At 51.7% G+C, this 70590-nt stretch overlaps 1 protein-coding gene and 3 non-coding genes across 5 annotated transcripts; 3 read left to right on the top strand and 1 right to left on the bottom strand.

Moving 5' to 3' along the window:
• The first annotated feature begins 9358 nt into the window (after positions 1-9358).
• TRNAG-UCC (transfer RNA glycine (anticodon UCC)) lies at positions 9359-9430 on the top strand. Its single transcript has one exon. It is a non-coding gene; the product is annotated as a tRNA-Gly (tRNA).
• Positions 9431-20116: 10686 nt separating this feature from the next.
• LOC141978895 (uncharacterized) lies at positions 20117-46067 on the bottom strand. 2 transcript variants are annotated; one of them, XM_074941241.1, is made up of 12 exons: positions 45989-46067; positions 44851-44937; positions 44118-44339; positions 43567-43589; positions 42155-42267; positions 41822-41854; positions 40000-40088; positions 38270-38396; positions 23999-24112; positions 23041-23628; positions 21322-21435; positions 20117-20950 (listed from the first exon to the last, which is right to left on the bottom strand). In XM_074941241.1, exons 1-12 carry the CDS (start codon positions 46010-46012, stop codon positions 20370-20372), a joined length of 2115 nt encoding a protein of 704 aa, XP_074797342.1. In that variant the 5' UTR covers positions 46013-46067; the 3' UTR covers positions 20117-20369. The 2 variants fall into 2 exon arrangements, with proteins under 2 accessions (XP_074797342.1, XP_074797344.1); XM_074941243.1 differs by lacking the exon at positions 44118-44339 and having other exon boundaries at positions 20118-20950.
• A 4840-nt stretch (positions 46068-50907) lies between these two features.
• Positions 50908-50979, top strand: TRNAC-GCA (transfer RNA cysteine (anticodon GCA)). Its single transcript has one exon. It is a non-coding gene; the product is annotated as a tRNA-Cys (tRNA).
• A 2420-nt stretch (positions 50980-53399) lies between these two features.
• Positions 53400-53471, top strand: TRNAG-UCC (transfer RNA glycine (anticodon UCC)). The gene has a single exon. It is a non-coding gene; the product is annotated as a tRNA-Gly (tRNA).
• The last annotated feature ends 17119 nt before the right edge of the window (positions 53472-70590 follow it).

The raw sequence follows: 70590 nt of genomic DNA, 5'->3' as shown, positions 1-70590 counted from the left end.
GGCCTTCCCCAGGCTCAGTCCCAACTCACTCCCAGCAGCCAGCCAGGAGCCTCTCACTCCCCTGGTCTGTGACCCTAAAATTTAGATGCTAATTAAACTAGCCTACAATAGTTCTTCATTGCTCCCCCGCTCCCTGATAGCGAACTGTTTTTGGCTTAGTTCTAGCAGCCAGCCAGGAACACCTCTCGCTCCCAAGGTCCCCGCAAGCAGACTTACCTGTCTGTCGTCCTGCTGCTCTTCCACCCAGGCATGCAATCCTTTCTTCTCCAGCTCCAAGCAGCAACTAACTGCTGCACTATTCTGCAGCTCCTTTTATATGGCCTTCCTGGCCCCTGATTGGCCGTTCCAGCAGCCCCTCTGGGCTTCCTCGCAACCACTCTAGGCCACTTGGAGGACCTCTCCACTGCTCCTTTCCTGGGATGGGTGTGGCAGAACCGCTGGGCCTAGTCCACCCATTACAACCTCGCATCAGTTCTCTGTTGAACCAGAATGTGCATGCCGGATTTAGGATATTCTGGTACCCCTTGCCAGGTGGCATTGAGGGTCTCTTTGGTCACAATCACACACTTCCCTTATACGTGTAAGCTGAGGGGTCTGGTCTCTAATGTGATGAAGAAAACACAAATTACAGTGTATTAAAGTGTGAAGGTACAGGGCTAGACAGCTGAGACAAAGAGAAATTGAGTAAGGGCACTTTACCTTTAGGTCACCAGCTTGTAGGCTTGGCAGAATTCAAATTTTATTTTATGCTTTCAATGTATTTTTTAGATCCCTCCCCCCCATTTTTATTGATTTAAATGTTCAGAATTGTGGGAAATTACAGGTTTTAAGCATGTTTTCAATTTTCAGCCATTTAAATTTTCAATTGCAGGAAATGCTGGTGGGGGAGGGGGGTGTCAGGCAATAATTATTTAATGGCTGTAGTTGTTGAGACTCGAAAAGTTAAAACTTTATAACTGTTAAAACAAACCATTAACATCACATGTCAAAATATACAAAGTAAGTACTCTTAAAGCAAACTCTACGTTCTCAAGCAGCCTTTTTCGTAGTTTGCCTGTCTGAAATTCTGATTATTGATGGAAATATTTTTGTTGGTTTCTGTGTTTACGGTGAAATTGATATTTACCGATAAAAATCTCATCCTCCCAAGCCTACCAATCTGAATCCACCAAAGTATGTGTTTAATTTAGGGCTGTCACGTGATTAAAAAATTTAACCACAATTAATTGTGGGATTAAAAAAATTAATCATGATTAATCGTGTGATTAATCACACTGTTAAACAATAGTAGAATACCATTTATTTAAATATTTTGGGTGTTTTCTATATTTTCCAATACATTTATTTCAATGACAACACAGAATACAAAGTGTACAGTGCTCGCTTTTTATTTATTTTTGATTACAAGTATTTGCACTGTAAGAAAACAAAAGAAACAGTATTTTTCAGTTCACCTCATATAAGCACTGTAGTGCAATCTCTGTGTCATGGAAGTTGAACTTACGAAGGTAGAATTATGTACCAAAAAACTGCATTCAAAAATAAAACAATGTAAAATTTTAGAGCCTGCAAGTCCACTCAGTCCTACGTCAGCCAATCGCTCAGACAAACAAGTCTGGTTACGTTTGCAGGCGATAATGCTGCCCGCTTCTTGTTTACAGTGTCACCTGAAAGTGAGAACAGGCGTTCGCATGGCACTGTCGTAGCCAGCGTCACACGATATTTATGTGCCAGATGCGCTGAAGATTCATATGTTCCCTTCATGCTTCAACCACCGTTCCAGAGGACACGTGTACACTTTGTATTCTGTATTGTAAGTGAAATCAATGTATTTGAAAATGTAGAAAAGCATCCAAAAATATTCAATACATTTCAATTGATATTCTATTGTTTAAGAGTGCGATTAATCACAATTAATTTTTCTAATCGCGATTAGGTTTTTTGAGTTAATCGCGTGAGTGAACGGCGATTAATGGACAGCCCTAGTTTAATTTAAAGCATGTGAGTAGTGTCATTGAAGCCCTCGGGTTTAGGGATTCCCAGGACATGAGGAGCTTCTGCCATTACCTCTTCCACTGCAGCCAATGTCCAACGTGGGTTGATCTCCCCTTTTCCACGCCTGTTTCTGCCAACAGGTGCTGGGACGGTGAGTGAGAATGAGGAGCAGAAACCTCAGCAGGAAGGTGCTGAGCAAGTGGAATCGCATGGGGGATTATTGAAAATCTTTCCAGAGGATGTTTCCAGGAGTCATGAGCGGGGAAAAAGTTGTGAGAGTCAGCACAGGCCGGAGAGGAGGCGGAGAAACAAACCAAGTGAGAAAATGAATAAACCCATTAATAGTTGTGGGCCGCACAAATACCTCAGAGAAACTGCAGCCCAGCAGGAAATGCAGGCAGGAGAGAGAAACAAGACATGCGCTGAGTGCGGGAAAGGCTTCACTCGGAGATCAGCCTTTATTAGGCATCAGAGAATCCACACGGGAGAGAGGCCCTATGAATGCGGTGAGTGCAAGAAGAACTTTACCAACAGCCCAGACCTTATAAAGCATCAGAGAATCCACACAGGGGAGAGACCCTATGGATGGCCTGACTGTGGGAAAAACTTCACTTACAGCTCAGCGCTTAGGAAACATCAGCAAATCCACACGGGCGAAAGACCCCATGAATGCAGTGAGTGCGGGAAAAGCTTCACTCAGAGCTCATCCCTTATTTCACATCAGCGAATCCACACAGGAGAAAGACCCTACGCGTGCTCCGAGTGTGGGAAAAAATTCACTGACAGCTCGTCACTTCGGAGCCATCAGAGAACCCACACGGGAGCCAGACCTTATGAGTGCAGAGAGTGTGGGAAAACCTTTACTTGGAGCTCAAACCTTATTACACACCAGAGGCTCCATAGCTCATAGAGACGCTCCAGATACTCTAAATGTGGGGAAAGCTTGTATCAGAACTCAGCCCTAACGTATCATCAGAGGCTTTGCAAGGGAAAGAAACACCGTAAAAACCTTCCCTAGGGCTGACCATTCTTTATTTATTTTTGGCTAGTTCCCTCTTAAAAGCTCGTTGAACTATGTGTCCCCCATGGTCTCTCTCAGGTGGGCTGCCCGCTCACCATTCTTGAGGTGTAGGGTGACCAGATGTTCTGATTTTATAGGGACAGCCCCGATTTTGGGGTCTTTTTCTTATATAGGCTCCTATTACCCCCCACCCCCCGTCCCGATTTTTACACTTGCTGTCTGGTCACCCTACTCCCTCCTACCAGGAATGTCCATGAGGTTCAAGTGCGGGGGGACAGGAGTGACCCCAACCAGCTCCATCAAAGTAAAATTCGTTGGGCCTCATCCCCACGAGGATTTTCTGTCGTTGGCTAGCTTGATGTAAAACCACAAGTATCCTTGCAGTGAAGACACGGCTTATGTAGAGCAGTTGGAGTTGTCTAGCATGTTTATTCATAACTTCACCTGTGCTCCATCAGTTTTCCTTGTCTAAACAGTCCTGGAGCATCCTGGGGTCCTGAGGTCCCTTCCAACCCTGATATTCTATGATTCTATGATCTCATTTCTACCGTTCTCCCATAGCAAAGTGATTGTTAGAGTCACCAACTTCCCCTTTGGGAAAACAGAAGGTTTATTAGACGACAGGAACATGGTCTAAAACAGAGCTTGTAGGTGCAGAGAACAGGACCCCTCGCTCAGGTGCATCTTGGGGGGTAGGGAGCCCAGACCCCTGTTCTGGGCCTCCCTCCGTTTCCCCAGCCAGCTGTAAACTGAAACTCTCCAGCCCCTCCTCTGGCCTTTGTCTCTTTCCCGGGCCAGGAGGCCACCTGATCCCTTTGTTCTCCAACACCTTCAGTTGGCACCTTGCAGGGGGGAAGGGCCCAGGCCATAAATCGCCAGGAGACAGGGTGTCGGCCATTCTCTGCGCAGACATCTTCACACTGGCCCTCTAGGGCTCTGCAACAGTCACACCCCCTGATCCCACCACCTAGATACTTAAGAAATGCCTAGGGGAAACTGAGGCACCCACAGTGTTCAGAGAAAACACTAAGAACATTCCCACTTCGTCACACCCATCATCCCAACTGTGTTAGCTTCTGTCTAAGCTGTGTAGAGTTTATCTTCTTCACATCCTATACCTTCGCCACCCATAGTTCCCCGTAACCCAGTGTTCTGAGTTCTCAGTGCTTGGGAATCATGGTTTGATTTCTTTGATCCTAAATCCAGAATCGTTACGTCCGGATGTGAAGGAGTCACAGAACTGGAAGGAGGATTTTTAATGGATCTAAAACCGTGTGTGTGACATTATTGACATAAACTGTGACCGTATAGATTATTGTTGCAACCACTGTTATATATTTGCAGCAAATATTGTACAAAGGTTGTTGTGTGCAGTGTCCCTGAAGAGGTTATGATTTGCAGGTTATAATTATGCTAGCTGTGTGTATCATTTGTGTATTTGAAGTTATGAATACGGGCTCTGTACTTGTATCTCAAATGTATTTGATTCCAAGTAGCCGCAGTGAAGCATTTGGCCAGCTGCTTGAGAAGGGACTATTCTCAGTAAGTGCCCAATCAAGAAACACTTAACTGACAGTGAACTTTGGGAGACGCCAATCCACATCCGAGCTTTCCTGGGAACGTTCAAACTAACATGTAAACAATGGTGTCGGCCGGCAAACTGAGTCATGCATGGACCTGTGACTTGCCCATGTGACTCCAGACTCCATCTTGCTGCTGTGATTTTCCACAGTAAGAACAAAGAGGGGGTCCTTCCACAGGCAGAGAATATAAAAGGCCCTGGAAACCCCTTCCTCTTTTCTTCAATCCTGCTTCTGACCTCTGGAGGGACTTTGCTACAAACTGAAGCTCTGAACAAAGGACTGAAAGACCCATCCCAGCTGGGGATGTTCTCCAGAGACTTGATTTGAACTTGCAGTTTATTCCATCCCTGCTACAAGCCTGAACCGAGAACTTGGCCATTACTGTCTGTCATTGAGTCCATGTAACCAATTCTGGCTCTCATCTCTATCTTTTTCCTTTTATGAATGAACCTTTAGATTTTAGATTCTAAAGGATTGGCAACAGCGTGATTGGTGGGTAAGATCTGATTTGTGTATTGACCTGGGTCTGGGGCTTGGTCCTTTGGGATCGAGGGAACCTTTTTTCTTTTACTGGGGTATTGGTTTTCGTAACCCATCATCCCCATGACGAGTGGCACTTTTGGGAATACTGGGAAACTGGAGTGTCTAAGGGAATTGCTTGTGTGACTTGTGGTTAGCCAGTGGGGTAAAACCAAAGTCTTCTCTGTTTGGCTGGTTTGGTTTGTCTTGGTGTGGTTTAAGACACATGTCGGAGACGGATGTGCCTTTACGGTATTTTTATGATCTAATATTAATCTTCTGGTTAATTTTGTGCAATATTACCACTTGGTACCTCTTTTCCCATAATCTTAGGGCATTGAGTTATTTCTCTGTCACTGATTTAAGTCGTTATTTCTTGTCTCCAAGGCCTAAAATAGCTAAGCTAAAGTCACCTACATTTCAGCTTGTCTTACTCATGTCTGCTGAAGATTTCTTCAATCAGACCTGAAAGCTGGTCGAGTAATAGAGAGATGCATGTTGATGGGACGTTGCGCCTCGTTGTGAGGGTTGTAAAAAACATGGGCGTGGGGTGACCGTAGAGTTTTAAATTCTGTCCTCGGTGGTCAAATCACCCATAAAAAGAGACCCTGTTGAGTAGACCTGACTTACACCGGTACCGGTCTTTGTTTTGTGGCTGGGTTCTTGCCTGTGAACAGCATTTAGGAGGCAACATACAGACGGTGCTTTTGTTGACAACAACGGGTGGGTTGTTTTTTTAAACGGGGGGCCCAGTGTACCCCAAGACTTTTTTCATCCTGTTGCAGGATGAGCATTACTGTGGGGTTCTGGATGTGAAAAAGTTGTTCGGTGCGAAAAATTATGGGGAGTTTTGCCACGGGGCGTACAGTCGCGGGCACTCTGGCCGGTCCCGTTGCCGCCTCGGCGTGGGCGTAACACGCTCAGACAGCGTGGGCGTAACACGCTCAGACAGCGTGGGCGTGCAGCTGAGGTGTCCTCGCTGTAGACTGTACTGTCGCTCCAAAGGGTGTTTAGACAGACACGTGGACGGCGCATCGAAAAAACAAGTCGAATGCCCGTCTAAAACTTTGTGTGGCAAGTGTCAGCCCTACATGGACAAGGGGCACCGGTGTAAAGGGAGGCGTTGTAAGCAGTGTCAGGGTTTGATCACCGGTGATGTCGACAGCCGCCTGTGTTTTATGGACAGCCTTAGAAAGCCGGAATCGCCAGAAAAGTATATTTTTTACGATTTTGAATGCACGCAGGAGACGGGGTTGCATGTGCCCAATTACGTTTTTGCTATGTCCCTAAAGCCGGGAAACTCCTGGGACTTTAAGGGCGGCGAGTGTCTTTCTTCCCTTTGTTAAGACCTTTATTGGCAAAAAGTTCTCGGACTACACATTCCTAGCACACAATTCCAAAGGTTACGATGCGTCCTTTGTCGTTAGACAGTTATGGAAGGAAAAAATGTGCGTACAACCGATCGCTCAGGGTAGTAAACTAATGTGTGTGGAAGTTAAGGCCCTGGGCGTTTGTTTTATAGACCCTTTAAACATCTTGCCCATGGGAGCTCAGCAAGCTCCCCTAGTTCATGACAAATTTGGACCTCCTCGCAAACTATTTTGGAATTGTGAAAGTTAAAGCGTACCCCCCGCGCGGCCCCTTTTCCCTGTTGTTACCTGTCAGAGGGGGCGGCAAACTTCTGTTCCCGCTATGCTGAACCTGTGAGGAAACCGAGCAGCGGGCGACCTGCACCCGTACGGAGGAGGAGAGGGCCATCCGGGGGACTTGAACGCATGGCGGAATTGAACGCGGCCATAGCGAAGGGATAGTTTTTTCAGTTCCAGCCGTGGTAGGGTTTCTCAACCAGACCTGGACGGTGCTACCAGGACTCAACTGGTCAACCAAGGAGGCAGCTCCTCCAGATAACGTCCTGTTGGTCACGCTGTAGGCGTGTTGGGCCCTCCCTCGCTGTCCATCTCCGAGGAAGGCCACGACTCTTCCAGCTTTCACGCCCCTGGAATAACCCGTCTAAGACAAAGGAGGAAGTTAGCCGTCTCAGGGCTCCATCCCTCCAGCGGGGTCCAAGGCCCCAAACCCTCAGGCAGAGTGGGGCACACCAAGCAGGCTAAAGCCCAACCCTCTGGCAGGGCAGAGCCAGGTAGAGTCTGGGAACCCAGGCCCTCAGACAGGGCAGGATACCAAGTAAAGTCTAGTGCTCCAACCCTCAGGCAAGGCAGAGCGGTGAATAATCCGGGGACCCCGGCCCTCAAGCAGGGTGGGGTGCCAGCAGTCCCTGGGCCACTTCCTATCCTCCCCTCGGGGTATACCTGGATCTCGGGGTTGTCCTACATCTCCCCTGGGTACACTGCAAGAGGTCATCCCAACCGCTCCTCCGTATCCGGCTTGTCTAGGAGCTGGGGCAGTTCGGACGAGTCCTCGGGACACCAGAAGTCCTCAGCTTAGCCCCAGAGCCATCCCCTTCCCTCCACGGGAGGGACTACCCCCAAGGAATGCCCCCTTCGCTTCTTCTCCCTCAGCCCCAATGATTCCCCCTTCCTCTCCCAGACATTCCCCATCCCCCCAGACGGGGAGGTTCCTCAGTGACGTACTCCTGGTTCCTTTCACACGGGGGGGCTCCCCTCCTCTGGCTCCAATGGTGACCCCTTCCCCACAACATAGGGGGGCTTCCCTGCCCATCCCCCTGGACTAGAGACCTTCCCACCCCTCCCCACACTTGGGTTCTCCCCAGAGACCTTAACGTCCCTCCTCCCAGCCCCATGGACGCCCAGAAATATCAGCCTGGAGCGAAGGGCTGGAGTGGGGCTTTCTCCTTTCACTCCCGCTGGGGTGTGCGGGGATCCCGGGCACGTTTCTAGAGGAGCATTTGGAACTGGATTGGGGCCACCAGCCTTTCATAAGAGAGGGCTCAGGTTTAGACCACAATCCTTCAATCCTAGGGTCACCATCGGTAAAATTGTGTCAGCCTTGTAGTTAGGGTGACCAGACAGCAAGTGTGAAAAATTGGGACAGGGTGTGTGTGTGTGTGGGGGGGGGGGGTGATAGGAGCCTATATAAGAAAAAGCCCCCCAAATCGGGACTGTCCCTATAAAATTGGGAGATTGGGTCACCCTACTTGTAATTCACCAAGGGGGAAACTAACCAGCTGTTCAAATCCTGGAGAGGGGCGATCAATCCCTTGTCAGAGTTAATGCACGAAGACAGGTTTCAGAGTAGCAGCCGTGTTAGTCTGTATTCGCAAAAAGAAAAGGAGGACTTGTGGCACCTTAGAGACTAACCAATTTATTTGGTTAGTCTCTAAGGTGCGACAAGTACTCCTTTTCTTAATGCACGAAGAGGAATCCTGTTGTTACATTCCTGGTGTCCTGACACCATCGTGTGGCCATTTCCTTTCCCTCCTTTTGGTGAAAAGTTTTGCACAGAAACTTGATTTCCTCAGGAGAGCCCCAGGACAGTGGGCTGCCTCCATGTACCACACACCCACTAGAAAGTAGGGTGACCGGATGGCCCGATTTTACAGGACAGTCCTGATTTCAGGATCTTTTTCTGATATGGGGGGAGGTATTTTTCCATGCTTTGTATGTATAAAAAGATCTTCTACACTTTCCACTTTATGCATCCGATGAAGTGAGCTGTAGCTCACGAAAGCTTATGCTCAAATAAACTGGTTAGTCTCTAAGGTGCCACAAGTCCTCCTTTTCTTTTTGCGAATACAGAGTAACACGGCTGTTACTCTGAAACCTTTCTTATATAGGCTCCTATTACCCCCCACCCCCTGTCCCAGGTTTTCACACTTGCTCTCTGGTCACCCCGCTAGCAAGTGATGGATGAACACGTGTCATGGAGATGAGGTGGCCGTCCCTGTTAGAAATCATCTCTCTTCTTCAGCTCAGTGACAGCCTGCATCGTCCCCGATCCCGGCAGAGCCCCAGGCCTGGAATCAGCAACACACCCCTCTGGAGGTAGCAGGAACGAACACAAACATTTGCTTTAAAAGGCGCTGGCTTCTTCCTTCTCAGGTAAGATTTGTCATGATGGGAATTTATCTCCATGCCCATGTCCCTTCTCCCAGACGAGGGATGGGCGTGGGGCCCCCGCCCCGTCTTTCAGTCACTGTGGGAACCTGTCTGCTCAGAACTGACAGGTGGCTGCCTGTCCATCCATCCTGCTCAGTAAATTTGCCGGCGTGAGTCATTTTGCTAGGACATGTGACACCTGGGAGAACCCTTTTTCACCAGAGGCATTGGTGGTATAGCGGTGAGCATAGCTGCCTTCCAAGCAGTTGACCCGGGTTCGATTCCCGGCCAATGCAGGGATGCGTTTTGTCCTTCTCTGGGACTGGCTGAATGTCAGTCACACTGGGCGCTAAAGCAGAGAATTTCTGGGCTCGTCTCCGCCGGCAACGCCAAAGTGGCTCCCGGCGCTGGTGCCCTGTCCACACTAGCTCTTTACAGCGGTGAAACTTGCGGCACTGGGGGGGTTCCCACACCCCCGAGCGAGACCCTGTAAATGGCCAGGGGAGACGAGCCCGAAGCCCCACATGCTAGCACGTCCTTACAGCCCCAGCGGGGGGATGCGAGGGGCAGGACTGGATAGAGAGGGGTAGGCGTCTTCCTTGTGTAGTATGAGAGAGTCAGAAACTGGGGGAACATGCATCTGCATCTCCTTCTCTTCGGTGTTTTAATTCCTGCTGGCGGAGGGGTTTGCATCCTGCTCGGGCAAGCGGAAATATAACGTTTTCTGTCCGCTTTTGCGGCTGCAGATTCTCACGGGTTACAAAAATAAGGAGGTGAACAAAAGGGAGAGGGGCATAAAGGGAAATATGAACCCAAAAGGGCCATGCAATTATGCAAGCAGAAGGTCGTGGGTAAGCCAAGCCCTTCAAAAGAATAACCATTAATCAGAAAAAGGGCGGAGAGAAGAGCTCAGGGCTGTTGAGATCCCACTGATGTTTGAACCCCGCTTGCTAGATTAGACCCTCATGCTGCAGACTATAGGGAATCGCTCGACGGCGGAGAGCCCCAGAGCAGACGTATGGCGGCTCTCACGCTCCAGTCCCTTGCTCTAGATTTGGAGGAATACGGGTGAAACTAGCTGATAACAATCCCAGGGCACAGGGCACACGCGGAGAGAGGCGGCTGGGCCCTGTTAACACGGGCAGGGGCTGACACAGCCCAGGGATTAATTTGTAATGAAAGAGGGGCCCGCTCCCTGAACGCCCCGTGGCACAGGAACGTGACCAAATCTCCCTCCAGGGAGGAGGGGGGGTTTTCCCAGCCCAGAGCTGGCTTCCCCGCGTGTCCCAAACACCCTGCGTGGGGCAGGGCAGGGCCAGGCCTGGCCCCGCTGCAGCGCGGAGCGGGCGGGGACACGCGTGGGGCAGACACGCGGGGAGGGGCCCGGACCCCGGCTCGGCTGCAGGGCTCGGAGCCCCGGCTGGGCCCGGGAGCAAGGGGATGGGGGCAGTTGCGGGGGGAGGTATCTCAGGGTCAGAGCCTGGCTGTGGGGTGGGGGGAAGGGCTGGTGCTGGGAGTCGTGGGGGTGCTGGGGGTTAGGGGCTGGTTAGAACTGGGAGTTTGGGGGTGTCAGTGGGGGGGCAGAGCTGGGGGTTTGGGGATGTCAGTGAGTGGTGTTAGAGCTGGGAGTTTTGGGGTGTCAGTGGGGGGGTAAAGCTGGGGGTTTGCGGGGTGTCTGCAGGAAGGGAAGAGCTAAAGATTTGAGGATGTCAGTGGTGGGAGCAGAGCTGGGAGTTTGGGGGTGTCAGTGGGGGGTAAAGCTGGGGGTTTGCGGGGTGTCTGCAGGGAGGGAAGAGCTGAAGATTTGGGGGTGTCAGTGGCGGGGGCAGAGCTGGGAGTTTGGGGGTGTCAGTGGGGGGCGAGCAAAGCTGGGAGTTTGGGGGTGCACAGGGAATATTGGGAGCTTGGGGGGTTGGGCTGCACCCCTGTCACCTCTCCCAGGGGCCCTGTGTTTTCTCTGGGAAACCTGCTCCCCATTTCACCAGCCCCTCAGAGCTTCCTGGCTGAGGCTGAACGAGGCCTGGGGGGGGGGAAAGCCCCAGTGTGTCCCAGGGACTCTCCTCGGGCGTCTGCAGGGCAGGACGGGCCCTGAAATCTGGCCGTTGTGAGGCCGTTTGCAGCGGTTTGTAACCCCCCCCCCGCTTCTTCCAGGAGCCCCCCCAAGAGCATCGGGCCCCTCTGGGGAAAGAGAGAGAAGCCGCCAAAGCTGAGGAGCAGCCTCAAAGCCAGGAGCTGCTGGTAGGTGCCCAGGGCCCAGGTTCGCCAGGGATCCCGGTGCCCCGAGTGACGGCGAATGCAGACTTCAGGAGACGGAGAATCCTCCACTTCCCTTGATAATCATCCCTTTTCCAGAGGAATTAGTCTGTTGCTTCTGAGTTATAATATCTAATTCGCTAAGCTCGTCCAAGGTACTTCAGGGACTAACTGAGGCAATCTCAGCCCCATTAGCAATTATCCTTGAGAACTTCTGGAGGACAGGTGAGATCCCAGAGAACTGGTGAAGGACAAATACCGAACCTGTCTTTAAAAAGGGGAGCAAAGAGGACCTGTGAAATTGTAGATCTGGCAGCCTTACTTTGAGAGTTGGAAAGATACGGGAACATATTCTTAAACACTCAGTTGGTCAGCACCTGGAGGATAAGAGCATTATGAGGAATAGTCAGCATGGATTTGTCAGGAACAAATCCTGCCAAACCAGCCTAATTTCCTTCTTTGGCAGGGTTACTGGCCTAGGGTATTACAGGGAAGCAGCAGATTTGCTGCATCATAATTTTAGTACGTCCTTTGGCACAGGCCCTCATGCCATTCTCATAGGGAAGCTAGGGAAATGGTGTCAAGAAGAAATTCATTATAAGGATGGGTACCAAAGACTGTACTGTATTTTAAAGTGCAGCAAGGGAGAGTTAAGTTCGATATTAGGGGGGAAATTGGGACTATCACAGTACTTACGCTCTGGAATAGGATTCCAAGGGAGGTTGTGGAATCCCCACCACGGGAAGTTTTTAAGAACAGTTTAGACAAATACCCCTCAGGGATGGTCTAGGTTTCCTTGTTCCTGCCTCAGTCCATGGGCTGGATTAAATGACCTCTTGGAATCCCTTCCAGCCCCACATTTCTGTGGTTTTATCATTCTATAACCTTCCCCATGCACTGGGGGATCTTTATGCTCTTTTCCATTACACCCGACTCTTTCTATTCCCTAACTTCTCAAAATGTGCTTTCCTGATCCCTAACACCCCTGACATACTGCACTCAGTGATAACCCCTCTTCTTCCTATTCCTTACTATACTGAGCCCAGCTCCCCAGCCTGAGTTCCCCCTATGACGGTCTCAATACATTTGGGGGTCTCTGTAGGTAAAAATCAGTTCCAAGGTGACTGTCCCTTGTCTTTTTGTGATACAGAGTTACTTTCTCTGGGTTTTAGGAGCCCCTTTGATGAGGAGTATCTGGCTGTGTGAGCACCAGCACAAAGATGGAGAATTAATCCCCTTATAAGCAGAGTGTCTGGCACCTTTGAGCACCTGGAGAGCTAGCTCCAGAATTTCAGTGCTTTAAAATGAGCAGGGATTAAAAAAAAGGTTGTGTTCTTTGTGAGAAATGTGCCATGAATTCACCTGATCTCACTTATTCTCTTTCATCTGAGCAGGGTTTCCAGTTCCCAGACCTGCTCTCATGTCCCAGCTGGAAGGAGGGGAAGAGCTGCGGGTCTCAGATCTCCAGTGCTCGAAGGAAAGACAGATCCTGAGAGGAACCTGCCCAGGGGAGGAATCATTGGACCAACTCAAATACTGTCTGTGCCTGAAGGACACAGCTGGGATTCCCTACCAAGACCTTGTGAGCTCTTTGTGTTCATGATTGGCCACCAGCAGGTGTTGCATCCTCAGGGCAGATACTGCTCATGGCTTCCTACCCATCCTGGCTGACCCCTGCCAATAGCTCACTTCCTAATCTCCCTTCATCCTGAGCACCGGGATGGGATGTGGAGATAGAGTTGATCCCCTCCTCATGGTTGTGCAGAGGGGTCAGAGTTCCAGCAGCTTGATGGAAATGGTCTGGAAATGGTTCCCAAAGAGCATTGTTTTTCATTTACATTATATAGGTAAAACTAGAGACTGCCTTCAAATTTACTAAACTTATCACATTATCCCACTCTCCTAAATAACAAAAATTTTAATCAATTACACACTGTCCTCCTTCCTTCCTGTAAATGGTGGATTCTCTATAACTTGAAGTCTTTAAATCAAGGCTTGAGGACTTCAGTAACTCAGCCGGAGGTTATGGGCCTATTTCAGGAGTGGATGGGTGAGGTTCGGTGGCCTGCGATGTGTAGGTCAGACTAGATAAACAGGATGGTATCTTCTGGCCTTAAAGCAAATGAGTCTATGAGTAGCTTGAAAGCTTGTGTCCTGTACCAACAGAAGTTAGTCCAATGAAACATATTACCTCACTTACCTTCTCTGTCTATTGGTTGAACACACAGTTATTAAATAAGGTCAGGGTAGTGAATCAATGAGTTAACAATGATATTGGATTGGAATCCAGTCAAATCATCATAGTCCTAAAACAGAAAATCCACCCTTATAAATCCTAAAAAATAAATTCTGAGAGGCAGCTGTTCATTTAATTATAAATCCCAATCAGAGAGATTCACCCGGGCAGTGCAAGCCAGGCTAAGGTAGTTGAATATTTCAGTACTGGAACCAAATTATTCACGTTTAAGCTACAACCTCAAACCCAATTAAATCTTCCTCCTTAGATTTCCTATGGGCTAAATCCTTCTCCTTCCTCCTCCGACACAGAACCAGACATTACTGGGGCTTTAATAAGCAGAAATTTAACAGCTTGTCACTGAATAGTTTACAGTTAACAGTTTAGTTTCTTCAGACTTCACAGAATGGGGAGGACACATTCAAGCATTTCAGAGGGCAGAGTTTGAGGGACATTTAGATTTGGAGAAGTATTCTATCTGGTGCGTTCCCTGTGTGCATTCCACAGGTGAACAACACTGGTGCGCACACACTGAGCCACAGTCACACCCTACTATGAAAGGAAAGCCAGGACATCTACCAGTCCATAAAAAGAAAGATAGAAAATGGGACAAGGAACGCTGAAATGACGAGGGGTTGGAAGTCTCCAGCTCTCGGCTTGTTCGTACTCACGTACAGTAGGGGCAGCAGCTGTAGTCAAGAAACCAAGTGATTGGGCAGCTGGGCCAGCACTCCCCACTGCTGGGTTTTCTCAAGTACAGGGAGATGGAAAAGGCTGCAAAGCCTGTCACTGATGACATGACTTCCTTCCCCAGAGAGGATCAATCTTTCTTAGAGAACTTGTTGACTGGAAAGGTGAAAGTTCAGCCTGTATCATGGTCTTTATGGTTGACCATTCCAGCTTACTCCACCTTATGGTGCGTCCCCTGAGATCTCTGGGCAAATCAGGGTGAAGTATGCCTGGGATACCAACAACATGAGCCAATGCAGTTGGAATGAGGCAAACTTTGGGCTAACATCATTTGGGAAAATTCTTCCCTAATCCAGCAGTTTTCAGTTATCTGTTCTTGAAATCCACATTCAGTGTGGATGTGTGAACCCAAAGATAAAAATGAAAGTAAAGCAGGCCAGCTTTGAGGACGTCTCCACAGCCTGGCCTAACGGTTCAATGGCTATGCTTTAATATCTGGCCTTCTCAAAAGGAAACAAGGTTGAGTACCGATAAAAATAACTGGTCACAGAAGCTTTTAACAAAAAGAACAAAACAAAGAAACTAGTAACGGCCTCATGCGTCCACCATCTTTCTTATAAATATATATGGACATCTCATCATAGAAGTCATGTCTTTCCTTTACTAACAAGAACTAGGGGAACTCGGTAACCCGTACACTCTACCTGGGTAAAAGGTTATACAACTCTCTCCTTGAGGAGTGGTCCTCTTAATAAAAATTGACTTTAAAGCTTGTCAGAATAAATTCCGTTTGAAATGGAAATAATTAAAGTCTATACTGATCTGTATTCTCATACACATTATTAATCTCAGATATTCCATCGCCTCAACCCTTGGAGTATGGTTTTATTTCAGAATTCCGTAGTCAGAAGAGGGTAAATACCTCAAATAAGCTTTTAAGGATTAGCTACTGTTTCCTACATTACTAATGAAAAGAGACACAAAATCAGAAATATACTGGAAAGAAGAAAGTTATCACATAATTAGTCTCTTGTTCATTAACAAATAATGAACTTCATGTTTAATTTCATTGTCACTGGTAATAATAACGTAGTCAAAGATGACAAAATCTTATATGTTACTTTCTTTTAATTCCAATTAACACCCATTTCCAACACGTGAACCCTTCTGTAAACTTGTGCTTTACACCCACATAGGTGTCTTCGATTTTTGGAAGTTAATTGATCTCTGGCTTTTCTGCCTTAAGCATGGGTGGAAGGGGTCTCACACTGTGTGGTAAGGCTTGCAACATGAGAAAAAACATCTCTATTCTATTTTCACACTTTTAATCGTTCTAAGTAGCCAGAGATGGAGAAGTGATGCAAAGGAATAAAACACAAGACCAAAACTAGGGCACTAAAGCATAGAATCAGGACTCTATGTTCACATATCCTGCAGTCTGAAAGTGGAGCTTGAAACAGTCATTCCCTAATGGGTGACCATCACTCTTTCTCTAATGGGTGACCATTACTTTCACAGAAGAAAAGTCCTTATTGTCCAACAGTGCAGCCAGACTGGGATCCAGGAGGAGGAAATGTCCTCAGAAAAAGGGTTGATGCTTCACTTTGCCTCTTGAAACTTTGGATTCAAACGGTAAAGGACAATTGCTCTCAATCTAACCATGGCATCTTTGGGACCCTAATCAATGCCACTGAACTAGGGAGTTGTGTTCTAAACACAGTTTAACTTGGACCATAGCTCACCAGAGCTTTCATCTCTGCAGTGAAAACCAACTACTGGGTGCCTGCTGTTTTTACGTGTGTTCTTGCCAAATCCTTGGTCGTGATGGGGGCAAATTGACATTTCTCTGGAGAAGAATCCTTTACCAAACCATCCAAAATCTCAGAAGTGCCGGCGAGGAATGGCCTCCCCAAACATGCCCAGTTTATTTCTTTAATCTGATGGAACAGGTCTGAATTAGAAACTAAATATACGTCTGGATGAGAATCACTATATGGTACAAGAAGTGACTTTTTTCAATTCAGAAAGAGTAAACTTCTGTCGCTGTCCCCACATTAAACATTGATTTTATTTTATACACATTGGAAGCATTACAACAGGCGAGTTCAAAAACAACAACAAACCACTTCTATTTCCTCCACATCTGCATTGCTAGAGACAGTACTTCAAAACATTAGGATTAGCTAGGAGACATCTTCAGGAGTAACCACCTCTAAGGCCTGGGTCACAACTGTTTTGAGAAACAAATGCATGCACATTTTGCCTAGTTCCAAGTAATTTAGTGTGGAACCCTCTCCACAGATTATTTGAAATAATTTCTGATTTAAATAATTGAACAAAACTGGGATTATATCCAGTGATGAAAGTTAGTGGCACAGTTTGGGGTGTCCTGTTGTTCACCATTTCAAACAGGAGGAGACATAAAACTGTGACTGTTTCCTCGACAGCACGTCCCATAATGGAGAATAGTCTCTCCGGTTGATTGAGCTGCATTTGAACATTCCCCATCACGGAGGGGTGAGGGGAAACCATAAATAAAGGAAGAAATTACCATTGACGCAAATGGTCATTTGTCTCAAAGTCCCCAATAAATCTGAAATACACTCTGCCAACGAAAACTAATATCCACGTTGTGTGACCAAACAGCCTTCAGGAAAGAGAGAAAAATCTACATCTCACAGAGGTATAAGACATTTTCTGTTGCAGACAGGATGAGATTCTAGAGCAGGTTATATCGGATGACTCAGAATCAGGACCACCGATTTTCCCATTGCATTGTCTTTGGATCCACTGAAACCTGCGTCTCATTATTATTGAGTTGCGTTATTTGCAAAAGTTTTAGCATCATGATAATGGTTTGTCTAGACTAGGAAATGTAGAATATATTAGGACAGGTCAAGAGAAAATATATGAGCTAACCCAGACTTGTATACTGGGCCATGTCAGTATAGAAAACACAGCTGTGATTTTACGTCCGGAGAGCTCACTGGAGCTAGCAAACTACAAAAACATGCTAATGGAGAAAAAGCCAAGGTAGATTTTACCACAATCTGACCAACTGATGTCATCTGTATTTCACCAACCTGGGGCTGATGTGCATTCCTAGTAAGATTTCAGAGTAGCAGCCGTGTTAGTCTGTATCCGCAAAAAGAACAGAACGACTTGTGGCACCTTAGAGACTAACCAATTTATTTGAGCATAAGCTTTCATGAGCTACAGCCCACTTCATTGGATGCATAGAATGGAACATATAGTAAGAAGATTTTATATATACACACACATACAGAAAACATGAAAAGGTGGAGTAAGAGGCTAATTAATTAAGATGAGCTATTATTAGCAGGAGAAAAAAACTTTTGTACTGATAATCAAGATGGCCCATTTAGACAGTGGACAAGAAGGTGTGAGGATACTTAACTTAGGGAGACAGATTCAATATGTGTAATGACCCAGCCACTCCCAGTCTCTATTCAAACCCAAGTTAAACCCATTCAAACTCTCTATTCAAACCCAACTACCTGAAAGGGGGTTCCAAAGAGGATGGCTCTAGACTGTTCTCAATGGTAGCAGATGACAGAACGAGGAGTAATGGTCTCAAGTTGCAATGGGGGAGGTTTAGATTGGATATTAGGAAAAACTTTTTCACTAAGAGGGTGGTGAAACACTGGAATGCGTTACCTAGGGAGGTGGTAGAATCTCCTTCCTTAGAGGTTTTTAAGGTCAGGCTTGACAAAGCCCTGGCTGGGATGATTTAACTGGGAATTGGTCCTGCTTCGAGCAGGGGGTTGGACTAGATGACCTTCTGGGGTCCCTTCCAACCCTGATATTCTATGATTCTATGATTCTATGATTCTAATGGTATCTAGTTTGCATATTAATTCAAGCTCAGCAGTTTCTCCTTGGAGTCTGTTTCTGAAGCTTTTCTGTTGCAAAATTGCCACCTTTAAATCTGTTACTGAGTGGCTGGAGAGGTTGAAGTGTTCTCCTACCGGTTTTTGAAGTTATGATTCCTGATGTCAGATTTGTGTCCATTTATTCTTTTGCATAGAGACTGTCTGGTTTGGCCAATGCACATGGCAGAGGGGCATTGCTGGCACATATCACATTGGTAGATGTGCAGGTGAACGAGCCCCTGATGGCGTGGCTAATCTGATTAGGTCCTCTGATGGTGTCACTTGAATAAATATGTGGACAGAGTTGGCATCGGGCTTTGTTTCAAGGATAGGTTCCTGAATTAGCCATTTTGTTGTGTGGTGTGTGGTTGCTGGAGAGTATTTGCTTCAGGTTGGGGGGCTGTCTGTAGGCAAGGACTGGCCTGTCTCCCAAGATCTGTGAGAGTGAGGGATCGTCCTTCAGGATAGGTTGTAGATCCTTGATGATGCGCTGGAGAGGTTTTAGTTGGGGGCTGAAGGTGACGGCTAGTGGCGTTCTGTTATTTTCTTTGTTGGGCCTGTCCTGTAGTAGGTGACTTCTGGGTACTCTTCTGGCTCTGTCAATCTGTTTCTTCACTTCCGCAGGTGGGTATTGCAGTTGTAAGAAGGCTTGATAGAGATCTTGTAGGTGTTTGTCTCTGTCTGAGGGGTTGGAGCAAATGCAGTTGTATCGTAGAGCTTGGCTGTAGACGATGGATCGTGTGGTGTGGTCAGGGTGAAAGCTGGAGGCATGTAGGTAGGAATAGCAGTCAGTAGTTATCCGGTATAGGGTGGTGTTTATGTGACCATCGCTTATTAGCACCGTAGTGTCCAGGAAGTGGATCTCTTGTGTGGACTGGACCAGGCTGAGGCTGATGGTGGGATGGAAATTGTTGAAATCATGGTGGAATTCCTCAAGGGCTTCTTTTCCATGGGTCCAGATGCTGATGATGTCATCAATATAGCGCAAGTAGAGTAGGGGCGTTAGGGGATGAGAGCTGAGGAAACGCTGTTCTAAGTCAGCCATAAAAATGTTGGCATGCTGTGGGGCCATGCGGGTACCCACAGCAGTGCCGCTGATTTGAAGGTATACATTGTCCCCAAATGTGAAATAGTTATGGGTAAGGACAAAGTCACAAAGTTCAGCCACCAGGTTAGCCGTGACATTATCGGGGATGCTGTTCCTGACGGCTTGTAGTCCATCTTTGTGTGGAATGTTGGTGTAGAGGGCTTCGACATCCATAGTGGCCAGGATGGTGTTATCAGGAAGATCACCGATGGACTGTAGTTTCCTCAGGAAGTCAGTGGTGTCTCGAAGGTAGCTGGGAGTGCTGGTCGCGTAGGCCCTGAGGAGGGAGTCTACATAGCCAGACAATCCTGCTGTCAGGGTGCCAATGCCTGAGATGATGGGGCGCCCAGGATTTCCAGGTTTATGGATCTTGGGTAGCAGATAGAAGACCCCAGGTCGGGGTTCTAGGCATGTGTCTGCACAGATCTGTTCCTGTGCTTTTTCAGGGAGTTTCTTGAGCAGATGGTGTCATTTCTTTTGGTAACTCTCAGTGGGATCAGAGGGTAATGGCTTGTAGAAAGTGGTGTTGGAGAGCTGCTGAGCAGCCTCTTGTTCATATTCCAACTTATTCATGATGACGACAGCACCTCCTTTGTCAGCCTCTTTGATTATGATGTCAGAGTTGTTCCTGAGGCTGTGGATGGCGTTGTGTTCAGCACCCTAGTAAGAGGGACTCATATGCCTCTGACTCACAGAACAAAGCAGTTGATAGAAAGGGTCTTTGGAGATTTACTCCAAAGAAGGGCAAGCCGCAAAAAGCAAAATTGGACCACTCACCTGGGGGAGCTGAGAGACCACAACATTTGTGGTTAGCCCTCGACAAAGTACTTATGATGTTTATCTCCCTTGTGGCTTCTTTCATGATAAATAAGGTGTGACCTCTGATGGAAGCTTTTCCGGCACTCAGAGCCTCTATCCTACATGGACCATCTTTTATCTCCTAAGGTCTGAGTGGTAAATGAAAGCTTTCCCGCACTCACAACATTCATAGGGTCGTCTCTCTCCTTTCTGGATTCTCTGACGATCAATAAGGGCTGATCAAACAGAAAGAAGTTTGTTCTATCGTCCCAGCATTCCTAGGGCTCCTGGCAAGCATGGGTTCTTTGATGTCTAATAAGGTAGGAGTGCCGAGTGAAGGTTTTCCCACACTCACAGCATCCATAGGGACTTGAGCCTCCGTGGGTTATCTGGTGTGTAATAAGGTGTGAGCGCCGAGTGAAGGTTTTCCCGCACTCACAGCATCCATAGGGTCTCTCTCCAGTGTGGATTCTCCGATGTCTAAGAAGATGTGAGTGTCGAATGAACGTTTTCCCGCACTCGCAGCATGCATAAGGTCTCTCTCCTGTGTGGATCCTCTGATGTTCAATGATGTGGGAGCGCCAAAGGAAGATTTTTCCACACTCAGGGCACATGTTTTCTCTCTCTCCCATGTGGATTCTCTTCTGGGCAGTGGTTTCCTTCAGGTCCTTGTGGTTTTCCTCACAGCTGTTGGATTCACCTACTTTCTCCCCTGGCTGGTTTCCCTGCTGCCTGTCTTCACGACTCCTGGACACGTACCCTTCAGTGCTTTGTGATAATGCCCCATTCATTTCCACGTGCTCAGCATCTTTGTGATCTGGATTCTGCTCCGTCTTCTCACTCACCGTCCCATCGTCTCCTGAGACAGAGAGAGAAACCTCAGAAGCAGGGATGGAAAAGGGGAGAGGAAACCAAAGGGAATGCTAGAGAGATGGGGGAAAATATCAGGAAATTAATTCCCCCAAACTCTTTCCCATACGGGAGAGAGGAGGGGATCAACTATATCTCCACATCCCATCCCGATGCTCAGCATAAAGGGAGATTAGGAAGTGAGCTATTGCAAAATGTTGATCAGGATGGATAGGAAGCAATGAGTGGTATCTTCTCTGAGGATATGACACCTGCTGGGGGACAATCCTGAACTTCAAGAGCTCTCAAGGTCTTGGTAGGGAATCCCAGCTGTGTCCTTCAGGCACAGACTATATTTGAGTTGGTCTAATGATTCCTCACCTGTGCAGCTTTCTCTCAGGATCTCTCTTTCCTCCGAGCCCTGGAAATCTGAGACCCACAGCTCTTCCCCTGGTTCCAGCTTGGCCATCACCTCAGGTTTGGAAAGTGGAAACCCTGCTCAGATGACAGAAAACAAGTAAAATCAGGTGAATTCATGGGATATTTGTCATAAAGAACATGGCTTTTTGCTTTTTTTTTTTTAACCCCTGCTCATTTTAAAGCACAGAAATTCTGGAGCTAGCTCTCCAGGTGTTCAAAGGTACCAGACACTCTGATTATAAGGGGATTAATTCTCCACCGCTCTGCTGGTGGACACACAGCCAGATACTCCTCATCAAAGGGGCTCCTAAAACCCAGAGAAAGTAACTCCATATCACAAAAATCCAAGGGCAAGTCACCTTGGAACTGCTTTTTACTGACAAAGACCCGCAAAGGGAATGAGATTGTCATAGGGGAACTGGGACTGGTGAGCATGGGGTTGTGGGGCTCAGCATTGTAAGGAATGGGAAGGAGTGGGGAGATCACTGAGTGCAGTATGTCAGGAGTGTTAGGGATCAGGAAACCACATTTTGAGAAGTTAAGGAATATAGTGAGTCAGGTGTAATGGAAAGGAGCGTGAAAATCCCCCAGTGTATGGTGAAGGTTATAGAATGATAGAATCTATTATACAGCAACGTAGGGCTGAAAGGGACTTCAAGGAGGTCATTTATTGCAGCCCATGCACTGAGGCAGGAACAAGTAATCCTAGACCATCCCTGAGAGGTATTTGTCTAAACTGTTCCTAAAAGTTTCCAATGGTGGGGACTCCACAACCTCCCTTGGAATCCTATTCCAGGGATTAACTACCCTGGTAGTCACAATTTTTTTCCTAATATCCAACCTAACTTGCCCTTGCTCCATATTTAAGATTGAGTCCGGTCTTTCAATCAATTTTGTACCCACTTTATATTAATTTAATCTAGACCACTGTGACACGGGGCCAGAAAGGGTTAAGCAGCTCACAGGCTCATTGACCCAGATTCAACCTTTACAGACATGTTAGAAAAGTATGTAAATGGTAATTAGGCCCATTCCATGTTAGATAGGCTAGAACTTTGAAATGCACACCTGTATTGTTAGAGAATGAGAGGTGATACTAATTTGATGAGTTTACTTGTATCTTAGATCAATGCATACTGCTATTCCCAGGTGACTGGGGCAGGCATCAGACACCCCGCCACCGAAATGCCGCTGAGAAGTGGCAACGCTTGTGGGCGGTTCTCCGGCGGCCGAGCTTGGAGGCGGTATTTCGGCAGCGCGGTGTCCTGCGGGTGCACAAAAATGCCCCGGCACCTGCGGGCACCACGTTGGGGACCACTGTCTTAGATGTTAGCCGTGTCAACAGACAGTTCCTGTCTATTACTCTAGCGATTGATTCAGCGATCAAAAGGTAATATTAACATTTAGATTAATCTTGGGTGAAATAATGTCGTTGTCTATATGTCTGTTTAAAGTCTGTGTCTTCGCTGTTCAAAAATAAGGAGTGAACTCTGATGGCCGTTTCCCCCATACTCCGATCATCTATAGCCTGTCTATCCTGTGTGGATCTCTAATATCTCCTACGGTCTGAGCGGGAAATGACTGTTTTCCCGCACTCTCATTCATAGGGTCTCCACCCTTGGTGGATTCTCTAATGATTAATCAGGGCTTCTCTATCCGAAAAGTTTTTTCCGTACTCACAGATTTCATAGGGCCTCGCGCCACGGTGGGTTCTCTGGTGTCTGATAAGGTGTGAGCCTCGCGTGAAGGTTTTCCCGCACTCCGGGCACGTGTAGGGGCGCTCGCCCGTGTGGATTCTCTGGTGTATAATAAGGTGTGAGCGCACAGCGAAGGTTTTCCCGCACTCGCAGCATTCATAGGGTCTCTCTCCGGTGTGGATTTTCTTATGTCTGATAAGATGGGAGCTTCGAATGAAGGTTTTCCCGCACTCACAGCATGCGTAGGGTCTTTCTCCCGTGTGGATTCTCTGGTGCATAATAAGGTGTGAGAGCCCAGGGAAGGTTTTCCCACACTCAGTGCATATATTTTTTCTCTTTCCCATGAGGATTCTCTGCTGGGCACTGCATTCCTTGAGGTCCTTGTGATTTTCCTCACAACCGATGGATTTACCCACTTTTCCCCCTGCCTGGTTTCCCTGCTGCCTTCCCTCATGACTCCCGGGCATGTTCCCGTTAGTTCTTTGTGATAATCCCCCGTGCAGTTCCATGTGCTCAGCATCTTCCTGCTTTGGTTTCTGCTCCTTCTTCTCACGCACCATCCCATCATCTCCTGAGACAGAGAGAGAAACCTCAGAGGCAGGGATGGAAAAGGGGAGAGGAAGCCAAAGGAAGCACTGGAGAGATGGGGGGAAAGATCAGGAAAGGAATCCCCCAAATTCTTCCCCAGAGGGTAGAACGGAGGTAATCAACTCTGACTCCACATCCCACCCCACTGGTCAGGATAAAGGGAGGTTAGGAATTGAGGTACTGCCACGTGTTGGTCAGGATGGGTAGGAATCCATGAGCGATATCGGCCCTGAGGATACAACACCTGCTGGGGGACAATCCTGAACTCGAAGAGCTCTCAAGGTCTTGGTAGGGAATCCCAGCTGTGTCCTTCAGGCACAGACAGTATTTGGGTTGGGCTAATGATTCCTCACCTGGGCAGGTTCCTCTCAGGATCTCTCTTTCCTCAGAGCTCTGGAGATCTGAGATCCACAGCTCTTCCCCTTGTTTCAGCTGGGACATCACCTCAGGTTTGGAAACTGGAAACCCTGCTCAGATGAAAGAAAACAAGTGAGATCAGGTGAATTCATGGGACATTTCTCACAAAGAACACGACCTTTTTTAAACCCCTGCTTATTTTAAAGCACTGAAATTCTGGAGCTAGCTCTCCAGGTGCTCAAAGGTGCCAGACACTCCGGTTATAAGGGGATTAATTCTCTGCTGGTGCACACAAAGCCAGACACTCCTCATCAAAGGGGCTCCCCAAACTCAGAAAAGTAACTCCGAATTACAGAAAGCCCAGGGGAAGTCACCTTGGAACTGCTTCTTACCAACCGAGACCCTCCAAGGGAATGAGACTGTCACAGGGGAACTGGGACTGGTGAGCATGGGGTTGGGGGGCTCAGCGCAGAAAGGAATGGGAAGGAGTAGGGAGATCACTGAATGCAGCACATAAGGGGTGCTAGGGATTAGGGAAGCACATTTTGAGAAGTTAGTGAATATAGTGAGTCAGGAGTAATGGAAAGGAGCGTGAAAATCCCCTAGTGCATGGGCAATGTTATAGAATGACAGAACCACAGAAATGTAGGGCTGGAAGGGACTTCAAGAGGTCATTTAATCCAGCCCATGCACTGAGGCAGGAACAAGTGAACCTAGACCATCCCTGAGAAGTGTTTGTCTTAGCTATTCTTAAATACTTCCAGAGACAGGGATTCCATAGCTTCCCTTGGAATCTTATTCCGGATCTTAACTACCCCTGTGGTTACAATTTTCCCCCTAATATCTAACCTAACTCTGGCTTGCTGCAGATTAAAATTGAATATGGTCTTTCAACCAGTTTTGTACCCAACTTTATAATAATTTCATCTAGACCCCATGTCCCTAGTTTCCCTATGAGAAGGGCATGTGGGTCTGTGTCAAAGGATGTACTAAAATTAAGCAAATCTGCTGCTTCCTTGTAATACCCTAGGCCAATAACCTTGTCAAGAAGGCAATTAGGTTGGTTTGGTATGATTTGTTCTTGACAAATCCATGCTGACTATTCCTCATAATGCTCTTATCCTTCAGGTGCTAACCAACTGATTGTTTTCTAATATGATCAAGTATCTTTCCAACTCTCAAAGTTAGTCTGACTCATCTGTAATTCCTCAGGTCCTCTTTGTTCTCCTTTTTAAGGATAGGTACTGCGTGTGTACTTCATCTGTCCTACATGAGTTCTCAAAGATAATTGCTAATGTTTCTGAGATTGCCTCATCTAGTCCCTGAAGCACCTAGGACGAGCTTAGGGAATTAGATATTCTAACTCAGTAGCAACAGACTAATTCCTCTGGAAAAGGAGACTACGAGAAGTAATAATAAGACTGTGTGACATCAGGGAGGGACTGCCTCAAAGATCCAAGGAGCCTGCAGAGAAGAGAGACTGTGGCTGCTGCAGATAGGAAGGGGGAGCGAGATCCTCCAATTCCCCAGAAGTTTCATTACCAACTTAGGACATCACCAAGAGCGAAGATGTCACCTTGTGACCGGGAGGAATGTCCGGCATCAGGATCGGTGGCTGGGGTCACAGTTTGTAGGGAATAGGGGTGTGCGTGTGGTGGGGATAGGTAGTACACAGTGGAGAGAGAAGAATGCGAATCATAATATTTAAAAATGTATAAAATGACGTGAAAATGGAGTTTGGTTAGAATGGAGAGCAGGCTCACCAGCAACGGGGACTGGCCAAGGATTTTTTCATAATAGGCTGCCATCCCCTGCAGGTCTAGATCCCCAAAGCACCCCTCTTCCCCCCACTAACCCCACCCATCCCACTTACCAGGTGTCTCTTAGGACTCTCAAATCTTAAATTGACCCATCACTCTGGGGGGTGAAAAATCCACACCTCTGAGTGACATAATTAAGCTGACTTAAACCCAGTGTGGACTCCTCTAGATCAATGGAAGAATTCTTCCATCAACATAGCGAGCACCTCTTGGGGAGGTGGATTAACTACGGTGATGGGAGAATCGCTCCCATGACGCTAGTTAATGTCCGCACCGAAGTGTTACTGCAGCATTTGAGGAGCAGACAAGCCCTTAGTCCTGTTTCCTCAAACGCCCTGTGGTGGAGTCGGAGCTGCTCTGGAATAATGAGTGCTCTGCGTTCATTATAGCAGAGCTCCAGCTCTGCCATCGTGATCAATGGCTCCATGGCTAGTTGGCAGCCGGTGTCAAGTGGAGTGCCCCAGGGGTCGGTCCTGGGGCCGGTTTTGTTCAATATCTTCATAAATGATCTGGAGGATGGTGTGGATTGCACCCTCAGCGAGTTTGCAGAGGACACTAAACTGGGAGGAGTGGTAGATACGCTGGAGGGTAGGGATAGGATACAGAGGGACCTAGACAAATTGGAGGATTGGGCCAAAAGAAATCTGATGAGGTTCAACAAGGACAAGTGCGGAGTTCTGCACTTAGGAAGGAAGAATCCCATGCACCGCTACAGACTAGGGACCGAATGGCTAGACAGCAGTTCTGCGGAAAAGGACCTAGGGGTGACAGTGGACGAGAAGCTGGATATGAGTCAGCAGGGTGCCCTTGTTGCCAAGAAGGCCAATGGCATTTTGGGATGTATAAGTAGGGGCATTGCCAGCAGATCGAGGGACGTGATCTTTCACTCTATTCGACATTGGTGAGGCCTCATCTGGAGTACTGTGTCCAGTTTTGGGTCCCACGCTACAAGAAGGATGTGGAAAAAGTGGAAAGAGTCCAGCCGAGGGCAACAAAAATGATTAGGGGACTGGAACACATGACTTATGAGGAGAGACTGAGGGAACTGGGGATGTTTAGTCTACGGAAGAGAAGAATGAGGGGGGATTTGATAGCTGCTTTCAACTACCTGAAAGGTGGATCCAAAGAGGATGGATCTAGACTGTTCTCAGTGGTAGCTGATGAGAGAACAAGGAGTAATGGTCTCAAGTTGCAGTGGGGGAGGTCTAGGTTGGATATTAGGAAAAACTTTTTCACAAGGAGGGTGGTGAAACACTGGAATGGGTTCCCTAGGGAGGTGGTTGAATCTCCTTCCTTAGAAGTTTTTAAGGTCAGGCGTGACAAAGCCTTGGCTGGGATGATTTAACTGGGAATTGGTCCTGCTTTGAGCAGGGGGTTGGACTAGATGACCTCCTGAGGTCCCTTCCAACCCTGATATTCTATGATTCTATGGTTGAGCCCTACTTCCTGTTTAAAAGTTCACTATTCTAACGGCTCTGAAATGCAGAACCGTACTTGGATTGTCTTGGCATTTGCTACTCTCCGTGGGTGCGGTTAAATTCGGTGTTATTTGAGCAAGGAGTTCCTGAGATTCCCTCCCCCAGACTCCCTCCAAAAAAGAACCTTTTTACAAAATCCCCACGCACTCACAACATTTTGCACCCGTGTAGGGATGAACGTGAGCGTCTAATTGTGCCCGAAGGATCTCAGTCACTTGGTATTTATGTCAGCTAGTACCTGGCATCCACTGCCTCTCTCAGGAAGCAGTAGTGAAAAAATGAACTGTAACAATTGCAGCTTCAGATCAGCAGGAGCCAAACTGATGAATCAAAGAGACTGAAATGCACACGTGCAGGAAGACTAAGGCTCTGCTAACAGCAGAGGGTTTCTTGCAATCAGCTCGCACAGTAGCTGGCTATCTCCAGGGGACGTGCTGGGGCCGTTGCCAAACCTGAGCTACATTTGACTTTGAGCCCGACCATTGACAGCTTTCAGACAATGTGTGTTGAGCTTTATTCTTGCATTTTATAGGGGGTCTAAGGTGTAACACAGCCAAGGCTCACCTGACAACTCAATCAGTTTCCTTTTCAGGAATCAGTCTAAGGAAGGACGGACACCATCGCAACCAAAGGTAGACCTAATTTTGTGTTTGCCTCTACCTACTAGTGTAAGATGTCTTTTAGTTTTGCTGGCTACCACAGAGATTTCATACCTGACTTTGCCTCAGTCAGTGCTCCCTTGACTCCTGAAGGCATCCTGTGCCAAAAAATTATAAATTCTGTGCATAATATTTTAAAATTCTGCAAAATTCTTCAAATTTTATTTGTCAAATAAATACGGAGGCTCCAGCAGGGCATTGGGGAGCACAGGCCACTGGCTGCACAGAGGGGGGAGATCACTGTGCAACTCCCCCAAACAACATCCCCAGGACAGACTCAGCGGTGAGGCTGCACCCAACCCTGACACAGCGCAAGGACCGGGCTCTGCCCCAAAACACCCCAGGGCCCTGCCCCTCCATGCTAGGTGCACCAGGTGTGGGCAGACATGCTCAGTAAGGCACGATCCAAGTGTGGAGGGGCTTAGTGTCGGGGGATCCAGGTGTGAGTTGAGAGGGTTTTGTGTGGGGCAATCTGGGTGTGGGTGGCTCAGTGGGGGATAAGGGTGCAGGGGGCATCTGGATGCACAGGGACTTTTTGGGGGGTTCTGGGTGCAACAGTAATGGGACTCTACAGGGGGGTCCAGGTGAAGGTGGTTGGGGCTCAGAACAGGGGGGGGAGTTCTGGGCATGGGGGGGATAGAAATCAGCAGGGGGGTCTGGGTGTGTGGGGCTCAGTGGGGGGGTTCAGTGGGGTGGGGATCCAGGTGCAGCTGGTTGGGGCTCAGTAGGATGGTGATCCAGCAGGTGCGGATGGCTCGTTGGGGTGGTCCAGGTGGAGGGGGAATGAGGCTCATTGGGGGGGTTCTGGGTGCATGGGGTGTGAGGCTCAGTGGGAGGTTCTAGGCATGAGGGGGTCTGGATGAATGGGGGGGGTGGGCGGATGGGGAAGCAGCTCCCTGTACAGTGACCCATCCCCCTGCAGCTGAGGAGCAATGGATGCAGGAAGTGCACAGGGGAGGGGGAGTTTGCAGAGCTTCCTACAGCCAGAGGAGAAATATGGGGGTGGGTCTGACATGGCCCCAGTTGCTGCGCAGGGGAAGAGGAAGTCCCATCCCAGCCGGGACTAGCAGCTGAGCCCGGTACAGGGTAGGAGCCACCCCAGCCAGGTCTTCCCCAGCCCTGCCTCTTACCCCACAGTGATTTACCCATCTGCCGGCTGCCCTGGGCACCCAAAACATACTGCTGGGGGAGGGTTGCCTGACCGCTCTTGTGACTTCTCTTTGCTACCCTGTCAGAAAGTCATTTTTCTGTGGGGAAGCAAAGAAATCTGCGGGGACACAAATTCTGCGCATGCGCAATGGCGCAGAATTCCCCCAGGAGTATCGCTTGTCCCAGCTTCTCGGGAAGGGAGCGCAACGGTGCTGGACAGAAGAAGATACAAAGCAGTCACTGCTTTGAAACAAACTGGAGCCTTGGCTTCAGTTCTGGCACCACCTGACCAGACCCTACCCTTTCGTGGGGAAGTTGCCGCAAGAGAGAGAGCGCTCTCTGCTCTTCTCTCTCAAGAAATCTATGGCAAAAGAAGGCTCATTGCTTATGCCTCTAAAGTACTTTCACCCGTGGAGCTCAAGTACGGTGTGTGTGTGACCCTAACTTGTTAGCCGCTTATCGGGCAATCAAACATTTCACCTTTTTAATTGGTCTCTCTCCCGTAATTTTACACACAACACACACACCTACTAACCCGCTCAGAAAGGAGAAAGTTAAGGATGGACAGGTCTCTAATGCTTGATTAGCTCAGTTGTCACTGTTATTGCAGGATAAGGACATAGCTGTTCGCCCTTTGTCTGCACCTTCATCTCCCTTTTGCATGATGTTACCCCTCACGAGTGTCCTATGACGACACCTCCCTTTTCTCTAGACCAGTTTTTCAAACCGTTACCTCCTTGCTCTGACACTTCTTCATTCCTGTGTATTTTCACAGGGGGATCAAGTTTCTACAAAGATGGGAAACCTTTTACTGGTTTCGGCCTCTACGTTCTTTCTCCATCCGATTCCTCTCTTTCTTTTTCACGTACACCCCACTGAGCCCAGTAGGTTGGCCTCGCCGCTGTGGCATGTGCACTGGAATGTTTTGCCCCCTCTAATTTACAGTTGCTTTTCCTATCCAATTCGGGGTGGGTCTGCAATGGTCTTGCAGAATCTCTGCCTTTGGGGCATGCTCACAATTTGTATCCTCCTATGGAGTGATCAGGAACAGTCAGCATGGATTCACCAAGGGAAGGTCATGCCTGACTAATCTAATCGCCTTCTATGATGAGATTACTGGTTCTGTGGATGAAGGGAAAGCAGTGGATGTGTTGTTTCTTGACTTTAGCAAAGCTTTTGACACGGTCTCCCACAGTATTCTTGTCAGCAAGTTAAAGAAGTATGGGCTGGATGAATGCACTATAAGGTGGGTAGAAAGCTGGCTAGATTGTCGGGCTCAACGGGTAGTGATCAATGGCTCCATGTCCAGTTGGCAGCCGGTGTCAAGTGGAGTGCCCCAGGGGTCGGGCCTGGGGCCGGTTTTGTTCAATATCTTCATAAATGATCTGGAGGATTGTGTGGATTGCACTCTCAGCAAATTTGCGGATGATACTAAACTGGGAGGAGTGGTAGATACGCTGCAGGGCAGAGATAGGATACAGAGGGACCTAGACAGATTGGAGGATTGGGCCAAAAGAAATCTGATGAGGTTCAACAATGACAAGTGCAGAGTCCTGCACTTAGGACGGAAGAACCCAATGCACCGCTACAGACTAGGGACCGAATGGCTCGGCAGCAGTTCTGCGGAAAAGGACCTAGGGGTGACAGTGGACGAGAAGCTGGATATGAGTCAGCAGTGTGCCCTTGTTGCCAAGAAGGCCAATGGCATTTTGGGGTGTATAAGTAGGGGCATAGCGAGCAGATCGAGGAGCGTGATCGTTCCCCTCTATTCGACATTGGTGAGGCCTCATCTGGAGTACTGTGTCCAGTTTTGGGCCCCACACGACAAGAAGGATGTGGATAAATTGGAAAGAGTCCAGCGGAGGGCAACAAAAATGATTAGGGGTCTGGAACACATGACTTATGAGGAGAGGCTGAGGGAACTGGGATTGTTTAGTCTGCAGAAGAGAAGAATGAGGGGGGATTTGATAGCTGCTTTCAACTACCTGAGAGGTGGTTCCAGAGAGGATGGTTCTAGACTGTTCTCAATGGTAGAAGAGGACAGGACAAGGAGTAATGGTCTCAAGTTGCAGTGGGGGAGGTTTAGGTTGGATATTAGGAAAAACTTTTTCACCAGGAGGGTGGTGAAACACTGGAATGCGTTACCTAGGGAGGTGGTAGAATCTCCTTCCTTAGAAGTTTTTAAGGTCAGGCTTGACAAAGCCCTGGCTGGGATGATTTAATTGGGGTTTGAGCAGGAGGTTGGACTAGATACCTCCTGAGGTCCCTTCCAACCCTGATATTCTATGATTTCCTTTGGCTTATGCCTTACTACTTTCTTACATGGCTTGCCTTGCATCCCCCCTTCCTTTGTTTGCAAGGTACAAAGCCAGAGTAAAACAGCTCGATTTCACCAGGAAAATTCTGTCGCTGATTCTCGTGTGAAACGAGGTGCTCCAGGGGGCAAGAAGTGGACATTTTCACACAAAATCATGAGCACCCCGATTCCCTCAGTGAACACTGCAGAAACTCTGGCTGTGTCAGCAGGCAGCAGCAGAGATAGGGACTGACTTGCCAGCACTATGGAAGTTACTAGAGAAGTGATTAAACATACAGGGGAAAATGGAATTGTCACAAGATTCATCTTTAAAACCTTAGGAGTCAAAACTGGCATTGGCAACAGGAAGTTGTTTGCTCATAGACCAAGAGAATGAGATACCAGTATGGATGTTACCAGAACAAATATGAAAGGATTTAATATACTCGGTCCATGACTTACTTTCAGGAGGGCATCAGGGAACAGACAAACTATGGAGAGATTAAAATCACTGGGCTGGTGGCCACAGATGAAAAAGGATATAAGAGAATATTGTGACAATTGCTTAATCTGTGCACAAAATAATCCAACAAGCAATAAAAAACAATGCTCCCCTTCGACCCCAGAGAAATTCAGGACCAGGGTCTAGTTTACAGATTTATTTTGTTGGTCTGTTACCCAAGACTAAAAAGGGAACCAAATATTTGTTGGTCGCAGTAGATCCAGTCTCAAAATGGACTGAAGCTTTCCCAATGCAAATCAACACCGCCTTAGCTATGGCATGTGGATTGGCAGCACAGGTATTCTCCTGATGGGGTTTTCCAGCAAAACTGGAATCAGATCAAAGATCTCATTTTACAGGAACTGTCATGTAAAACTATTTGTTGGCATTAGGAATAAAACAAAAGTTCCCCATTCCTTATCACCCACAGTCCTCAGGGCAGATGGAAAGGAGGACTAGACTATCAAGAAAATCTGTGTCCGTAAATGGAACAGATTGGGATAGCTTAAGTCAATTAGTTCTGATGGCAACCAGAGCTACTCCAGCCCGTGCCAGAAACCCCACTCCCTTTGAAGTAATGACAGGGAGAGAAATGAAAATGCCAGGACGCTTGTTGTGGGAAACGAGTCATGCACATGTTGAAGGGATTAAAACGGATGTTTTTATGAAAAGATTTCAGAGACACCTTAAACAAGTAAACCTGTGTGCAGCTCATGAATTGGGAAAGCCAAAGAAAAAGGCAAAGATGTATTTTGACAAGGGAATAAGAGAAAGTGATTGGAAAGTAGGAGAACTTTTGCCCTACGCGGTACCTGACCATCATGTGTGTCGTAAGTGGCTTGGCTACTACATTGTAGATACGTTCCTCTGTGTATCAAATCCATGTTACTGGAAGTAGATGTAAGCAGGGTCTGAATGAGCTCTCCCCTGGCCGCTAGCGGGGGAGGAGAGACTGCAGGAGCAAACCGTATTTAGAGGAACACACCTGCTCTGCGCAGGTATCCAGCGGACAGGAGCTGTATGGCTCCAAGTGATCCACTCTGGCTGGTGTTGGGTTACAAACCACTTTAGTGCTGAATGCAGGGGTAGGAACTGTTGTTATCAATGTTATTGTCATTACTGTATGAATAAAGGGGAGCAGAACTGTGCTTACCCCCCTTTCTTACCCCGACTGCCCTCCTTTCATTAAACATTTCTTCTTTTCTACACTCAGACTGTGCTTGCGAGTGGGGAAGTATTACGTCTTGGAGGCACCCAGGGGGTGGTGTGTAATTTTCCCAGGTTACTGGGTGGGGGCTCGAGCCGGCTCTGTGTTGTATTGTTGAAAAGGAACCCCTAGATACTGAACCCGGCCCTGGTTGCATAAGTTTTATCATGCTAATCAACTTAAGTTGTTTAAGGGAAAATCCCTTCCCTCTACAGAAAATTGACATCACATAAGATACCAGGTTGCTGATCCTGGTCCTGTGGGATTGCTTGGGGTTGGCAGGGAAATTAGGGTGACCAGATTTCCTGATTTTAAAGGGACAGTCCCGATATCTGGGGCTTTTTCTTATATAGGCGCCTATTACCCCCCACCCCCTGTCCTGATTTTTCACATTTGCTATCTCGTCACCCTACAGGGAATGCAAGAGAACAGCTCCACCTGCCCCTGGAATCATTAGTAGGGATCATACTTGGAAAAGAGACGGCTAAGGGGGGATATGATTGAAGTCTCTAAAATCATGACTGGTGTAGAGAAAATAGATAAGGAAGTGTTGTTTACTCCTTCTCATAACACAAGAACAAGGGGGTCACCCAATGAAATTAATAGGCAACCGGTTTAAAACAAATAAAAAGAAGTATTTCTTCACACAATGCACAGTCAACCTGTGGAACTCCTTGCCAGAGGATGTTGTGAAGGCCAAGACCATAACAGGGTTCAAAAAAGAACTAGATAAATTCATGGAGGATAGGTCCCGCAATGGCTATTAGCCAGGATGGGCAGGGATGGTGTCCCTAGCCTCTGTTTGCCAGAAGCTGGGAATGGGTGACAGGGAACAGATCACTTGATGATTCCCTGTTCTGTTCATTCCCTCTGAAGCACCTGGCATTGGCCACTGTTGGAAGACACGATACTGGGCTAGATGGACCTTTGGTCTGACCCAGTCTGGCCGTTCTCATGTTCATAGGAGGTGATATTCTATTTCCAGTAAGATATGAGAATGCAAATCAAATACCTTTAGTAAACTGGAGACGGAACAGCTCCACCTCCTCTGAAGTAGTATGGGGTTGTTTCAGAGCCATGGTACAGACACAGCATTATAAAGGTCGAGCGTTTGGATACATGAATAATCTTTCATTGTTAATTAAAGGTCTCGTCCCTATGAACACAGGACAGGTTTTCGTAATTGTAACAACAGACGAGGAGCCTCCAGAACGTGATACAGCATGGGATGAGCCACTCTGCTGACCACAGTCACCTCAGGGAGTGGTAACCCTCATATTAGAAGAACCTCTAACTACCAGACTGCATACCTGGAGGACACTCCCAGCAGAAGCTGGGACCCCAGTTCGTCGCTTTTAAGATGCCCTGATGTGGAACCTGGATCACCCAGTGGTTCACCTGCTACTTCAATACCTGGGACCTTGCTTAAGAATATCCTGTTTGCGCGCACACCTGTTGCGTTAAACCTGTCTCACTGGAACGTGGTTGGCCGTGCAAAGGGAACAAAAAGTTGCAAAAAGTAACGGCAGTAATAGATAAATTAGCAACATATCAGACAGACATTTGCCTCGCAACCTGGTATTTTTTGAACCAGGTGTCTCCAAGAGTTAGATGGAATTGTTGGTTCTATTTTGGGTTTGTCTGGATCAGGCTTGTCAATGCAGAACAGAGCGGATTTGGAAAGCGAACCGCGGCCAGCGGGAGCCGCGATCGGCCGAACCTGCGGACGCAGCAGGGAAACAAACCGGCCCGGCCCGCCAGGGGCTTTCCCTGAACAAGTCTGGGAACCACTGCTTTAAGGGATACTGAAAATGGACGGATACCTAATCTCGCTGAAGATGGGCATTTGGTTAAATTATTGCCCACCGAGTATAAAGGGAACTTCTGTAAAGAACTTCTGTATTAGAAGTTTGGGGATCAGTGACACTCCACCCTAATCAAGGCCCGTGTTATATAAATCTTGTTCAATGAGAGAGTCTCTGCACATTTCTTTTACAGAATCTTTCCAAATACAGCTGTCTTCAGCACATTAACCCCTGCCCCTTCAGCAGATTACATACAAGAAGAAATCTACAAGGAGCGACTGGACATACCGCAGCTGCTCGTGCTTCACCCAGCGACACGAACATGGGGAACGCCGGCTCTAGCTTGCTGCTCTGTCAGCGGGTAGCCATATGTTTGCAGGTGTGATGTTTTTGACGTTGCAATGCCGGCCTGTGGCCATGGAGGCCCTACACAGACCAAGAAGACAGACAAGCTTGCCGCTGTTGTCTCCTGACCGGTGAAACTCGCTAAGTGGGGACGCCCTACTGTGAAGGAGGCCTATAACGTGGAAGAACGGTACGGCAGGCGACTAATCATAAAACATTTTTATATGGTGACTGTGGTGAGCTGCAGTGGCCTCCCATCGAGCCGGAGGGGGAGGGACCGCTCTTTGGGCCCGAGGGGGCAGAGACTGGCCGTCACGAGGCAGGACAGGAAGTATAAAAGTTGGGCCCGGGCCAGGGAAGGGAGGAGACGTCTCCAGCCTACAGTCTGGTTGTGTTGCTCTCTGCACACAAGTCAGCGTGTTTTGGCTGGATCCCTGCTGACCCACTCCACCGCTCTTAGGGCCCTGGGCTGGGACCCGGTGGAGTCGGGTGGGCCCAGGTCCCCCTACGCCTGCTGCCAACCCAACCCCTGGGGTGGCAGCCTCTTCCCCTTAGGCCAAAAGGCTCGTGTTTGTCTGCCACCGGCCAGAACCAGGACATCAGACGGTCTGTCATTTGCTCTGCCCTGCCCCAGGGCCTGAGCCTTAAGGCTGTTTGTCTGCCCCACCTGAGGGCTGGGGCTCCTTAAAACTACTGGATTGTGCTGTCCTGCCTAAGCCCTACTCCTGGATAGGGGGCGGTGCCCCAGAGACGCAGTGAGGCAGAGCGGTCTCCCACTGAGCTGGATGGAGAGGGACATTTGTAGGGACCCACTACAAAGACCTTCAATGTGATGTGGCTCTTTGTGCCTCATGGGCAAAGCATAAGTGGTCAAACTCTAATTACGCCTGTCCCACTTTGTCAGAAAGAATCAGCCAAAGAAAGCCTAAGCATCAAGAAGATATTGCAAGTCATATACCAGTTTTTAACCTACATATTCCTCCATTAACCGTAAACCTAAAATCATTGTTAAATTGAACGGATACACATGTTGTCCAAATCAGCACGGACATGCATGCGGCAGAAAAGTCTTTAGAAGATCTAGTACCTGATGGAGATTTTAATCTACTTATTCTCATACAGGGAGAGGAGTTACATTTAAGGCTAGTTATTATGGAAGTAGTGTTAGGTTTCTTTATTGATTTTATTTTGTCAGTTATGCAGAGTACTCAAGCAGTGTAAATCTCACATGAGCACCTTAGCTATAGCCTCAAAGAAACAATTAACTAAGTAGTTTATTGTTGCTCTGGTTAGTTAACAATAGCGACAAGGGGGTGTCTGTTAGTACCTGTTAGTAAATATAAACGCTTTTCGTTCCTTTCTTTCTCTAGATCTGATTCACTTACATATTTTAACAATCTTGGGAGCCTTCATGCCTCTACGACTCCAGATGTTCATGGAAACCATCTCCTTAACATATATCTATAATGCTGACTTAAGCACGTATAGACTTGGGAAACGAATAAGGGATGATTGTTACAACAGCTGATGTAGGCTTGGGAAATCAACAGGGAAGAATAATTGTGGGGATAAGGAGGACCCACTGAGAGAGGTTATCTTGAAGAATTGTTAGTTCTCCCGGCTGTAAATGATCATGCCTTCACACATAAATCAGGTAAACTGAGAATGTTACAGAAACGACACCAGAACGTATGTTTCTGGGAGAATATTCTTGGCAACAAGGTTTCCTTTGTCCGAAACCCTCTATAAGGATACTGATATGGGAATTTAGTTGGGGGGAACGAACACTGCACGTCCCCTCCGGATGCAGGAGAGACACAGATCCAGCTCTTAGTCTGACAACAAAGGGTGGTAACGTACCTATTTCTGTCTGTACGCTGTATACTGCTGTACTAATCTCTGACTGATGATCTTAGATTACATAATTCCAACTGAGCCGGTTATTTCAACAATCTCGAGTCATTAACTCAGACACGCAACAGCTGCCTCATGCCTTTCACCACATGGACAGTGGCTAAACCCACCTCTGAAAACCAGGAAATGAAGAGCTGAAGCCCACAACACCTCCATGACACTATCTTAACTTTGCCCCAAGCCCCTGGCCCGGGAGCTGGCAATCGCCACTGGGAACAGGTCAGGCAAAGGTAAACAAACTATTTAGGGAAGTGGAGGGTTCTCCATCCCCTGAAGTCTTCAAGTCAAGACTGGATGCCTTTCTGGAGAAGGATTTAGTCCAATACCAGGTATTCAGCTCAGTACCGCAGTAACTGGATGAAATTCTACGGCCTGCTGTCCAGGAGGGTCTGATTAGATGACCTAATAGTCCCTCCTGGCCTTTTAATCTATGAATCAATAAGGTCTATGAGGAAGGACTAAGAGAACCTGCCGTTGTTTGTGTCGTGTTTCACAGACGGGAATCCCAGCATTTCTCCGCATGCCCTCCGGCTGTGAGCACTGGGCCAGGTGTAGCTGTAATCGGGCGGGGGAGGGAGTAGTCCTTGGGGGACGGAGGGGGATAAAGGGGTGGAAATGTTTTGCAAATCTGGGACGGTTTGGGTGCAGCGGGCTCGGTGTTGGAGGGCTGGCCAGGGGCAGGCAGCGTCTGTTCTTTATGCCAGACCTGGACCCAAGTTTTGCCTTAGCCAAGAGAAGACCTTCGACTTTGCCCTGTTCCCAAAGCGTTGTCTAGCAGGGGAGGGCAGAGGGCTAGTGTGCGTGTCATTGGCATGTCGGGGTGATGCTGAAACAGGGCAGAGTTAAGGCTGCATTATGGGGGGAGGGAGAGCTCAGTGGTTTCAGCATGGGCCTGCTAAACCCAGGGTTGTGAGTTCAATCCTGGAGGGGGCCATTTAGGGATGTGGGGGAAAAACTGGGGATTGGCCCTGCTTTGAGCAGGAGGTGGGACTAGATGGCCTCCTGAGGTCCCTTCCCACCCCGATATTCTGTGATTCTAAACCTTCACTCTTCACTTCCTTTCCTAAGACTGGAGGGGACGGGAATCCTTACCCAGCGAGGTCACATTCTCGTAGTTCTCCTGCATGATGTCCCAGTACAGGTCTCGCTGAGCGGGGTCCAGCAGAGCCCACTCTTCCCTGGCGAAATACACAACCACCTCCTCGAAGGCCACCGGCTCCTGTAAGAGAAAGAGCCCCCCACTCAGGACCTGCTGCCCCAGTCACAACCCCACAATTCGCAGGAGCGCAGGACCAACCAAATGGAAGCTCTGTGAGGCACCCAGTCAGCAGAGTCCCGTCTGCACCCCCCTCAGAGGAGGCATCAGGATGAGGGGAGTGTGACACTCGATACCGCAGGGGACAGCCCTGTAACCCCCATATTCCTCATTTGTGTATATAATGGTGATATTGCATATAAAGCAGGCCGTGTGAGGTGTCGTGGGAAAGGTTACGATCTGCTGAAACCCACGGTTCCATCTAAATATGTGTATCCTTCATGCATATTAAGTTATGAGAATTGCATTGTACGGCTGTCACTAAAACACGCTGTGGGTTTTTGGAAGTGCCCAGATACTAGCTCTCCAGAGACGACGACACGGGAGGGTAACCAACACCCGGATGGGTGCGGAGCAGACATCACCAGCCACTATCCAGCAAGGGAGTTACAATTCAATGACTCACTGACAGGAGAAATTGCCTCCCCTGGGGACTCAGCAGTGCCCCCCAGACATGCCTGGACTTGTGTTCTCCAAGCACATGGACTCAGGGCAGAAAACAGAACACAGGGGCCCCATGCTTGGCCCTTCCTCCTCCCCCCGCCTACGCTGCAAGTAACAAGGACGCTCACAAGACTGATGATTTCAACAGGGGAGATTGGCCCAGGTTTAGGAGACAAATGTGTATATTAGGGACTGTAAGATCCAGTGGGGTGAGAACATCGCTTGATGTAAATACTGTCGAGCGTGATAAGGGTTAAGGTTTACACTGTGTGCTTATATTTTATTTTATATTTTTGACTATCACTTAAAAACTCTCTTTTGTAATCAGTAAACTTGTTTTACGATTTATCTTTACCAGTGAGTTTGCCTGAAGCGTGTGGTGAATCTGCTCAGGTTTGCAAAGGCTGGTGTGTGTCCACTTTCCACTGATGAAGTGGGGGAACCAGTTAATAACTTTGCATTGCTCAAGAAAGGGTCTTAGAGAGTTAAGGGGGCATAGGGGTCCCAGGCTGCACCCCGGGATCCCGTCACAGGGAGAAAGAGAGAGCCCTGGTCCCTCCCCTCTCTCTGCATGGGACAGGATAGTCTCATGCCTCATAGGCTGGTACAGGACCTGGAGCCCCCAGCAGCGCCCAGGGACAGCTCCCTGGTGGGAAGCCAAACACCCACCTCATTGCCAGCAGCTGGGTGTGAGGGGATGGGGCCAAGCCCCACTGGTGGGTGACCCCTTCATATCTCCCAGCAGCCTCTGGTCAGCGGGTTCCAGCCGCAGCACCGGCAGGCTGGTCATTTCGCCAGCCCTGTCCGAGGGGGTGTTTCCTGTCCCATCAGTCGGGCCGTTTCCTCTCCCGACCCCCAAGGGTCTGTTCCTAGAACCTAAGCCCAGGTTAAACCAGTCCCCGCAGGTCTGTCACACCCTGTCCCCCTCCTTTCCTCCTCCCTGTGGATTTCCTGCCCCCCTCCCACCTCCGGACGAAACTCCCCAGAAGCTCCCCCCTCCTCTGGGTTTACTGCCCCTCCCGGTGCAGAGGGAACCCACCAGCCACGCCCCGATAATCCCTACCTGAGCCAGCTCCCCGGCAGCCGTTGCTCGTCCCCGTCCCCTGGGAGGCTGGGCCCATCCGGAGGGAAAGGGGGAGGTCGTTCCGCAGCCTGGCAGGGCGAGGGGGGGGATTGGAGAGACCAGCTTTAGTGACGCTCACGGCACCTCCCGCAGGCTCCTTCCCCGCAGAGGAACGTTCTAGGCACTCCACCTCGCAGAACACCGACGTCGCTTTATTGCGGCGCGGACCCGACCCTTCCCACCAGGGCTAGCCCCAGCGAGACCCTTCAGGGCCCCCCAGGGCAGCACGTTCCCCGGCAGGCCGGGATCTGGGCCGAGCTGGGGGTTGGATAAAATCTGTCCAGTGCTGAGACAGGAACTGGAGTTGAGCGGGTCTGGGAGCTTGTGACCTCCCTTCTCGCTTGCTTCTCCCTCCCCTCCCTCTGGCTGGGGACTTCGTTCCTGTCTATTCATGGAGGCCTTTGCTTTCCTACCCGTGCTACTGCCATTCTGGATCCAATCTCTGGGCTTCGTCCTCACCTCTACTGAGCACTGGAGGGGTTTCAGTCTCTGGCTGTGACACGGACACGGCAGGGAAAGGGTGACTAGGGAACAGCTGTGAGCTGGATTCTGAAGCCGGAAAGATTTTTGAATGGGGGGTTTATGGGAACGAATCGTTCCTTGGCTCAGTCCACACCTGGCACAGCAGCTAACTAACTATTCATTCACAAGAGGCCCATATACAAAGTAATGCCCTCTTCCCCTTCAGAAAATGAATGATCTAGTCTGACGGGTCTCAAGCGTTTGCTTCCCCAGGTGACTCACGATAGGCAACAAGATGGGCCGTGAGATATTATCACTTTTGTTATGAGCTAAAGCAGCGGTTCTCAAACTGCGGGTTGGGACCCCAAAGTGGGTCATGACCCCCTTTTAATGGGGTCACCAGGGCTGGCTTAGACTTGCTGGGACCCGGGGTTAAAGCCCGAGCCCCACGGCCCAGGGCTGTAGCCGAAACCGGGGGACTTCAGCCCTGGGCGGCAGGGCTCAGGTTACAGGCCCCACCCGGGGCAATGGGGCTCAGGCTTCGGTCCCCCCACCTGGGGGCCGTGTAGTCATTTTTGTTGTCAGAAGGGGGTCACGGTGCCATGAAGTCTGAGGACCCCTGAAAGCAAAGTCTCACTCTGCCACTTTTATCCTTCAAGGTCCCCTACTCTTGAAACACCCACCCACGTTACAGAGACGCAGCCTTGAGACCCACTTTATTCTTCCTTTCACAGTCAACGTAAGGGGATCCCCCCGCCGCCCCCCCGCAAAAAAACCTGACTTCAAATAAGGGGCCACCAATGTGGAAAGCGTGAGACGCACGGACACGCACTCGAGCAGCTCCCGTCTCATTCACAATGATCCCAAAGACAATCTAGGGCTCTCCTCCCCTTTCCAGCCAGTCTGTACACGGGAGACCAGCCCCATCTCTCCTTCAGGGCCAGGGTCTATTCAGGCTCCACCCGCTCCTCGCACCCGCGACTCTGCTGTCCCCACGTTCAGTCGCTCATTAAAGCGCTCAGGCTCTTCCGGGTATGGAGCTTTTATCCGTGTCTCACCGTCTCTCACACCACGCCGGGTGTTGTTCCTCTTCCCAAAGGGAACCACCCCCCTGAGATCCGGATTCGCTCTGAATCCCCATCGGACGTCACAGCAGGAGCGAACCAGTCACGGGGCTCACCCGGCGTCACCTCGTTCCACCTTTCCAGGGGCACATGGGGGCTGGAGGCGGCGCCCCCCTGCCGCGAACATGGTTATTGGTGTGAAATCTCCCCCCGGCCCGTCAGAGACGGACACGTACCTGCGTCGCTCCCCAGCTCCCGTCGCAGCGTCTCTAGGGGAAGGAGAGGACGGGAGAGGTGAGGATTCAGGCCCTCGCGATCCTGGGGAGGTTCCCCTCGGTTACGAATGGAACCGCTGTTAACTACGGGACGGTGACACAGACCGAGGCCCACAACGCAGCCGCTGCGGACAGAGCCAGCCCCACAGGGCGACTCCATGGGGAAGGGCGACTCGCGGAGCTGGGGCTGCGAGATGGAGCCCGGGGTCAGTGACATCCCGAGAGTCCCCGACTCCTCCCCAGGGCCAGGGTCGCTCTAACCAGAGGAGACGCCACCCCCAGACTCCATCTCACCTTTGAATCCCCGCAGGACCTGCTGCAGGACGGCCCTTGTCAGAGAGAAATCGCCGAGTCTCCTCTCCAGCTCCGCAAACCCCGGCTCCGGCTCCCGAAACGCCCTGTCCTCCCTGCCGGGGAAAGAGGGAGGGGTGAGAAACGGGCCCGGATCCCCAATCCCTGAGCCCAGCAACCCCCAAACTCCAGCAAACCTGGATCTGTGCTTTGCAGCCCGAGATGGGCACTGTTCTAGCGAGTCACCTGCCCTCAGCCCTGGGCTCTCCACAGAGATGGGACACGAGGAATGGAGAGGGGCTCAGGAGCTTTCTCTGGGACACTGGTTCTGTGGGGTGCAGAGCCACCCTCATCCGCTGGGTTACTCCAGGAACAAGGGGCTCCGGCACTGGGGTTACCAGGAAAGGAAGGAGACAGGGACCAAAGGGTGGGCGTGTCTCACAATCGCACTGTGGCCCCAGACAGATGCTTCGCAGGGAATGAGCCTGGGCCCTTGAATGCCAAAAGCCCAGAGCCCTTCCACGGAAGCTGTAACCCTGGGGCGTCCACCTCGTTTGGCGGGGGGGCCGTATTCGACTCCCTGGGGCGGTCAGCGGGCCCGGGGGTCGATTGCAGACTCTGTGCACGGCTCCGTTCAGAGCAGGGCCCTCACTGCTCTCAGCGGGACACCCAGGCACAGATACCGAGGGGGGAGTCTGCCCGTTGGAGAGGAAATAACCTTTTCGTTACCTGTATTCATCAAGTCCTGTATGGTCACACTCAGTGTCGCGCCGTGGGGAAGTAGCCCCATCCCGCGCCTGCCAGGGCTCCTCCTTTCCCCTTCCTCCCACCCTCATTTCTCCATTTCCCTCTCTCCATTGCCTTCATGTCTCTCCTTTGCTCTCCCCACCCTACAGAAACTCCCCGTTCCCACCCCTCCAGGGCTCCACTCCCCGCTCCAGCAGTGACCGGCCAAGGCCTGCTGACATGAAAGTGTCCTTGTCTCAGCCGACGCTCCAGTGAGACGAACGGAGGAGTTCACACCCGTCTGAGCCATGCCTTCCGGCCGCTGGCAGACCCAGAAAGACAACAGCGTCCCCGGCTGCACGCGGGAGGGGTTCTCCCCAACCACGAGGCCGAGAAACTTGCGCTAAAATGGAAAGCGGAGATTCTCCACACCGGGAATACCTGAGGCGGCCACAGAAATACGCCAGACAGGCCGGGTCCGGCCCATGGGTCCGACAGCCCTGGTGGGACCCCAGGAGCTGTCAGGGAGTAACAGGCTCTTCCCCCTCGTGAGGCAGCCACGAGGGGAGACCTGATCCCAGGCACCAAGCCGGCGTCTCACACTGCGGGGGCGGGGGAAGCTCCGGATTTCGTGCCGTTTCCCAGCATAACTGAGCATGAGGGGGGGTGAAATGGAGCCGGGGACTCACCTGCTCCCACTGCTCCCGGCACCCTGGAGAGGGAGCGAGAGAAGAGACAGTCACGGGGGGGGTGTCCCAGGCAGAGGGGCCACCGTTGGCGTCTCTGGCGTCTGGGGCATTTCAGACACTGGGGTTCACGTTCAGAGAGCAGCTGCTGCCCCCCGGGAATCCCTGCTGGGATGTCGCCATCAGGGAGGCACTTTACAGGAAGAAAATATTTCTCCGCCTTGAGAGTGAAATTCCCACTTGGGCTGAGAGCCCCGCAAGCCCCCTGGCCCCATTAAACCCGTTCGCCTGGGGTGGCGAGGGGCCTTAGGCCTGGCTCGGGGCCTCGGCATGGCAGGGAGGGGACGTCACCCTCCAGCCCAAATGCAGTTAGACATTGGCAGGGCATTTACTGCGTGACCTTGGTCAGGGCTCTGCCCCTCCCTGTGCCTCACTTTCCCCCTTTCTCCCATAGGGATAATGCCCCTGTTCCCCCTTTGTAAAGTGCTTTGGGGTCTGGGACGGAGACGCTCCTATAGGAATGCTGCGTGTGATCATTGCAACGACAGCCTGACCTGCAGGGGTTGGCTCAGCGGCGGCTGCCCCTTCTCTCCTCCCCGCTCCCCGAGCAGGGAAATCTCCCCGGACCCGCGGCAGACGCCCGCATCCCTTCTCTGGACAATGGCTCTCTCTAGCTCTTCCAGCCGGGACAGCAGCCGCTGCTCCTGCTCCGCCAGAAACCCTCGCAGCTCCTGCCACTCCCAGACCATCTTCTGCCTCTCGGCTGCCGTCCGGCTCTGCAGCCACAGGGAGAGGGCGGGTGGGTACCGGGGGAGAACCATAAATGCCCCTCCCGGCGGGTGGGGGACTTATTTCCCAGAGCGCGGGATCTCTTGCGCTGGGGGACGGGAAGGTTATTTACCCCAGGAAGGGTGGAGGGATCAGGGCAGGGGTGAGCTGTACATCGCTCACGGGGGGGACTTTTCTCCCCAAAACCTCATCCGATTGCCCTGGGCCAAACTCTCCATCTCCGCAGCCCACATTTCCTCCCCATCCCCCCAGGTGTGGGAAAGGCTCCCCGGTCACTGTGACACGCAGACAGCCCGTGGGCAGGGGCTCTGGGCTCACACAGACTGACCCGCTCCTGCCCAGCAGCCTCCTGCACCCTGCGGGCACCATGCCACCCCCGTGTCGGACCCTGGGCTCCGGTGGGGACGGGTCCCTGGCTGAGGCTGGCGGGCTGGGCCCTGCATTCGCCGTCACTCGGGGCACCGGGATCCCTGGCGAACCTGGGCCCTGGGCACCTACCAGCAGCTCCTGGCTTTGAGGCTGCTCCTCGGCTTTGGCGGCTTCTCTCTCTTTCCCCAGAGGGGCCCGACGCTCTCGGGGGGGCTCCTGGAAGAAGCGGGGGGGGGGGGGTTTACAAACTGCTGCAAACGGCCTCACAACGGCCAGATTTCAGGGCCCGTCCTGCCCTGCAGACGCCCGAGGAGAGTCCCTGGGACGCACTGGGGCTTTCCCCCACCCCAGGCCTCGTTCAGCCTCAGCCAGGAAGCTCTGAGGGGCTGGTGAAATGGGGAGCAGGTTTCCCAGAGAAAACACAGGGCCCCTGGGAGAGGTGACAGGGGTGCAGCCCGGCTGCGCCCACCCACCTCCCAAGCAACAAACTTCAGACACTGCCCCCAACTTCCTCCCCGCGAACTGGCCCCCGGCCCCACTCACAGCCCTCAATATTAGCATCAGTGCCGGATCAGAACATGGACCCCCCCCCAAACCCCAGCTCTGTCCCCCCCACTGACACCTCCCAAACCCCAGCTCTGTCCCCTGCACTGACACCCCCCAATCCCCAGCTCTGCCCCCCAACTTACACCTCCCAAACCCCCAGCTCTGCCCCCCACTGACACCCCCCAAACCCCCAGCTCTGTCCCCCACTGACACCCCCCAAACCCCCAGCTCTGCCCCCACACTGACACCCCCCAACCCCCAGCTCTGTCCCACACACACTGACACCCCCCAAACCCTCAGCTCTGCCCCCCACTGACACCCCCCAAACCCCCAGCTCTGCCCCACACACACTGACACCCCCCAAACCCTCAGCTCTGCCCCCCACTGACACCCCCCAAACCCCCAGCTGTCCCACACACACTTACACCCCCCAAACCCGCAGGTCTGCCCCCACACTGACACCCCAAAACCCCCAGGTCTGCCCCCCCACTGACACCCCCCAAACCCCCAGCTCTGCCCCCGCCACTGACACCCCCAACCCCCAGCTCTGCCCCCCACTGATACCCCCCAGCTCTGCCCCCGCCACTGACACCCCAAAACCCCCAGCTCCAAACTACTCCCAACCCCCAGCAGCCCCACGCCCCCCAGATCCACGCCCCCCGGCGGCCCCCATCCCCGCGCCCCGCGTGTCCGCCCCACGCGTGTCCCCGCCCGGACCCACCGCGCGGCGCCCGGCCCCGGCCATGGCCCCGCCGCCGCCGCGGACGCACGAAGGGCTCCCGGGAGGAAGAGGCGGCTCCTGCCCGGGCCTGGCCCTGCCCCTGCCGGGGCGGGGTGAAAGTCCGGGGTGGTGTTTTGCTCCCCGGCCGCGGCTAAAACCGGGGCAGGGGGAAAGAGGCAAATCGCCCTGGGGGGGACTGGATGGAAACCAGGTTTGGAGACCGACTCAGGCAGGCTGGAAATGGTCCGCTCCGAAGAGACGAGAGGAAAAAGTGAGAAAGAAAAATCCCAAGTGAGGCATCACCGTGAGAAGCAAAACTGGACGCACACGAGAACAGAGACCGGGATAAACCCTAAGTCCATTCATGGCTGCGAGCCCCGCACGGTGTTTGCCGGAGGGTGGGGATGGATGGCAGGAGAGAGATCTCACTTAGGGCTAAAGCTACAAGGAGTCCAGTAGAAAGAACCGGCCTCGTGGCACCTTAGAGACGAACAAATGTATTTGAGCATAAGCGAAAACCCACTTCATCAGATGCATGGAGTGGAAAATACAGGGGGGGAGATTTTATATACACAGAGAACATGAAATCTCCCCCCTGTATTTTCCACTGCATGCATCCGATGAAGTGAGCTGTAGCCCGCGAAAACTTATGCTTGAATAAATTTGTTAGTCTCTACGGTTTACATGAACTCTCCCCCCTGTATGTTCCACTGAATGCATCTGATGAAGTGGGTTTTAGCTCGCAAAAGCTTATGCTCAAATAAATTTGTTAGTCTCTAAGGTGCCACAAGGACTCCTTTTCTTTTCACCTTACCTCATCACTCTGGTTACAGTGTGTATGGTAACCCCCATTGCTTCATGTTCTCTGTGTATATAAATCTCCTCCCTGTATTTTCCACTGAATGCATCTGATGAAGTGGGTTTTAGCTCGCAAAAGCTTATGCTCAAATAAATGTGTTAGTCTCTAAGGTGCCACAAGGACTCCTTTTCTTTTCACCTTACCTCATCACTCTGGTTACAGTGTGTATGGTAACACCCACTGTTTCATGTTCTCTGTGTATATAAATCTCCCCCCTGTATTTTCCACTGCAGGCATCTGATGAAGTGGGTTTTAGCTCATGAAAGCTTGTGCTCAAATAAATTGGTTAGTCTCTAAGGTGCCACAAGTCCTCCTGTTCCTTTTGTGGATCCAGACTTACACGGCTGCTGCTCTGAAAGGAGTCCGGTGGCACCTTAAAAACTAACGGATTTATTTGGGCATAAGCTTTCGTGGGTAAAAAATCCCCCCCGCCGACTTCTTCAGATGCTAAACCCGCAGCCCCTCCGCAGGTCACACCAGACAGAGGAGCTGCCGTGACCAGCCACTGGGATGCCCTGGGAGGCCCACGCTGAGAGGTGCTGTCTGGGGGAGGGGAAATAAAAGAATCCCCTCACCCTATTTTTGCAAACACAAGTGTCTCAGGCCCCTGGGGTAACCGTTACCCCCTCTGCCCCTGCCTGGGCCAGGGTTTTACCCTCTGGCAGCGCCTCACCCCTGGGCTTAACCCCGGCTCCTCCACCCCCATCCCTGATTTAGCCCCTCTCCTAACCCTGCCTCCACCTGCTTGACCCCCCCGCCAGCCACGGCCAGTCAGTTTCCTCCCCCCTGCTCAGATCCTGGCCACCCCCCTGCTCCGATTTGCCCCCTTGGCTCCCTTTTCACCCCTGTAACGCTGCAGAATCTGGTGCCAGGGAAGGGCAGGGGGAAGGGCAGTGGCTTCAGCAGATGTTACTGAGCGTGCTCCGAGCACCCTAAGGGGCAAATTATGATTGAGACTTTAGAGACCGACACCGGTCTCTACACCGGTTTTCATACGACACCGGCCACTTCCCGGGAGCCGCCGGAGGTAAGCTCCACCCAGAGCCTGCACCCCTCACCCCGTCCCACACCCCCACCCCCTGCACCAGCTCGGAGCCCCCTCCTGCACCCTGAACCCCCTCCGGGAGCCTGCACCCCCACCCCCTGCCCCAGCTCGGAGCCCCCTCCTGCACCCTGAACCCCCTCCGGGAGCCTGCACCCCCACCCCCTGCCCCAACCTGGAGAGCCCTCCTGCACCCCAAACCCCCTCCGGGAGCCTGCACCCCTATCCCCTGCGCCAGCTCGGAGCCCACTCCTGCACCCCAAACCCCCTCCGGGAGCCTGCACCCCTATCCCCTGCGCCAGCTCGGAGCCCGCTCCTGCACTCCGAACCCCCTCTGGGAGCCTGCACCCCCACCCCCTGCCCCAGCCTGGGGAGCCCTCCTGCACCCCAAACCCCCTCCAGGAGCCTGCACCGCCACCACCTGCCCCAGCCCGGAGCCCCCTCCTGCACCCCAAACCCCTCATCCCTGGTCCCACCCCAGAGCCCACTCCCCAGCCCAGACCCCCACCCCCTTCCCAGAGCCCCCTCCTGCACCCCGAACCCCTCATCCCTGGCCCCACCCCAGAGCCCCCTCCTGCACCCCGAACCCCTCATTTCTGGCCCCACCCCAGAGCCCACTCTCCAGCCCTGAGCCCCCTCCTACACCCCAAACCCCTCATCCCTGGCCCCAGCCCAGAGCCCACTGCCCAGCCCAGACCCCCCCCCCGCCCCAGCCCAGACCCCCCCCTGCACCCCAAACCCCTCATCCCTGGCCCCACCCCAGAGCCCACTGCCCAGCCCAGACCCCCACCCCCGGCCCCAGCCCTGAGCCCCCTCCACCACCCCAAACCCCTCATCCCTGGCCCCACCCCGGAGCCCCCACCCCCGTCTGCATCCCAACTCCCTGCCCCAGCCGGGTGAGTGAGGGTGGGGGAGAGCCAGTGATGGCGGGAGTGGGGGCGGGGCCTTGGGGAAGGGGCGGGGCAAGTTGGCAACCCTAAACTTTCTCCAGCTGGGGCCAGTCTCCCCAGGCTGCCCCCGGGACGGAGACTGCCGGTAACCGAGAGGGACCTGGGGACATGCTGGGGAGGGGCAGGAAAGTGACTCTCTGCGCCGGGGGCCCCAGGGAACCTGCTCCCTGGTTGTTAGAAAGTGAGATCGGACCTAGTTCGTGACTGCACCTGCCGGGGTCTGCTCCGGGGGCACAACTGGGGAGGGGTGTCGGGGGGGATCGAGCGCGGGCCCCCAGCAGGGTGTCCCCTGGGTGCGTCTGGGCTGGCGGGGTCAGGAAGGGAGGGGCGAAAAATGAGCCAGAAATGGGGAGTAAGCGGAGGTGGGGGATGGGGTCATAGGAGAGGGGAGGTTTGGGGGGTCAGGATTGGTGGGGGAATCCCACCCAGTTTACACACGATCCTTGCTGGTGTGGAGCCGGCCCTCCATCCGAATTCCACTCCACTTTCCCTGGATTCGACAGACTTTCCCCAAATATCATTATTGCCACTCCTCTCTCCAGGACTCCGCGCCTGCCCCCCCTCCTGCCCCCCCCCGGCCCCACCACACGCACACACCTCTCCCCTCCCCACTGTGACCCCGATTCAAACCCATTTCTCCCAAGGATGCCAATGCACGGCTCAACCACCTTGAGAGCCAGGCGGAAGGAGGCCATCTCGGTGCATAACAATCCGGGGAGCGCATCCTCCAGCTGTCCTTCCTAAACAGCCCCCTTCCCCGGGTTGCCCCCAGGAGCGGGGGAAGCCATTGCTGAGGATTCATTTACCCCCATATTTTGCGTTCAGTCACAGATTTCAAAGGCAGACGAGATCGCTGGGAACGTCTGGCCTGACCTGCTGCATCGCAGAGTCCTGAAAATTTTACCCCGAGAGTCCTACGGCCACCTCGACACCTTCTGGTTGCTTCGAACGGGCCCAGCGCAGGGAGACGCCCCCAGTCAAGAGGCCTTGCAGGCCGGACTCGGGGCGGGGGGGATCGTAACCCCGACATGGGGGCCGATGCTGGGAAGAAGGGTCCTGCCACCTAGAGCCTGAGGGCGTGTGGCCACGGCCCGAGCAAGGGTCCGACCCGCGGCAGGGCTAGGGCCTGGACAGGAGGTCTGGGACATGTGAGGAACAGACTGTGAACTTCCCTGATGTTTTCTAGAGACGCTGGCTGTGATGTCCCCACGTCACAGAGTGGGGTGGGGGCGTTTTCCTTTCCCCTTTCCCATTTTGTCCTTATTTTTTAACATTGGTTGCTGTTTAATAAAGTATGCTTGTCTGAACTGTATGTAACGATCAGTGGGTCAGGGAAGCATCTAGTGCAGAGAGAGCACCCCGGGGTGGGGACACCCTAGCCCGTGCCCTAAGTGCCCATGACGAGACTGGGGGTCGAGCTCCCCGGGAATCCTGGACCCAGCCTTGCTGGGGTTGCGAGGACTCTGCCACGCAGGAGAGTGGAAGAGACTCGGATCCTCTCGCTAGCCCACTTCACCGGGGTCGTGTATAGGCCGGGAAAGTTCCCCACAATAGCGGAAGCGTGTCCCCGCTCACATAAGCATAAAGCTCAGCTCGGCACTGGCCACGAATGGGAGACAAGAATTGTCCCCCTGAACCCCAAGTTTGCAAAATATAAAAAAAAAGGGACCCCTGTGCATCACGGCCCCTGCTCTGCCGTACGGGCTAGTTTGCGGGAGCTCGGGGTCTCGGGTCAGAATGGCATTATCTGGCAGTTACTGGATTCACACCATGGGGATTAATGGGTTCTATTTAAATATGCCCTTTGAGGGTTTGGAGCAATGCTGGAGAGGTTGAATTGCCCAGAGCTGGGGAGCAGGGTGTGGTCCCAGAGAAGTAGTAATTGTGGTCCGGTGAGACCGAGCAGGTGTGGGGATTGTGCGAGGTGTGGTGTTTACATGCACGCATAATGTTTAATAAACCCACATTTTTAAACCACCCATGGCTGGGAATATAAGAGGAACTCTTTGAACTAGGGTGTGTCCTTCATAATCCTCAAGATGACTGTCTCCAATGCTGCATTATCCAAGGGAGTATAGCTCAGTGGTAGAGCATTTGACTGCAGATCAAGAGGTCCCTGGTTCAAATCCAGGTGCTCCCTGGGCAGTGGTTGCTTTTTTAATGGAAACATATTTTCATGGCCATCTCCAGTATCTTCAGGAATTCCACTGAAGAGGGGTGCTTGAAATGAATTTAAACACTTAACATTTTCCTATGCAAATGTATCAAAACTTAGCAAACCTGTCCAGCCGCTGAAATCAGTTCCAGTCCCCTGTGGCTCTAGTTTGTGTTTTCACCGGTTGAACAAAGGTATAACATGATGCACGCTGGCAGGTCCTTGTTCTCCAGGGGTTATGCTGTGCAGAAAAACAAGACCCACATCCGGTTGGGGCTAGGAGTCTGATTGGTGCACCTTGGTGCAGGCTGAAGTCACCAGCACCCTGGCTCCTTCACATTCATCCAGCAGCAGCTGGGCCCCCAGGACAAGGCATGAGAAGAAGCCAGTGGCTCTGAGCAGGGAAATAGCCACCAAGAAGCTGCCAGGATCCCCAGAAAGGCCACCATGCCCCGGGCCAGGAATAGCCCTAAGAAAGTGGTGGCTGCAGCAAGGACCAGAACGGCAGAGAAAAGGTCTAAGCTGCCAAACCCAGAAGGTGGTCAACATCCCACCTAAAACCAAGTCAGGCGAGAGCCAGGCTTAAGCCAACCCCAAAGCCAGGGCTAAGAAGGTGTCCCTGAGAAAGAAGGGAAGAGATTCCCATGGGGATAACTCCTGCTTCCCATCGGCTCTTTTAAGACTCACCATGGGCCTCCCAGAGGGAGCCAGGTCCCCCAGGCAAACAGCCCCACGGAGAGTGAAGGGAGGCGGTGACCGCAGGGAGTGTTTCTCTTCCAGAGGGGAAGGGCTGTGTTTTGTGAAACACCTGTCGGGTGATGCACTGACAGGGCGGCTGCCCGTAGCTCCTACATGAACTCGTTCTCTTTGATCGGTAAGTCAGAACCAGTTAAGTCAGAACCCGCCCTAGCGGGAGTGTGTCCCTGTCATTCACCAGCTGTACAATAGACCGTGTCTATTTAGAATCTGAATCTGAAATAAAGGACCCCTTGTGCAGTCGTTTAGTCTTTGAATGGGTTGGGACAAAAAACAATAAATTTCACAGCCAGACACCAGCATCATAGAAACTTTAAGTTACTGTGCATAAAATCAGTTGTTCTTGATGGGGGGGGATAGATCGATTACTAAAGAAACAAACTCTTGGGAAGGAGCCATAAGGACAAACCTTTCTGTGTTCTCCTATGCTATCAGGGAATTGGCCCAAGAGGGCAGAGTTAAGGTTATCTGGTCATGTACATTCCCTCCGTAGTCCCTGCTTTCCCAGAATTTGAGTTTTCCTGAACTCAGCGTTCTGGAGGGGTACGAGATACTCACAGGCAATGTTAACTCTGTGTTAACGAAGGTGACCGATAATGAAGCTAATCCCTCGTTGCTGTAATTCCACTGACCCTACTGTTCTCCTTCCCCATTTCTAGTTCCAAGAAAATATGCAAATTAAAACAACCTTGCAGACTGAAAACGCCATGAGAAAGCGGAAATGTGGGTAGCTTAAATAATTCAGTTAAGAGTGTGTGTGTGTGTGTGTGTGAGTGTGTGTGTGTGTGTGTGTGTGTGTGTGTGTGTGTGTGTGTGTGTTCTAAAAGGCACAACACATTCATTTAGTAATGTTGAAAATGTTCCCTTCACCCTCCAGCACTGCCTCAGGATCACCGGCCCTCTGTAAATGAATCTGCCCCGGTGTCTCCAGGAGGAAAATAATGTTTTTGTGGGGGGCGGGGCGTGGGGGGGGGACCATTTATTTAATAACAGGGACTGATACCGAGTGGCCACACGATGGCACCACATCAGGAATGAAAAGCAACAGGCTCCTGGCTTGCACATGGATGGCGAGAAGGGATTGAACTCGACTCCCTTCTGTTCCCAGACACAAATTGTTTATTTCTCTGGGAGCCAAACATAAGTTTAAATGAATTTCTAGGGCTGACGAAAGGGGACTTTGGGATTGATGCAGCGTTTCATAGAATCATAGACTATCAGGGTCGGAAGGGACCTCAGGAGGCATCTAGTCCAACCCCCTGCTCCAAGCAGGACCGATCCCCGACTGAATCATCCCAGCCAGGGCTTTGTCACGCCTGACCTTGTTTAGCGGTACAAATCGCACCCTGGGCTGGCCAGAGAATGGACATAGACGCTGAGCTGCCCGGGAGCAAACCCTGGCTTCCCAGCTGCAACTGGACCTGCGGCTCATTTGGGGTTTGGGGTTTAGTGCCTGGCCCCAGTGCTGGGGCCATGAATGGCCGCACGGTGCTATGGCATGAGGCCCGCACACCCTCCAGCTCTCTGGGTCTGGGAACCTGTCTGGGCTCCGAGCTGACAGGCTGCCACTTGCCCGCCCAGCCTGCCGTGTGGCAATGAGTCCTTTTGCTCGCACAAGGGGCACCTAGGAGGGTCATGCCCCCCCCGAGGCATTGGTGGTATAGCGGTGAGCATAGCTGCCTTCCAAGCAGTTGACCCGGGTTCGATTCCCGGCCAATGCAGGGATGCGTTTTGTCCTTCTCTGGAATTGGTTTAATGTCAGTCACATTGTGTGATAATCACATTATCAGAGGATTCCTGTCCCACATCCCAGCAGGTCATTAAACACGCAGGGCGCAGTGACCTGTAGGAATCCCCCTTGTGTAAGGAAGCCAGACCAGGGCAAGGCCTTCGAGATGCCATGTGCGTGGGACAACGGCAACCACCTCCTCCCCGGGGGCAGCTTCCCCCGGTGTGCCGGCTGGAGGCTCATCTGCATCCCGCTGAACGGAGCCAGCGGCCGTGGGAATCGGGACGTGCGGCTACGCCAACGAGATGCGACCTCCACATCCTGTGTAGCTGCAAGAGCCTAGCAGCTGCGACGCAATGCCACCCCCGATCGCCCGGCCAGAGCCCTCCCGCCATCCATGGGGAACTCCGCCGTCCCCAGCACCGACAGCCAGCTGCGACCGGACATCGTCATCCCCAACGAGGGCCGGAAGAAGGTCGTCACGGTGGACGTCGCCGTGCTGTTTGAGAGCAGGACCCCAGCCGTCCATGGTGCCGGAGCTCGAAAGGGGGAGAGAGACGCCCCTCTGGCCAGCACCCTGAGAGCTAGGGGTTACCAGGTCCAGGCACACGCACTGATCGTCTGCGCCTTGGGCGCAGGGGACCCCAGAAACAAGCAGGTCCCCGCTGAGAGGATGCGGAATCGGCCAACGCTACGCTCAGCTGATGCGGCAACTCCTGGTGTCGGATGCCATCGGGTGGTCAAGGGACATATCTACATAGAACACATTACCGGACATCGGCAATGCCAGGAGGGATGGTGCCGATTTGAAGCACAGTCAGGAAAGTAACAAATACTTTCCTCCTGGATCATATTTTCCTCAGTTACTGAGGGACAATCTCCACTCATTGATACAGCTTGCTTTCCACAACCAAATCTCTGTACAACTTTTCATGAGTGATGTACCCAAGTATTTGGATTCTAGTATCTAAACTGTATTGTTAAATCTATTCACCTAAATTTGGGTTATTACTGAGTATGTACTCTATGTATCATCCGACTTTTAAAAACTAACTGCGTATTTGTGGATAATCTAAGCGCTATACCCAGCTGTACAGATACTCATCTCTCAACCTTTGCATTAGATCATTTCTTTAACATTAGCTTTAATAAAATTTTTAAATATGAGAAAGTCAGAAACTGTGGGAACATGCATCTGTACCTCCTTGTCCTTCAGTGTGTGGGTAGATGTCACATCGGGGTCACCCATTTAATTAGGTGTTCGGCTGTGTATGTGTGTGTGTTCTCTTTGTGTTCCCCCTGTGTCCTGCCCCAGCTCTGCGCAGACAGCCAGCATAGCAGACCTCGAGCAAACCGCCCAATGACCACAAGATCCGTTAAGGAACGAAGGCACCAGGCCATGTTTATTGTCAACAAAGCACGGTACTAGGATCCCGCAGACCCTACCGGACCACTAACACATGTACGCCCGTAACAATGGACTAGCTCAGTGAATGGCAGGACTTTCCGTTCCTCCCTAGTCTAGACAAAGACATGCCCTCTGAGATCCATCTTTATACCCCGACACACACAAGTTACCTACTGCCCCTCTGACCTAGTTAGTTAGTGCCCCCTGACGTGGCTAGTTATCACCCATCACCTTGTACACTTTGGGTCAATCAACACATCTCTATTACGTACTGTCACCCTGACCTTATCTTGGAGGAGGGGTCAGTGTGTTCCTGTCACCCTCGCGGCATGTTTTCGTACCATCCTTGACATCGGGGTGTTCTGGGGCCACTTGACATGGGGATGTGTTTGGGTGAGCGCTCTGTGCCCAGCGCTTCTCAGGGACGTGAATTTTTGCAGTATCAGCCCTGTTCTTGCCCGAGTCTGTGAGCAGGTCCTGCCTTTTGCTCACAGCTTCTTTTTCCTTTATATCAGTAAAGCTTTGACCACTGCTTTAGCCCAGGCTTCAGGCCCCTGATACAAGGGCTCGTGTCTACACGCTCTCTTCCTACGACACAGCGTTATCATTCCGGCTGTGTGAGGTGTTTGTACCATGCTCCCGCAGGCTGGGGGGGAAACAGAATGATAAAGTTTTGGATCCGTTTTTGCCACTGCTGATTCTTTTAATGCTACAATAATAATGACATAAACAAAAGTTAAGCACCAGTGTGGACACGAGAACACATGGACGTAAACTGGGCCATCGACAGGTTTAGCCTTGAAATTAGATGAAGGTTTCTAACCATTAGAGGAGGGAAGTTCCTTCTAGCCTTGCAAGGGGAGCAGTGGGGGCAAAAAACCTAACTGGGTTCAAGGCTGAGCTGGACGAGTTGATAGAGGGGATGGTAGGATGGGACGGCCTACAATGGCATGTGGCTGATCTGCGATGGCTAACAGCAAATATCCCCAATGGCCATGGATGGGACACTGGGTGGGGAGGGCTCTGAGTTACTGCAGAGACTTCTTTCCCAAGTGTCTGGCTGGTGGGTCTTGCCCACAGGCTCAGGGTCTCACTGATCATCATATTTGGGGTCGGGAAGGAATTTTTCCCTGGGTCTTTTCTCTGGCTCATCTGCCTGAGAAGCTGCCAGGCTGTACCCCGACATCCCTGTGCAGGGGCAGCTGCCAGTTCCTACCTCCTGAATATAGCAGTGACTGTCCCCACTTGCCACGTGCGGGACTGGGGCATGAGTCCCTGATTGGAAAGCCGTGATTTTGACACTAACTCAGACCCTCCTGCTGATCAGCTCTGAGCCAGTGTCACCTTTGGGTGAGCTAGAGTTTATGTCATAGCCATAGAAAAACACCGCGAGACCCAGAATTTAGTCTCTAAGGGTTTTCAGCCAGGATTGCACGGAGCCAACCTCCCCACATTCAAGTCCCCAAAAGAACGAAACTTAATTCTTAAGTGCCAGCTTTATAAAAACTTACAATAAAGAAACATGAATAATAAATAACTGCAATGTAATTTCTACGACAGCACGTGGCTACTTTATAATCCACCTACGTTATCGTCACCGTTAAACAGAAAACGCCCATCTAAACAGGCCAGTCCCCACAGGGACACGGCAAGAAGAAACTCAGAGTTCCCCCACACCTGAGGCAGAGGTCCCGCGACTCTCAGCTTGAGTCTTTGATCACCCAATCTATACAGTCTGCCGAGCCAAAAGCAACCTCTTCCCTCCCAGTTTCCCCTTGCTTGGAGAAATCTTCAGTTGGAATCTAGGCAAACTCTTCCTCCTCCAGACTCACCCGCCAGGGAGCCAGCTGAGCAATTAACCAAACGTGCCATTAACTAGATAGAGCTTTTTCAAAAAAAGCCTGACACAAGAAAAATACAAACCTGAGAACAACAAATAAATGATTCTTTCCCCCTGATCACACTTAAGAGCAAAGAGGGCGATCCACGGCGGGGAGGCAGGTCAGGGCGCTGGGGCTGCCGGCGGTGTCACTCCCTGTCCCGGTGGCCGGGGGGCTGGCGCAAGCAGAGGATGCCGTGACAGCCCCTAGTCAGTGACCCCCTGCAGGACCCCCCCCTCCACAGGGCTAGGAGCAGGGCCCGGACGGGTGGGATCTGGCAGCTGCAGGTGCAGGGGAATGGACCGATCAGCTGCGGATGCAGGGGGAGGCCCATCGGGACCTGGACCAACCAGGGCTCTTTCTGAGCTGCAGCATCTCCTTCGTAGCAATCCAGACATCGGCTCTTCTTTGAAAAATCCACCCGGACAGGGGCTCAAGAGAGAGGCAATGTCCAGAAAACCCTGAGGTGTGATCACCCTACCCAGGGGACCCCAGCATGCCGCTCACCGCAGCTCCAGGCCTTTTCTCCCTTCCTGGGAATCAGAGAGCAAGAAGCCGGACCCCCCCCAGGTCTGACTCAATGTCACGATTTCCCAGTGTCTCCTTGGAAGAACCCAGTGTCTCTTTAGTCCCAGGTGAATGGAGTAATTCAGTTCCCCAGGGAGCCGTTCTGAGGCCTTTACGCTCATTCCTTAGCTTATGGTGCCACCGTGTGGCTCTTTCATTTCCCTCCTCCTCAATTTCAGACAGAAACAATTTTCTTTGCACAAGTCACTGAACAGCAAAAATCTCTCTGTGTCACTTCTCTGACCAAGGGCATTAAATTCCACTGAAAATTTCTCTCCTACAATGCAAATAACAGATGGGACGTGGCTACCTTCTGCCCTCAAAGTGGAATCATGATGTTCTTTCTTTCTTTCTTTCTTTCTTTCTTTCTTTCTTTCTTTCTTTCTTTCTTTCTTTCTTTCTTTCTTTCTTTCACTGCTGTTATTTCATGGAACATATGGGATGAAAGAAGAGGGTGACTTTACTCCAGGGTGGCAATCCCAGTTCCAAAGGAAAGCCTGGCCCTTGCATTTGACATCCCTGATGTGCTGGAGATATGGCTGGGAAAGGGACTGTCTGAACGCCCAAGTTGGAGAATTGACAACTATCTACGGCAACATCACTAACCCCCAACACCCTCTAGTCATGCTGCGGACAGAAGGGAACTTTGCACGCCAAGAATTCTTATTCTTCATAGAATCCTAGACGATCGGGGTGGAAGAGACCTCAGGAGGTATCTACTCCAACCCCCTGCTCAAAGCAGGACCAATGCCACTAATAGACAGAGTGATGCTGCAAGGCAGCTGGGAATATCAATGGCTAGAAAGAAAAGGAGTCCTTGTGGCACCTTAGAGACTAGCCAATTTATCTGAGCATAATTCATTTCCACTGCATGCCATCCGAGGAAGTGAGCTGTAGCTCACGCAAGCTGATGCTCAGATAAATGTGTTAGTCTCTAAGGTGCCACAAGTCCTCCTGTTCTTTTTGCGGATACCGACTAACACGGCTGCGACTCTGAGACCAATGGCTAGAAGTAACTTCCCCCAAAACCACATCGGCCGCGTGGTGAGAAAACTGGGTGTCAGGGCTGCTTGTGGCCAAGTGGTCAAGCCTCCCTGTTAAAAAATCCATTCGGGTCTCCCGACACAGGTTTGAATCCTGCTGACGATGGAGCATCCATGTTATTGTTGGTGTGGTTTAGTGTCTGACCATCCGCGACCCCTGCGCCGGACCTGGGTCTAATCTCCCCCCTTAGATCCCGGTGAGTGTTTCGGGGTGTGCTAGGAAGGGTGAGAGGAAAACAGCCACCACAGACACAGAGCTTGAAGTCCCCAAGTTTAATCTTTCCGAAAGCTACGAAAGTCTCTGATCTTACTAGGACGGGCAAAAATCAGGTGACGGTAACTGAGGGCTTTGTCTGCACCATGCAGCTTTCAGCGGCAAGGCTGTGTGGACACACACGTCCAGCCCCGCGAGCGGCGTTAGCTTTGTGGGCAGGAGAGCGCTCCTGCCGGCAACGCTGCGTTCACACTGCAACTCGCTTCGGCAAAACTTTTGTCTTTCGCGCCGGGGGGGCTTTATAAAGCACCCGTGAAAGAGAAAAGTGTTGTCGACAACTTCGCAGTGTAGACAAGCTCTTATTCGGCTTGGTCAAAGCAGGTTTCGGGGGTTGTTTAGCCTTTGAAAAATGCAAAAAGAAAAGGAGGACTTGTGGCACCTTAGAGACTAACCAATTTATTTGAACATAAGCTTTCGTGAGCTACAGCTCACTTCATCAGCATGCACCCGATGAAGTGAGCTGTAGCTCTATGGAACCTATGGAGATTCCTCTCCCCTGTGCCTCTTGGGATGACGGTGGATGACGATGGAGAAGGAGGGAACCCCTGCGTCCTGGAGGGACTGATTGCTTCGAGAGCCGAGCTGCAGGTGATTTTCACGCTCCCTTGAGGGAACAGGAGGCAGGTGCAACGGGTTTGGGATGCTGCTGCTGATGGAGAGAAAAAATGCTGGAGTAAAGGAAAGCTGAGACCCAGTGAGGGGCAGGTGAATGGCAGCTCCATGCAGGGCCACGGCGCTCAGACACCCCAGGTCTAGGCACCCTGGGCTGGGCTAGACAGAGAGCAAAGGCAAACAGGGACCCTGTCCCCTGCAATGTCCCTCTGCTGGGAGAAAGCCCCAGGGATACGGAGGAGCTGGGTCGGGAGAGGTGCGGAGGGTCCCCGGAGACATAGGGGAGCTGAAGTCCCTCAGAGTTAGGGGAACTAGGCAACGAAGAATGAAAGGGCTTCACGCCCTGCCCAGCTGGGGCTGAAGGAATCAGCATCTACTGGGGGTTGAGGGATTGACCAAGGAACCCGGAGAACATTTCAATCTTGATCTTTTTTTTTCTGTTGGGTTTGGTTTTGTTTGCAGGTATCTCCCAGGGAGATAACACGTCTTTGCAAGATGCTAAAGCTTTAAACAGAAATGAATGAAAGAAAACGGCCACTCGCTGGCACCAGAAGCTAAGGAACGAAAAGCCCCGTGATTCCTCTGTGTTCCTGGGCTCTGAAAAGGGATTTGGATCCACTCACTTTATTGCTGTGGCCAGTAACATATCCGGACAAAACCATTTCCCTTGTCATCCACTCCCAGCTTCTGGCAGCTAGAGGCTTAAGCCACTCAGAGCATGGGGTTGCATCCCTGACAGCCATTGATGGACCTATTCCGTATGAAATTACCTAGTTGTTTTCTGAACCCAGTTATAGTTTTGGCCTTCACAACATCCACCAGCAAGGAGTTCCACAGGTTGAGTGTGCATTTTGTGAATTTAGTTTCCCATAAACTCTCATGTTCTCCAGTTGAGTGGTGATGAACTGGGTCACATCCCCTCTGACTTGTGCAGATTATAGAATCTCTAACTTTTCCTAAATGCTGTGGGGCAAGTTCCTGAGAAAGTGCAGGGGGAGACAGAGCAGGAGGGGAATGGCAGAGAGAGTGAAGGAGAGAAATACAGGGGGAGGGGAGAGAAAGAGACCGGAAGCCCAAAGAGACACTCAGTGGCTGAAGCCAAGAGGTTGTCCCAGCTCAATCCTGCTCATCACAGGTGTTCAGCGAGAGGGGCAGTAGCAGGTTTCCTATGGCATTGATGCCTGACCCATTTGCATTTTGAGTGCCAGTTGATCCTGACTGATGAGCTGAGGGGTAGTCGGGTTCTTGCCCCAGACTCAGGCTACACAGAACTAAAACCAATGTGCTTGCGATCTTGTTGGGAACCTCCAGGGCTACGGCGAGGATGCTCACACTGAGGGCAAAGCAAAGCCATCGTGATTTTTATTCGAATCAGTAGAAGAGACAGAAAAGCTCCAAACCCCAGGCCCAGACAGCAAGAATCCAGGATTGGGGATATCGGGAGTGTCATTCTTTGCATGTGAACTTGGACTTACATACTCACACCCTCCCTTGAGGACCTGGTGGTGAGAGACAGAGGACCAGCCCTGTCTCTGGCCTGCCCAATGAGTCCAACGGTCCAGGTTCCTCAGTGCCCAAGATTGATGGTAGATAACAACAGAGCTGAAGGGATGGAGGATGCAAAGCAAAGGCCTTCAACACGGTGGTTTGCCCTGTTATAGGACCTGAACCCTGCCATGAATATTCATTCTCGTGCCCAGCCTTCCACGTCCAAATCTAACTTCCTCACCCTCGTAACACCGGGGTGCACCGAATATTAATACATACTAATGCCATTTAACTCTTTATCACCCACACCACCTATTGCTCCGGCAAGTTGGTGGTTTGAGATCTGCCAACGATTCTATCCTCAAATATCCGAGCCAGTGTCACTTCAGTGTTCCTGCCCGGTACGGTTAGTTCCCAACTCCTGCTATTGAGCAAGCTGTTCCTAGCTCCCCAGAGTCTAAGGGTAACCATCGGGCCATGTATCTGTGCCAAGGATCACAGGCCTAGCATACTTACGCTAACTTGCTGAAGCTAATGTCTTACAGGGTACAGGCCTGAGGGGCCCCCTGTTCTGGTGGAATATAATAAAGACCAAACTAGCCCCATAGGCTACAGCGTAATGGTCTGAACTTTAACTCTAGCAATCTGAGCTCAAATATCAGTGGGATCTCAACATCCCTGAGCTCTTCTCTCCGCCCTTTCAGTTATTGATTATTATTATGTTGAAGTGCTTGACTCAACCATGATCCTCTGCTTACCTAATTGTATTACAGGGTTTGGTTTATTTTTCCTTTACTTCCCTCTCCCCTTTGTTCACATCCTTATTTTTCTAACGCAAGAGAATCTGCAGCACCAGAAACGGACACAAAACTTTATATTTCCGCTTTCTCCCGATCATGCACGGGCAGGATGCAAACCCCTCCGCCTGCTGGAATTAGGACAAGGAGACCCAGATGCAGGTCCCCACGGTTTCTGCAGAGCCCTGTAAATCCGCGGCTCTCTGGGGCGGTGGGGCAGGAAGTCTCGGGGGAGAAGTGGAGGACGGCGGGTGGTCAGGCACGGCCCTGCGTCACGGGTGCATGGTGGAGCTGTTCGCGCAGCGTTGCAAATCTGTGGACAATGTTTGCGGACGGGATGCGGTTGTATCCGCGCAGGGCTCTGGACGCAAGAACCATTCCGACGGCTCCCTCTCTAGTCCGGTTCCCTGCATCCCCCACACCCCTTGTCTTTAATCAGCTGCTGGAATTTAGGACGTAAATTCTCTGATAATTGTGTTGAGAATGGGACTATCACACGACGTGGCTGAAATTAAAGCAGTTCCAGACAAGGGGAAAAGTACACCGCTGCGTTGGCCGGGAATCGGACCCGGGGCAACTGCTTGGAAGGCAGCTATGCTCACCGCTATACCCCCAATGCCTCTGGGGAGAAGCATCCTCCTATGGGCCACTTGTGCAAGAGAAAGGACTCACTCCGGCACAGCTAAGGAGCAGGATGAATGGGAAGGAGGCAACCTGTCAGCTCTGAGCAGAGACAGGTTCCCAGAGTGGCTGACAGATGGGGAGGGAGCTGCTGCGTCCCTGGGCGAGGGGTCACCCGCCCCTCCCCTGGGAGAAGGGAAACGAAGATAAACCACCAGAATGACAAACCTTAGCGGAGAGACAGCGCCCTTTAAAGGAAAAGCGCGATCGACGCTCCCTTCTCCACTGTCAGTGCCGGCCTCATTTCGGTGTCCCTGCGCCGGAGGGCTGGGGCGCGCTCGGCACACAGAGCCAGGAATGTGGCCTTGTGCATCCAAAACCTCTGCAGCCCCTGGTCCTCAACCCAAACCTGCGATCCCACCAGCTTGTTGCTCGGGCCCACAACCGGAACCGGAGTGTCGCCATCTGCAGCTGCTCCGTGACGGGTACGAGGCTAGGCCAAGACTCACTCAGGGGCTGAGGTTCCTATTTTTGCGGATCTGGGCCTCCTGCACCCTAAAGGCTTGGGAGCAAAAAGGCACCTAAAAAGAGCCCAGTATCATTTCTTTCTTTCTTTCTTTCTTTCTTTCTTTCTTTAATTTCATGACTTGAGGGTGCGTTTTGAATTCATGAGTTTTGAACTCTTGCGGTCACCACGCAATCTTGCGATGGTAGATGTGTGTCCATTAGGCTGGGAAGGCCAAAACTATAACTGGGTTCAAAAAAGAATTAAATAAGTTCTAAGGATCGGTCCATCAATGGTAATGAGCCAGGATGATCCGGGATGCAACCCCGTGATCTGGGTGTCCCTAAGCTCTGACTCCCAGAAGCTGGGGAGTGGATCCCAGGGGATGGATCACTTGATGATTCCCTGTTATGTTCATTCCCTCCGAAGCACCTGGCCCTGGCCACTCTTGGAGGCCAGGACACTGGGCTAGCTGGACCCTTGGTCTGACGCAGTACGGCCGATCTTCTGCTCAGTAGAAATCACAGTGTATTTTTGCCTTTGAGAAGGATTTAATAGGAGATCGTACACGGGCCTTGGTGAATATTTGGGAACCAAGTCCCACACACAAGCAGTGACGTGGAAAAGCAGGAAGGGCTGGATTGAAAGGCAAAGTAACAGCCGGGAGAGGCAACCCGCATTGGTGCATCAAATGCAAATGAAATTTTGACACCAGGCCAGGAAATGAGTCAGAGGGGAAGTGACATGATCCACCAGACTCGACGTGTGCCATAAAAATAAGAATTAAAATGTAGAATGAAAAATTCCGAATTCAAAAATCACAATGAGAACCCAGGACGTGCTATATTAGAAACACAGAGGTCACGGCCAAAACTTCGAGCCGCTATTTTCTCACGAGTCTTTGCTAGTCCAATACAAGTGTAGACAGCCCAGCGACACCCCGCGGCAGGGCGCTGGCCAAGGCTCAAGGGTGAGGTGCCGAGAGTCCTGCAAACGACATTTGACAAAGTGAACAGAGGGAGTCAAAGTATCTTAGTGCCCGGGGGGGGGCAGGGAACCCCAGCAGCGGGCTGGGGGGGGCAGGTGTGTGACCAGCTGGGAGACTTCATGCAGACACCTCACCCCACAAAAGGGGCCACCCCGGTGTGTGACCCGGGGGTTTGGGGTGATCCGGCGGACAGGGAGGGGCAGCCAGTGTCCGGGCATTGGGGTGCCCTGGGGCCTTTCAGGACCCAGCCCTGGGAAGCGGGTGCTAAGATGCCCCGTCCTCTGAGAGGGGAAATAACCCCCCCCAGCCCCCCCGGCTGTTTGCAAACACGGCCGCCCGGGCGGGTGTCTGCAGGAGACCCGGGAAGGGGCTGGAGCAGCTGGGGGCGGAGGCAGGAAAATCCTGCGGCAGCTCCGGGCTGGGCAATACAAGGCGCTGCTCCCCCCATGGGGTCTGTGCTGGGGGGGGCTCATTAACCCCTCCCTGCCCGGCCGGGGGGGACGTTCCCCAGCTGGGACCAGCCCCCTGGGTAGCCCCGGGCCGGAGCCTGCAGGTAATTAACCAAGGGCTGGGGGGGGAGACGCCTCTGCACGAGGGGGCCCAGGTCCCCCCACCCCTGGGAACCGGCCCCCAGGTTGTTCCCGCACCTGGGGCGGGCCCCGAGCTGCGTTCACACCAGTGATCCCGCTGCCCCCCCACCCCGCCCCCGGCTCCAGCCAGGGGCTGCCTTGAGGGTGGGGGTCAGATGGGGCAAGAGACCGGGCCCCAGTGGGGTTCCCCTTCGTGTGTCTGGGGGTGCAGGGGCGGGAAGGGAGGGATGAGAAATGAGCCAGAGATGGAGGGAGGGGACAGACCGTGTGAACGGGGGGGGGGGGGGGGGTTTGGACCTGGCTCTGGACAGGCCGGAGATGGGGGGGGGAGGTGGGTTTCTCTCTGGTTTTGTCACTTCAGTCTCAAAGACTGATTCATTTCCCCTGAATTCTTCCCCTTTCCCCTCCAATTATAAAATATGGGGATAAAATCCATGTCGATCCCGCCCCCCCCCTTTTTTCTCCAATGATTGTCCCTGTCTCTATCGTCCTCAGATTTTGCCCCATTTTCTAATTCCCAAAGGTCACAGTTTAAAGTCTCAGTTGTGAGCTATTTCCCCACCCATTTGATCTGCAGCCAATTGTCCTTGTTCAGGTGGGAAATCGTCGCCCGGAGTCATTCCCCCAAACTGGAAGGGGGTTAGTGGGAGCAGCTTAGGGGAGCCTGGAGACGCGGCTGGCTCTGGGGTGGGACGGGGCGGCCGGTCTCCGCCAGCAACAGGGCCTGGGAGGGACACGGGGGGAAGGGAGAAGAGATTTTTCTCAGTGGCGTAACCAGGCCCAGCTGCCGCCCCCCCTACCCCCCCCATCTGCCCAGTGCAGCTCCCCACAGCCACCAGCTGCCTGTCCCCTGCCCCTCCCATCCTGCTGCCCCCTCCCCACTGCCAGGAGGCCTATACCCCCCCCACCCCCGGCTTTCTTAAAACACCTTCACAAAGGGCTCCCAGCTGCCCATGGGAATGGCGGAGGTGATGGGGGGGGGCCATTACTTTCTGGTGGTTTATTGTACAATCCGATACAATCCTTTCCCCTCTAATGACTGAATTTCCCTCCGATCGTGGTATTTTTGTCTTATCTAAAACCCCTCGCGTTTTTTAGCTTTCCTTTCAAATGTGTGACCACTGAGCCCAAACACCTCCGATTTCCACCCTTCTCTGTCAGGACTGGACATGAATACCAAATCTTGGATTTTGCTTTTTTCTATGTAAATATGAAATATCCGTTAAAAGTCCTCTCAAGTCTGGGTGTGTGTCCCCCTGTTTAATTGCCATAACTTTTCCTTTGATTGGGGGGAACCTGTTGCCCTGAGTCATCCTCTATATTGGAAATTGCCAGGGGGATAAATTCCCCCGTAATCACCTTTCCCCTCATATGAGAATCATTTGTTTCCCCTCTGTCTCAGCCAAAATGTTTACTGATGAAAGTGGCTGGCCCCATATTTACTACACACCAAAGCTAGGGGCTGGCCCGTGTTAAGGGGAACGGTGTCTCCTAGCGGGTAACGGGAAAGTCGGCGGGACCCTTTCCCCCAGATGCCATGGGATGAGGGTTCACTCCCCTCCGTGGGCAAACAACTCAGTTTGTTTTAAGAGAGAGTTGGACACATTTCCGAGGGTGACGCATGATTGGAATTGCTTGTGACCGTGGGGGCAGGGCTCGGCAGCCCCCCGGCTCCCTTCCAGTTCATGTCTGGTGTCCCTAAAAGCTCCCGCTTTCAGAGCTTTATCGGCCAGCTGCGGGGTCAGGAACACGCACGCTGTGGGGGGTTATTTTTCATCTCTTTCCACTGAAGCGTCCGATTCGGCCATGGCTGGAGACGGGACACTGGACAGGGAGGGCCAGTGCCCTGCCGTGGCTCCGAGCTTTCTCTCTCTCAGGCTGGCTGGTGCTTGCTCATGTGCTCTGGGTGTAAATGGTTTGCCATCTGTGGGGTCGGGAAGACATTTCCCCCCAGGTGAGATTGGCACCTTGGTGGAGTGGGGAGGTCCCCTGGGTCTGCAGCGTGGGGTCTGGGTCACTTGCCAGGATTGTCTGTCTGCATCTCTCTCACTTAACTCTTTCCCTGCCCCTGCCGGTGCCCCAGGCCTGGGGGGCAGAGAATCGTCTCGTCTCCCTCGGGCTGTTGCCCTTGGGTCTAATTTTTGGCTGTTGGGTTTAATGTGCGGGTGCTGGGCGGTGTTGGTTGTGTGGCCTCGTTTGATTGACGGGAATAACGAACTGGCATTTCAAACAGCAGCGATTTGCGATAAGGATTTGGCCTCCCCATTGGGGCAGGGTGAAAACCACTGCTGTGCATATCACTAGCTGGAGGGACACGAGGAACCACTCTTAGAGGGGGATACAATCACAGGTCACCCCGCGTCTGTTTGTTCGTCATTTCCCCGAGCAGATAAAGAAAGGCCAAAGCATAGGAACGTAACAGAAGACGGGGGGAAAGTACGTAACGTCCAGCATCGATAGCTTCCCACTCGCATCCCCTTGGGGAACGCTGGAATGGGTAAGGGGATCGTCAGGTGGTCGTCTGGACGTTCCCTGACGTGTCATCCACCCCCCTGCCCCCCGCCACGCACAAGCTGGGTGTTTACGCCCACGAAGGCTGATACATATGTGTAAGGGCACCACCCCCTTTTCCTTATCTGTATTTCCACACCCCACTGAATGTGGGGTGCCCATTTGCCATAGGCAAATTCTTTAGTTCCTCTTACCCTCGTTAACATTGACGTCAATCAGTTACTAAGGTAACTTGTGGCTATTTTAGGATTCCCCAAAATATTCGTGACTGTGATTGCGGTGGTAACGGGTGCACTGCGGCAGGTTTTCCTAAGCGTCAGCAATTAACAGATTTTTACTGTAACACTGCAATGTACGGGGGGCAGGGTCATTGCTTGGGTAATGGATCATGTCAGCATATCTTGGGCCTAAGGCCTTGTCTGGCTAAGCTCCGGATCTTGCATAATGACAGGTTTCAGAGGAGCAGCCGTGTTAGTCTGTATCTGCAAAAAGAACAGGAGTACTTGTGGCATCTTAGAGACTAACCAATTTATTTGAGCATAAGCTTTGGTGAGATACAGCTCACTTCATCGGATGCATTCCTATGAGTTTTTTCATGAAGTTGATAGATTTCCACTCCATACGGCTAAATTCAGTGCCTTGCATAATGCATCCGATGAAGTGAGCTGTAGCTCACGAAAGCTTATTCTCAAATAAATTTGTTAGTCTCTAAGGTGCCACAAGTCCTCCTTTTCTTTCTCCGGATCTTACAGGCCTTAAGCCGGCAGGCCTGTCTTTACAGCCTTATCTTACCCGTACTCCAAATTCACACTCATCTGTGATACGGACCTGTCCATCCACACCCCTGGAGTGCCACCCTGCTTAGCTTTTACCAAGTCACATCTACATATTCAAGCTATTAGCTACAGGGTCCTGTGAGATACAGGAAACCAGACCAGATGATCTGGTCCTTTCTGGCCCTGGTCTCAGTGATTATGACCAGAACTATCCCCAAACCCTGTGACGAATGGCCTCCACGAGCGGTTCCTTCCCCCCAGCGCTGAGATGCAGCCACCTCTGGGGTGGATCAGTGGCCATTGCCTGCCAGTGACAGGGCCTGGAAATTTCTTAACCATTTGGTCTTCTTTGTGCCCTACATTCAACTGTTCAAGAAGCATCCCCCAGGGCTCCCTCTGCCGGTGTGGGTGGCTGGCAGGGGCTGGCGGTAACTTTCTATCTATTTGTCAAACGGTGATAGGAAATCCCCCCAGGTTTTGCTTCTCTCCCCCCTTCACGGCTGCAGGAAGTTTGGGCTGTGGGGGGGAAACTGTTTCCCTGAGTTCTTATCCCAGATGAAGGGAGGTGGGAAGAGGATTCAACACCCCCCACACACACACACCCCTCTGCAATCAGCTGTTGAAAAGGATTCTGGCCTCATCCCTCCCGAGCCTCGTTTCTTGTCTCAGTGAGACGTGTGTTAATCCAGAGTCACCGCGAGGAAGGACAAGGAGTGACTCCGGATTACCATGGGAGTGAATGAGATCAGCAGCTGCCCCTGGAGGCGTGTGGGTGGGTGTGTCATTAACTCTGGGTGTTGCTAAAGCAGGGAAAGCTTCTCTCTCTCTCCGCTCAGGATATTGGGGTTCAGCTTCCCGGTTCAGACGCTGCCGATCGGGGAGCCGGCGCTGAGCAGGGTCTGTGCTGGGGAGTGACCTTAACTAAAGCTTCCTCTGCGCTGGCCAAGGTGCGGGCCTTCTCCAGCTGACTGGAAGGGCACTGGGGTGGCTGGGGGGGATAGCCCCTCCCCAAAATTCGCCTCCCCCCCCCCCCCCATAGCCACCACTCCCAATGCAAAGGTCAGACATGACGCAGAAGTGAGGGTGGCCCGGTATGGGGCTGGCACCCTTAATTGTCTGCTGCTGCCGGCAGCGATAGGGGCTGGTACGTACAACCTACTGGACCCCCCCCGGCCCCCCACCCGCACTCTGGGGGGGGGGGACCTGGAGATATGGCGAAGGATCCAGGACTTTCATGCAATGGCGCAGCCGAACAAAGGCCGGAGAGCGTCTGGTCCGGCCTCCAGTCACAGCCCCAGTTGCTTTTGAGACGGGCCAGCCAGCGACCAGGGCAGGCCCCTTCAGACGCCCTCCCCCGGCCGAAACGGCTCCGACCTGAACGGCTCAAGAGCAACGGGGAGGTGGGCGTTCCCTTGCACACCGATCGGAGAATGGGGAGGTGTGATCATGTGTAAACGACTAATTTTAAAATAGCATCCAGGGACATTCTCTGATTTTAAGTAATTAGCTATTACTATGATTTAACCAGTAGGTTTCCCCTAAGTTCGCATTCGTTTGTTCATTTATTTATTGCCTTAGGTTTTTTCCTGTTGATTTTCTGGGAATCAGGGTCACAACAGTGAGCTGCCAGAGCTGAAGCTGGGGGAGGGAGAGCTCAGTGCTTTGAGCATTGGCCTGCTTAAACCCAGGGTTGTGAGTTCAATCCTGGAGGGGGCCATTTAGGGATCGGGGGAGTTGGGGATTAGCCCTGCTTTGAGCAGGGGGTTGGACTAGACACCTCCTGAGGTCCCTGCCAACCCTGCTAGTCTACGTTTAAAACTCATCTGTCTGTATATCTTTTTATTCACCTTTGGAGCAGAACATCGAGAAAACACACGTTTAAGTGCTTATGGTTAAGAAAATAAAGGTGGGCCCACAAGATGTGTAGTGCAGGACCCCCCACCCCCAATTTTCTGTCTAGCCCACCTTTGCACCCCATTTCCCCCCACCGGGAGGAATCTGCTGCCACCCCTGCCCGTTGGTACTAGACCCCTAGGGCAGCCCCAGGCTCTGCCAACATCAATTCCTGAGCCAGACTCCAGATAATTCAGAGAGGCCTCAGGGAAAGGGCTGGGGACAGGCACAGTCACATGCAGCCCCTCCGGCCCCCCCATTTCCCCTCCTCTTAACAATGGCAGGAGCTGATCCAGCCCGGAGGGAGCCAACAGATCAGACTCTCCCAGCCAGAGCGGGAGGGAGAAGGGACGGGGGGAAGGGGAGAGGTGGGGAAAGGGGGAGAGAGACTCCCAGGACTCGAACCTGCCCAGAGACATTGGTTGCAGCATCTCTGGGCAGATTCCCTTCCCGGTGAACAAGGTGAGGGGCAGAAAGAGGAGAAGCCAGTTCCCTCCTCTCCCTATTCCCCCCGCTGGGGTGTGGGCGGCCCTGGGGAATCCCCCCAAAGGACTCCTGCGGTTCTGCTCTCTTCTGCCCTTTGGGTCGGAGTCTGTGTCACTGGGAGAGTTTCAAAATCTCCCTCAGTTTCGTGCTGCTGGGAGGGGGCTGGGGCCGGGTAATAAAAACGGGACCAAGCGTTTTCTCAGCCTGGCCCCAGCTACAAGGTTTGTCTGCAGGGAAAAGCCCCTGGGGGGGGAACTGTGCTGTGACGTGAACTCAACCCCGCTCTGACTGCCCCCCTTTCCCCCTCCCAGGCTGCCGAGCCCTGGCCATGGCTTGCTCCGGCTGGTCCCAGCCTCCCCGGGGACAGGGAGCGGAAACAGGGGCCACGGAGCCCGCTCAGGTAGGGATCCTGGTCGAGGGAGAGGAGCAGTAACTCCCCAGGAGGGAGAAACTTGTGGGGAGTTTGGTCTGGAGGTGGGAGAGGGCAGGAAACAGCCAGGCTGGATAAAAGGAGGGGGCCAGGGTTGTCCCCGTGGCTGCTAGGGGACCCCACTTATCCTGCTGGTCTGGCTTCTAGCCCAGGGGCCCTCTGACCAGCAATCCAGGTCTGCTCAGCGTCGGACCCTGGTGCTGTGTCCCTGGGCTCCTTCCTACCCTACCTCTCTGTCTCCT

Source organism: Natator depressus, chromosome 28 (assembly GCF_965152275.1).
Source record: "Natator depressus isolate rNatDep1 chromosome 28, rNatDep2.hap1, whole genome shotgun sequence".
In the NCBI taxonomy this organism is placed as follows: domain Eukaryota; kingdom Metazoa; phylum Chordata; order Testudines; family Cheloniidae; genus Natator; species Natator depressus.
The sequence above is the reverse complement of the archived record's forward strand: the minus strand, read 5'-3'. Positions and strand labels throughout refer to the sequence as shown.

Coding starts and splice junctions, on each gene's coding strand:
- LOC141978895 (XM_074941241.1), bottom strand. CDS start 46,012: ATGGCCGGGGCCGGGCGCCGCGCG. Junction 44,340..44,850: donor CTCAAAGCCAGGAGCTGCTG/GTAGGTGCCCAG, acceptor CTGTGGCTGCAG/AGCCGGACGGCAGCCGAGAG. Junction 40,089..41,821: donor GGAGCTGGGGAGCGACGCAG/GTACGTGTCCGT, acceptor TCGCCCTGCCAG/GCTGCGGAACGACCTCCCCC.